The sequence below is a fragment of the Carcharodon carcharias genome, chromosome 20 (assembly GCF_017639515.1).
Source record: "Carcharodon carcharias isolate sCarCar2 chromosome 20, sCarCar2.pri, whole genome shotgun sequence".
Classification (NCBI taxonomy): domain Eukaryota; kingdom Metazoa; phylum Chordata; class Chondrichthyes; order Lamniformes; family Lamnidae; genus Carcharodon; species Carcharodon carcharias.
In genome coordinates this window covers 97,092,637-97,164,725 of record NC_054486.1, presented here as the reverse complement: position 1 = coordinate 97,164,725, position 72,089 = coordinate 97,092,637, and positions in this window count along the sequence as shown.

The following is a 72,089-nucleotide window of genomic DNA, read 5'->3' as shown; positions in this document are numbered from 1 at the left end:
TTACCAGGATTTATGATATTCTAAATATGGCTTTGTTGCTCAAATAAGGAGGGCTGATTTAAATATGCAGGCCCAATTTTTCAAACTGTGTTTCCAAAAATGAATGCAATGTGAATGTGGTTTATTGAGCCCTGAAATTTAAATTGTCCTTTTTCTCACAACAAAGCCCTACAAGGCACATTGTAGTCCTTCTGAATCATAGAAAGGGCAGATATACATTCCTAAGAATGAGGGTTTGAGCAGCTTAAATTGAGTGTTTCATGAATATCGTGCTTAAATTTGTGTATACGTGTGCAGGCATGATATCAGCAGAATGATTGCAATGCCAGTCATTGGCCATAGAGATGTAGAGTGCCACATGAAGTAGACTGTTATAATAGAGCATTGAAGACTCAGCACTGTGTCTTATGATTTCTTCAGGTCCAGGGACCTTCATGCAAAACGTAGCTCTAAGAGCTGACCATGCTGACCAGCCTTGTGCTTTAGTTACCCCAATTAGTATGAAATGCTCTACAGCTGAGATCAACGAGAAAATGTCTGTTGCCAGTGAAATCAGGATATAGGTCAAAACTTGCAATTCATTTTTTGAACTAATCCTGAGGTAATTTTTGTGGACTTGCATGATAAACCTGCTTGGAGTTAGCAAAGCGCCATCAACAGTTGCGTTCATATATTTGATTGAAACCCACACTCTTTCTCTCTAACATCTCTTTGTTACTAGCATTCTTTGTTGATTGTACAAAATCCTGCTGAGAGTGTTATTTACATAGCATTCAATGGATAAACTTTTCTCAGAATGCCCCTTGTAGAGGATTTCCCTTGAAATATTTGATAAGTAAAATTCCATATCAATTACTTCTACTAGAGCCAGTGTTCTTGCGTCTAGGGCACCTTAAACCACCATTTTTATTTTCTTAGCTCATCAGGCCAAGAGACAACATTTCCCATTTTACCACCAAGAATATTATAAACCCAGATGTACTCGAATACCCACTTGGAAGACTAGCATGGGAGGCATCACTAAAAAGGGATGTTGGCATCGCTGACTAGGCCAGCATTTATTGCTTATCCCTAATTGCCATTGAGAAGGTGGCGGTGAGCTGCCTTCTTGAACCACTGCAGTCCATGTAGTGTAGGTACACCCACAGTGCTGTTAGGGTGGGAACTCCAGGATTTTGACCCAGCAACAATGAAGGAACAGTAATATATTTCCAGTACAGGATGGTGAGTGGCTTGGAGGAGAACTTCCAGGTGGTGGTGTTCCCATGTATCTGCTGCTCTTGTCCTTCTAAAAGGTAGCGGTTGTGGGTTTGGAAGGTGCTGTCTATGCACCCTTGGTGAGTTCCTGCAGTGCACCTTGTATATGGTACACATTGCTGCTACTGTGCATTAGTGGTGGAACGAGTGAATATTTGCAGAAAGGGTGCCAATCAAGCGGGTTGCTTTGTCTTGGACGGTGTCAAGCTTCTTGAGTGTTGTTGGAGCTGCACTCATCCAGGAAAGTGGAGAGTATTCCATCACATTCCTGACTTGTGTCTTGTAGATGGTGGACAGGCTTTGGGGAGTCAGGAGGTGAGTTAGTCGCCTCTGACCTGCTCTTGTGGCCACAGTATTTATTTGGCTAGTCCAGTTCAGTTTCTGGTCAACAGTAACCCCCAGGATGTTGATAGTGAGGGATTCAGCGATTATGATGCCATTGAATGTCAAAGGGCGATGGTTAGATTCTCTCGTTGGAGATGGTCATTGCCTGGCACTTGTATGGTGGGAATGTTACTTGCCACTTGTCAGCCCAAGCCTGGATATTGTCCAGATCTTGCTGCATTTGGATATGGACAGCTTCAGTGTCTGAGGAGTCGCGAATGGTGTTGAACATTGTGCAATCATTAGCGAACTGACCTTATGATGGAAGGAAGGTCATGATGAAGCAGTTGAAGATGGTTGGGCTTAGGGCACCACCCTGAGGAACTCCTGCTGTGATGTTCTGGAACTGAGATGATTGACCTGCAACAACTAAAACATACCTTTGTGTTGGTATGACTCTAACCATGTGAGAGGAGATGTGGTAAATCAAAGGGAAATAATGAGTTAATAGAGCAGGGTAGCAATTTGGGTGATGGTAATCAGAGTAGAGCAAGAAGAGACAGAGTGTACTAGCAGTTAAGGCCAGAAATGGCAAAAATAGTGAACAGGAAGAGTTAAAGGCTTTTATCTGAATGTGTGCGGCATTTGTAGCAAAATGGATGAATTGCTAGCACAGATAGAAATGAATATGCATGACCTGATAGCCATTACAGAGATATGGCTGCAAGTTGATCAAGGCTAGGACCTGAATATTGAAGAGTATTTGACATTTTGAAAAGACAAGAAGCTAGGAAAAGGTGGTGTTTTAGCTCTGTTAACTAAGGACATCATTAGTAAAGTAGTGAGAGATTACCTTAGCTCACAAGAACAAGATGTGGAATCAGTTTGTGTAGAGATAAGAAATGGGAAAAGTAGGAAGTCATTTGAGGGAGTTGTTTTTAGGCCATTAGTAGTTACACTGTAGGACAGAGTATACAGGAAGAGATAAATGGGTCATTTAAGAAAGGTACCATAATAATCATGGTAACTTTAAATCACATGTAGATTGGATGAATTAGGTTGACAAAGGTAGCCCATGAAAGTGAGTTTATCAGATGTGTTTGGGACAATTTCTTAGAGCTGTACCTCCTAGAACCAATCAGGGAGCAGCCTATTGTAGATCTGGTAATGAGTATTGAAACAGGATTAATCAATAATCCCATGGTAAAGGAGCCTCTGGGTGATGGCAATCATAAGTGATAGAATTTCATGTTCAGTTTGAAACAGAGAAGTCTGGGCTTAAGCCTAGAATTTTGAACCTGAACAAAGGTAATTATAAGGAGATGAAGGCAGAGCTAGCTAAAGTGAACTGGGAAACTAAGCTGAAATGTAGGACAGCAGACTTTTAAGGAAATATTTAATAACTCTCAGCAAAGATTTATCCCAATGAGGAAGAAAGACTCTTTAAGAGGGCTGCATCATCTGTGGCTAAATAAGGAAGTTGAAGATAGTATTAAATTCAAAGAAAAGCTGTTCAAATCTACAAAGGTTACTGGTAGGTGGTCAGATTTTAAGAACCAGCAAAGAATGACTAAAAAAAATGAGGGAGAAGGTAGAATATTAGAGAAAGCTAGCTAGAAATTAAAAAACAGATAGTAAGAGTTTTTATTAGTATTTAAATAGGAAGAGTAACTAGTGTTGGTCCTCCAGAGAGTGAATCTAAGGAATTGATAATGAAAACAAGAAAATGATGGAGGCATTGAACAGGTATTTTCTGTCTGTCTCCACTGTAGAAGAGTTAGACTTCCCAAAGATGCTTGAAATTCAAGACGTGGGAGGGAGGGAGGAACTTAAAAACAATCACATTCACCAGGGAAAAGGCGCTGAGAATACTTTCAGACCTAAAGGCTGACTAACACACCAGGACTCGACGGCCTGCACCCTCAGGTCTTAAAAGAGGTGGCTGCAGCTTTAGCAAAGGCATTGGGTATTATCTTGCAAAATTCCTTAGATTCTGGAAGGATCCCAGCAGATTAGAACATAGTAAATATGCCACCTTTATTCAAGAAAGGAGGGAGGCAGAAAGCATGAACTATAGGCTGTTTAGCCTAACATCTGTCATAGGGAAATTACTAGAACCCGTTGTTAAGGAGGTTATAACAGTATACTTAGAAAATCATAATGGGACCAGGCAGAGTCATCATGGTTTTGTGAAAGGTAAATTGTGTTTAACCTAATTTATTAAAGTTTTTTGAGGACATAACAACCAGGATGGATAAAAGGGAACCTAGATGTGGTGCAGTTGGATTTCCAGTGTGGTGTTTGATAAGGTGCCACATTGAATGTTACTACACATGATAAAAGCACATGGTGTAGGGGTTAATATATCAGCATGGATAAAGGATAGGTTAGCTAATGGGAAACAGAGAGTCAGGATAAATGGGTCCTTTTTGGGTTGGAAAGCTGTAACTAGTGGAGTGCCAGAGGGATCAGTGCTGGTGCCTCAACTATTTATAATCTATATTGATCGCTTGGGTGAAAGGATCAAATGTATGATAGATAAATTTGCCAATGACACAAAGATAGGTATGGAAATAAGTTGGCAAGTGGAGGTAAAGCGTCCACAAATGGATGTAGATAGGTTAAGTGAGTGGGAAAAAAAAATTTGGCAGATGGGTTATAATGTGGGAACATGTGAACTTGTCTACCTTGTCAGGAAAAATAGAAAGGCAGAATATTATTTAAATGGAGAGAGATTGCAGAACTCTTTGGTACTGAAGGACCTTAGTGTCCTGGCACATGAATCACAAAATGTTAGTATGCAGGTACAGCAAGTGATTACAGCAATGGAATGTCAGTGTTTATTGCAAAGGGAGTGGAATATACTGTGATGAGACCAGATCTGGACAGTTTTCGTATCCTTATTTGAGAAAATATATTATTGCATTGAAAGTAGTTTAGAGAAGGCTCACTTGATTCATTCCTGGGATGAAGGGCTTATCTTATGAAGAAAGTTTGGACAGGTTGGGGCTATAGCTATTGAAGTTTAGAAGAATGAGAGATGTTTGATAGGGTGGATACCAAGAGGATGTTTCCTCTTGTGGGAGAGACTAGAACTAAGGGACACAGTTTAAGAATAAGAGGTCTACCTTTTGAGATGGAGATGAGGAGAATTTCTTTTTCTCAGAGGGCCATTACTAGTGGGAATTCTCTTCCCCAGAGAACAGTGGAATCTGGGTCATTGAATATGTTCAAGGCTGAGTTAGATAGATTTTTGATAGATAAGGAAGTCAAGGTCTATAGGCAGATAGGAATGTGGAGTTGAAACCACAACCAGATCAGCCATGATCGTATCAGAATGTGGAGTAGGCTTGAAGGGCCGAATGACCTACTCCTGCCTCTGAGACCTATGTTCTTATGTTCCTATGCCAGGTCTAGTATTTGTGTAAAATAGTGTTATTAGTTCAAACTTTTGGGTACCAGAAGACATAACATGGTGGCAGCAGTGAGTAAAAGCTAAACATTATAAATGGAATAAATGCTGAACTAGATTGTGAAAGATCATTCTGAATTAGTGCCAGGGAGAGAGGAAGAAGTGAGTGAATCATGGAAAACAGAAATGGTCATCTCTGTAGCAATGAATGCACAGTCTAGCCAATAATGAATTTTGAGGCTGATGAGGCATTTGAGAATTTTAAACAAAAGTACAGATTGATGTTCAGTAGTTTTCTAAAAGCTGCTGGCAAAGAGGAAAGGATCAGCTACATCCTTTTGTTGTCAGGAGAGAAATTTTAGATCTTTTCATAGCTCGGAAATGATTGAACATGGCATTAAAAACCCAGACAAGATTTTCAGGAAGTTCAGCACACATCTCCAGCTAAAGTCAAACCATTGGATCCGCCGATATGAATTTCAGAGCCAAAGGTAAGCCTATAGGCAATTTCTTAATAAAATTGAGAAATATAGCCAGCGAGTGTAAATTCAAGGAAATGGATGAAAGGCTGGTAGATCAGTGCATTTTTTGGGCCTACACACCCTGATGTACAAAAAGCTCACCATATTGGCAGAGCACATGAAGCCATGAGTAGACCGAGGAACACGCTGATTACCCAAATAGTTCACTTTTAGATAAATCAAGGGAAAGGCAGCAGGATTGGTTAAGTTAAAAAGCAGAAAAATAATGGACACCAGACATAGAGAAAGATGTGCAAGAGCTGTGGGTGACCACATGAGTTAGCAGACAGAAGGAATTGTCCTACATATAGGATAAACAGCAGAGCTTGTGGAAAGCCCAAATATTGGGAAAAGGTGTGCAGAAAAAAGAAATAATATGATAAAGGAGTTACCAAAGTCAGAACAATAGGGTGAATGAGAAAGAAAAGAAACCAAAACATCCATACCTTGGAAGACGATGATGAGTTTGAGGACACAATAGGTGTAGGAACCATACACCTAAATGAAATGTCAGAATGCAACAGTTCCCAGAGAAAAGAAACTCATGCAAACATTCAGATCAGGAAGAAGGTGAGAAATATGCCTGCAGGCATAATGCTAAAGCTTGACACTGGAGCACAGAATTACATCATCTTGCTTATACTATACCAGAAGATCTTTCCTGAAAATTTGAAAGAAAATGGTTACCCAAAGAGATGCTTTGAAATTGAACAACGTCATTCTGATGGCATATAGTGGAACTGAGACTCAACAGCTAGGAACAACCTAAATCAGCGAGGTGCACAAAGGAAAAGGTGTTAATTATATGTTCTATACCACTGAAACAGATAGTCCTGCTAATCTGGGGTTGAGCAGTTGTGAAGAGCTGCAGCTGGTCTCAGTAAACCATGAGATGAAGGAGACAAGATGCTGGGTACCAGTGGACAGAGTACATGAGAGAATTTTCAACAAACTCAAAGGAGCAGTATACAAGGAAACAAGACTGTCAAACTACAACAAAGAAAAATCTATTATTCTGCGAGTAGCTGCTTTTACATAAGGAATGGGAGCAGCCTTGGTACAACAGGGAAACAGTGCAGAGCGCCAGCAAGATCGCAGCGATTACTCTTGAGACTTCAGAGTTCTGATATCACTCTAAAATACAAGATAGGAAGAGAAATGGTGATTGCAGATGCTCTACCTTGTTTGTTGCCACATGCTAAACATGAGATAAAAAAATCTTGGTGCAAAGACCCATCACCTAGTGAACATAACACTACCTAAACTGAGTCAAATCAGAGATGGGACCAGTAAGGATGAAGAGCAAGTGACTTGGAGATGGTCTAATACAGTGCTTCCCAAACTTTTTTCCAGTGTGACCCATTTAATGGATGAGGCTTGATATAACCCAAGAATTATTGAGCAGAGGGTGGAGGCTGCAATGTGAAAATGAGACAAACAGCAGGATAGTAACCAAAGTGCCAAAATAAAACAAAGCAGCAGGATAAGAGCCTTCAAAACTATATTTCTGAATTGTAAAACAAAATACCACAGCATCTTCTGGGGACCCTCTTGGATACGACACACAAAGATCGAAGTTCTAGGTCAATATTTAAAAGTATAAAAGTGGCTAAGGCAGCTTACCACTTACTTAACACCCACAGATTTTTCTTATTAATCTGCTCTAGTGGACATTGTTCATTCTCTATTGTAAACTTTCTCCCATAAAGATATGCGTGGAATTTCTTGCATTCATTTGCCATTGCCAAAGCTCCCTGTGTTGGTACATCTGGTCTTCTCAACTGATATTAGAACTTTGGATGCAAATGCTATTGGCTGCCTCTCCCACAGGCTGACTCTCTCCCTCTCACTGATTCCATGCCAATCCATTTCAGCTCTTCCCTTCCCAGCCTAACCATTCCCACTCTTTGCTTTCCTGCTCGACTGTCCTGCTCACCATTTTCCTGCCTGATCATCCGTTCTTTGCTTCCTTGTTTCACCATTCCCGTTCTTGTTTCCCTGCCTGACCACCCCTGCTCTTTGCTCCCCTGTCCAATCATCCCTACTCTTCATTTCCCTGCCCAACCATCCTTGCACTTTGCTTCCCTGTCCAACCATCCCTACTCTTCACTTCCCTGCCCGACTCTCTCTGTTCACTGCTTCCTTTCCTGAACCCTTGCTGTGAGCAAGGGCTTAGGAGAGGATTCGTAAGAGGGAGAGCATGATATAGAGGAGCTGCGAGCAAGAGAGTTGGGGAGTGAAGCAACGAGCAGGGGTGGTCAGGCAGGGAAGCGAAGAGCAGGGATGATCAGGCAGCGAAAGGAAGAGGGAATCTCAGGGACCAGAAGAGGCTGCTCCAAAATAGCACCAATTGGGGGTCATGCATGCTCCATTGGCCCCAGCACGAAACGGTGCTGAAAGGAAACTGGAAGTCCTGATGCTAAGTGCTTGTACTGGCTTTCTATCCATGAAATTATGCTGAATTATGCTGAATGAGGTAGAGATGATAGAGACTTAATTATATAAAATCACTTTCAGACTGTTCAGCTGCAGATTAGAAGCACTGACAACTATGCCAATGAGAGTTGGCAAGTTTTAGGCACTCAAGGCTATTTCCTGGCCTAACCCTCCAACTACAACATGTCGCCCCACCCCCATTTACTGAACCTTCATTTGGGATTCCCGTTGAGGCTGCCAGGTGGGGAAAGCACATAATGGGACCTCTGAACTAGTCCCAGGATGTTGTCTCCTCTCCACGGTTGCCATTATGGTTTCGTGTATCACAATCCATGGTTTGGGAAGCCCTGGCCTAATAGGATACAATAAACATAGCCAGCAATACACCATTATTGGTCAATGAGAGATGACATCTCATTAGAAGATGGTGTTCTGCTGGCCAAATCCAGAATGAGCATTCCCAAAATGAGGCAAAGAGAAGGTACATGAGGCCTTATGGGAATGGAGAAGTGTACTCCCAGAGCCAGATCAGCTGTGTACTGGAAAGGCATTTTCAGAGACATCAAAAAAATGATGGCCACCTGTATTGTATGCCAGAAGTATAAACTTATACAGCAGAAAGAGAAGATAATAGCTACTGAAGTACCACGCAAACCATGACAAACTGTATTTATTCACACATAATCAAGAATGGTATCTCAAATTAGCAGACTATTACTCAAAGTTCATATTCGTCAGAAAGGTGAAAAATTTGAGAGCTACAACAATCACCTCAACAGTATGAGTTCTTTTTGCTGAGCAAGGGATTCCTGAACAAGTAATATATGATAATGGAACTCAATTCTCTTCCAGAAAGGTTAAGGAGATGGCTGAACAGTACAGGTTCAACATCATCACCTCATCACTATTCATTACTCAAGGGGACACAGCTTTATAGACAGACATATCCAGACAGCCAGAACCTCCTAAAATGCTGAGAGACAAAGGAAGACTCAAACTTTGCCTTATTGTCCAAGCTGCACCTCCCCAGGCTGGCATGAAATTGCCTGCAGAGCTATTGAATGGCAGAAAGTACAAGAAATCTCTGCCAAACACAGAAGGAAGTGAGATAACAACACTGAAGCACAGGTAGAAGGAGATCAACACTTCTATAAACATGCCAAATCCTTGCCTGAATTGTAGAAAGGACAAACTCTACATGTACAGGATACAATCTTAAAAACATGGATCTTTGCAAAAGTTGTTGGTGAAGCTGAGACTCCAAGCTCATAGATCATTGAGACTGAAACTAGTAAGCAAAGGAGAAGGAACAGAGTCCATATTTGACCTACACTGGAGCAGGTAAAGCAGAATTTAACAAAATCTGATACTTTGGTTTTGAATCAGCAGTCGCAGTTCGGGAACTACTTGGGAGTAGCCCAGAAGATCCGAGGGGGCAATTGAAGGTTGGTGACTTCATGCTGTGGAACTTGGGGGTAATGGTACCCTTTTAGAGCAATGGTTTTTCTGCTAGGCACGGCGAAGATCTAAAATTGTGTTTGGAAGATGAAGCTTGAGTGTACTTGGAGATCCAGGGGAAAGGAATCTCAGAAGGTGAGATTGATATCCTGAAGATGGATCCTTGTTGAAGCTGTCTGAGTGGGAGCAATGTTTGGAGATAATTCCAAGGTGAGTTCTTCAAATATGGAGATTGGAATCCCTGGTGGAAAGGATAAGGTTTCAGTGAGACTGTTTGGCTCACACTGTGACTCATGCAGGCCTGCATGCGTTATTGAGGAAACCATGGAATCTGCTTGGGTTGCATCTGTCATTTACTTTGGAGTGTGGTGTGCCTACTACAGTTTGCCTGTTAATTCACATTTATTGCATACTCATCTTGAATATTAGAGTTTAGGATAGATATTATAAATTGCTTTATCTTTCTGAATTTGTATGTGTCTGTAAAGATATAGCTGGGGTGAAGGAATAGTAAATATTTGAATCATTTTCTTGTGTGTGTATTGAGATCTTTCCAACCATTTTTTATGGTGTAATATGGTTAATTTATATTGTTCAATAACTGTTTTATTCTTTGTGTTTAAAGTTCATCAGCAGACTCCTAAAAATTTATTCAGTAACTTTCCTCCATGCTTTAAAAAAAATTAAGATCTATCAAGCCAGGTTTCACTCTGGGATCTGACTTGCCCAGTATTAACGTCAATTGGGATCGTAACAAGAAAAGGTCATCAAAAAGACCAGCAATGTCATTAACAAGCAAGACAAGATCAACAGCATCACCAACAAGTGGTGCAACATCATTAACAAATGACATAACATTAGCAACATGAAGCACAACTCCTTCAACATGCAATATGTACAAAATTGCCAGTACGGTAATATAAAAGCAAAATATATCGTACACTGGAAATTTGAAATAAAAGTAAAAAGTGCTGCAAATTACTTAGCAGGTCTGGCAGCATTTGTGGCGAAAGAAACAGAGTTAATGTTTCAATTTGAATATGACTGTTCTTCAGAACTTGCCCGTACCGTGTGCAAACTCAACACTGAGTGAGATGAATTCCAAATCCAGTAGATGGAGGCACATTTTACCACCTGAACAATACTGTGAATAGTGCTTTTTGAGAAAAGAATTTTATGTTCGGAATTATATGTTATAAAAGTTAATTGTAAATTTACTTTAGACATAATATGTATACAAAAATATAATGATGGGAAAAGTTAAGTTGACATGAAGAGGCATTACTTTTTGTTATAGAAAGAGAGATGTTATTTTGTTATAATATAAATAGAAAGTAAAGTGTACAATTCTAAAGGGCCTACAGGAGCAGAGGGTCCTGGGTGTATATGTGCATAAGTCATTAAAGGTGGCAGGACAGGTTAAAAGAATGGTTAGTAAGCATACATTATCCTCGGCTTTATTGATAGGATCATAGAATACAAGAGCAAGGAGGGTATGTTAAACTTGTATAAAACATTTATTTGGCTTCAACTAGAGTATTGCATCCAGTTTTCGGCACCACACTTCAGGAAAGGTGTGAAGGCACTAGAGAGAGTGCAGAAAAGATTCGTGAGAATTGTTCCAGGGATGGGAACTTAAGTTATTTGGATAGATTGAAGAAATTGAAACTACTTTTTCTTGGAGAAGAGAATGTTGAGAGGAGATTTGATAGATGTATTCAAAATCATGAGGGGTCTGGACAGTAGGTAGAGAGAAACTGTTCCCGCTGGTGGAAGGATCAGAAAAAAGATGGCATAGAGTTAAGATAATTAAGAAAAGAAGCACTAGAGACATGAGGGGGAACTTTTTCATGCAACGAGCAGTTAAGATCTAGAATGTGCTGCCTGGTAACATGTTGGAGGCAGGTTCAATTGAGGCATTCAAGAAGGCTTTGGAGTAATATCTGAAAAGGAAGAACGTGCAAGATTATAGGGGGAATATGAAGGACTGGCACTAGATGAATTGCTCATTAGAAGAGCCAGTGTAGACATGATTGGCTGAATGGCCTCCTGTGTTGTAATAATTCCGAGATCATGTGACTTTTTTCAAAATGATTTAAGAACTCTATTGTGATGCTGGCATCAACAATGGCTGACCATGGCAGTGAGCATGCAGCAAGGTTTTTGGATGCTGTCCACTACTGGAATTCTTGATGGAAGAGGTAGAAAGAACAAGAAATGTCCTGTATCCTTGGGGAGACCAGAGTCCCTCCAGACATGAGCTCAGAAAACAGTGGCAAGAGATAACACTGCAGATCACAGCCAGGACTGTAGCCTCAAGGACCTGGATGTGGAGCAGGAAAAGGTTTAATAATCTCACATAAATTGTCAGTGAGTACATTTTTAAATGTCATATCTAACCAGCCCCACCTCTATCCCATCCACTGCTCAATTCACTATATGCTCATCACTTACCTACCTACCAACAATCTCTATCAGTTACGGCTCATATCTAACATTCATATACTTCACCTCACTTTCATACATTTCACAGTGTTGCAAGCCTTGCACCTACACCTCAAAGGTTTTACATGTTGGCAGCTGTTCAACCTTGGCAGATACATTAAACATATTTCTGAACACTCACTGACACAATTCCCTCTCCCTTGCAGGAGAAAGTGATACATGACAGGAATTAACAGGTGAGGGAGATACAGGCCTGATTTTTTAAATCCCCATGATGAAACAAGTTTGGCCATTATGCGAAGGGCCATTGCTGAGGCTGTGGCTACTGGCAGAGACGATTGAAGGTAAGGGTATATTCTAATCCTCATCCTCTCATTCCACTTGTCCCTCTTCCCTTAATCTCTACTGACTTGCAAGCTGCATATGGTGCAAGCACACACTTTTTACTTTCTCTTCTCCCCTCATCACAACCCATTTTCCTTTTATCATTTCAGATCTCAAGGGCCTGAATTTTACCTTTGGTGGGTGCGTGCGATCGGTGGGCCCGGGAGCGGCTGGGAAACAGCGTGCCGACCACGATCGGTCCCCGACCGCAATTTCATGGGGTTGGCCAATTTACTGTTTTACAGCCAGTGTAAAACACGCGCTGAAGAGCTCCGCTGCCAGAGCTGGGCAGGTGATGCTATCACCATGTGCGCGGGTGAGGGCTGTGAGAGAGCTCCCTGAAAGCAGACAGCTGCCTCAGGGAGCTGCAGACCTTCAAATGATGAAATAAAGATTTAAAAAGCTGCAAAAAATGTCCATGCATCACAAGCAAGCACCTGAAAATATACCTCATAAAAAATGCTGTCCATAGATATTTTTATTTTATTTCATGACAGAGATTGCATCCCGCCCTTGGATGACGTTTGATGAAAAATGTAAAGGCCACCTGGCTGATTTGCCCATCCACCAACCATAAGGTTGGATGGGCCAAGAAAAATATGAGACAGTTGCTCGCTTAATTGTTGGTAGGCATGCTTCCGACTTTGTGCTTGCCTGCGAAGTGAAATATCGCGTGAGTGCATGATGATGTCGGGACACTCACCCGACGTCATCTTGTGCGATTTTACGACTGATTGGGTCGGGCGTGTGCATGCCCATGGGATGTAAACTTCTGTCCAAGAACTTAAAACTGACCAGGCAGTGAAGGAGGAGCAAGAAAGTGAAAAAGCAGTAATACCATCATTTGGTTTTGCAGTCACAGCCACAAGCTCAGATACTGGCACTGCATGTGATTTAGAGGATACACGTGGGATCTGCAGGTGGTGAGACCCTAGGCAAATGTGGGCTGGAGCCAGAGCTGAGAAAAGGATAGCACAGGTGCCAAATTGCTGGAGCATGAGATTGCACAGTAGTTCAGCTGCAGAGGATTCGGATGAGGACTTTGATATCCCAGGCCTGGAAGAAGGCTGATGGGTGTACATAATGAAAGGCTTGCCAGCTGGAAATTTGTGTTCAATGCCAAGGAACAGGGAGGAGTCCAGCATCAATAGAATTTGAAGCCTGTCCTTTTCAACATAGAATGGATGACTAACTTGACCAACATAACTGTGTAGCCATCCATGACGTAGCATCTGATGGCTGATGTTGTAGCTCTTGCTGCAGCACAAGCAGCACTCACCCAACATCTTTTCTTATTTGTTTCTGGGAAGTGAGCATCACTGGCAACTATTGCCCTTGAAATAGTGGTGTGCTGCATTCTTGAACTGCTGCAGTCCAATTGGTGTAAGTGCACCCACATTGCTGTTAGTGAGAGATTTGCAGGATCTTGACCTAGTGACAGTGAAGGAACACCGATATAGTTCCAAGTCAGGATGGTGTGTGACTTTGAGGAGCTGTGTTCTCATGCATTTGCTGCCCTTGTTCTTCTTTGTGGTAGAGATTGTGAGTTTGGAAAGTGCTGTGGAAGTAGCCTTGGTAAGTTGCTACAGTGCACCTTGTAGATGATACACACTACTGCCATTGTGCGCTGGTGGTACACACAATAAATGTTTAAGGTGGTGTCTGCCCTGCCAATCAAGTGGACTGCTTTGCTTGGATGGTGTTGAGCTTCTTGAGTGTTTTTGCAGCTGCACTTATATCCATGCAAGTGGAGAATATTCCATCATACTCTTGATTTATGCCTTGTAGGTGGTGGACAGGCTTTGGAGAGTCAGGAGAGAATTACTAACCACAGAATTCCCGGCTTTTGACCTGCCCTTATAGCCACAATAGTTAGTATGGCTAGTCCAGTTAAGTGTCTTTTCAGTGGTAACCCCTAGGATATTGATAATAGGGAATTCAGTGATGGTAGGGCCATTGGATGTCGAGGCGAGATTCTTAGATTCTTTCTTGTTGGAGATGGCCAATGCACTTGTGTGCGCCAATGTTACTTGCCACACATTAGTCAAAGACTGATTGTTGTCAATCTCTTGCAGTATCTGAGAGGTTACAAATGGTATTGAACACTGCAATCATCAGTGAGTAAATATCTCCTCTCTGACCTGTCATGAAGCTATTAACATATATACTATTATTGGAAAATATTTTTCTTTTAAAATAGAGGTTTAGTCTGTGGGTGTGTCTTAATTGAATTAAAGCCAGCTAGTCTGGGTGCCCCCTTCCTCAACTCTTTCTCTGGTACATTGATGATTACTTCAGTGCTGCTTCATGTTCTAGTGGGGACTTGGAAAAATTTATTAATTTTGCTTCCAATCTCCACCCCTCCATCATTTTCACATGGTCCATCTCTGACACTTCCCTTCCCTTCCTTGACCTCTCTGTGTTAATCTCTGGTGATAGACTGTCCACCAATATCCATTACAAGCCTACCAACTCCCACAGCTACCTCGACTGCAGCTCCTCACACCCCGCTTCCTGTAAGGACTCCATCCCATTCTCTCAGTTCCTTTGCCTCCATCGCATCTGTTCTGATGATGCTACCTTCAAAAACAGTTCCTCTGACATGTCCTCCTTCTTCCTTAACCGAGGTTTTCCACTCACGGTCGTTGACAGGGCCCTCAACCATGTCCGGCCCATCTTCCACGCATCCGCCCTCACGCCTTCTCTTCCCTCCCAGAAACATGATAGGGTCCCCCTTGTCCTCACTTATCACCCCACCAGCCTCCGCATTCAAAGGATCATCCTCCGCCATTTCCGCCAACTCCAGCATGATGCCACCACCAAACACATCTTCCCTTCACCCCCCCGGCGGCATTCCGTAGGGATCGTTCCCTCCGGGACACCCTGGTCCACTCCTCCATCACCCCCTACTCCTCAACCCCCACCTATGGCACCTCCCCATGCCCACGCAAAAGATGCAACACTTGCCCCTTCACTTCCTCTCTCCTCACCGTCCAAGGGCCCAAACACTCCTTTCAAGTGAAGCAGCATTTCACTTGCATTTCCCCCAACTTAGTCTACTGTATTCGTTGCTCCCAATGCGGTCTCCTCTACATTGGAGAGACCAAACGTAAACTGGGCGACCGCTTTGCAGAACACCTTTGGTCTGTCCGCAAGAATGACCCAAACCTCCCTGTCGCTTGCCATTTTAACACTCCACCCTGCTCTCTTGCCCACATGTCTGTCCTTGGCTTGCTGCATTGTTCCAGTGAAGCTCAATGCAAACTGGAGGAACAGCACCTCATCTTCTGACTAGGCACTTTACAGCCTTCCGGACTGAATATTGAATTCAACAACTTTAGATCTTGAACTCCCTCCTCCATCCCCACCCCCTTTCTGTTTCTTCCCCCTTCCTTTTGTTTTTTCCAATAATTTATATAGATTTTTCTTTTCTAACCATTTCCATTATTTTTAAATCTTTTATGCCCCACTAGTCTTTCCACCCCACCCCCACTAGAGCTGTACCTTGAGTGCCCTGCCATCCATTCTTAATTAGCACATTCGTTTACATAATATCACTACCTTCAACACCGCTGTGTTCTTTTGTTCTTTTGTCTGTGATATCTTTTGATTATCTGCTCCTATCACTGCTTGCTTGTCCCTACAACCACACCACCCCCCCCAACTTCTCTCCTCCCCCACCTCCCCCCCCCCCCCCCCCCCCCCCCAACCTTAAACCAGCTTTTATTTCACCTCTCTCCTTATATTCACTCAGTTCTGTGGAAGGGTCATGAGGACTCAAAATGTCAGCTGTTTTCTTCTCCGCCGATGCTGCCAGACCTGCTGAGTTTTTCCAGGTAATTCTGTTTTTGTTTTGGATTTCCAGCATTTGCAGTTTTTTGTTTTTATATCTGAGTGCTTTGATATGTTTTAGTTTTGAGGTTGCATTTGTATTTTTTAAAAAGAGCACTCAAGAAGTGGGTTGAAAACTGACGCCTATCTAGCAGAGACCAAGCAATATGTTTATGTTACTAATAAAATCGGTACTATGAAAGGGGTTTTATTGTTAGAGAAGTTTAGTTCAGAGGTTGGTGATACAATGAGAATTTACATTCAATGGGGGTGGTAGGTATAACTTCAACAGTTTTGTGTGTGCAGAGCAGAGGCAATGTGAGATCAAAAGGCAGCTGCAAGCCTCCAACTGTCTCCATAAGAACCAAGTGGAAAGAACCTCACTTTGAATTCGTAAGGTAAAAATACTTTGCCTGGTGTTTAGTTAAGTCTATGGGTTGCTGTTGCCTTAATGGAAATTAGTTTGGGAATTTGTTAAAAGCTATGATAGAAGTAATTTGAAGCCATGTGTATATAAATTTTAACCTGTGTAAATTAATAAAATGTTTCATTTAGTTTAATGTAAAGCCTCAAGAACTGGTGGTCTGATTCCTGAATCTAGAGTCGCATCTCAAACATAACACTTAAAATGATAGGTTATGACAGTTGCTTAAAGTTTCCCTCTAGGATTTTTAAATAACTCTGCATTACCAACTGCTGGGTCATAACAGACTTAATGTTGGAGGGAAGGGCATTGATGAAGCAGTTGAAGATGGTTGGCCCTTAGACATTATACTGAGCTTCTCCTGCAACAATGTCCTGGGACTGAAATGATTGGCCTCCAACAACCACAACCATCTTCCTTTGTTTTAGGTATGACTCCAACCAATGGAGAATTTTCCTCCTGATTCCCATTAACTTCAATTTTATTAGGGCTCCATGATGCCACATTCAGTCAAGGGCAGTCACTCTCACCACAACTCTAGCTTACTCCTGCTCTTATTTCTTCCTATTTTATGATCTTTTGACATGTTTGGACCAAGGATGTAATGAGGTCTGGAGCTGAATGGCCCTGTGGTGCCCTAACTGAGCATTGGGTACAGATTATTGGTGAATAATTGCCACTTTATAGCACTGAAAACAACACTTTACATCACTTTGCTGATGAATGAGAGTATGAATGAGGGGCTTTGTCTTGCTTTTCATGAACAGTATGTAACTGAGCAATTTTCTGCATTGTCAGTAGATGTTGTAGTTGTACTAGGACAGCTTGGCTGAGACTGTGGCTAGTTCTGAAGCACAGGTCTTCAGTACTGTATTTGAGATATTGTCAGGGCCCATAGCCTTTTCTGTATCCAGTGTATTCACCTGTTTCCTGATATCAAATGGAATGAATCAACTTGCCTGAGAATTGGCACCTTTGATGTTGATGGCCTCAGGAAGAGCCAAGATGGATCATCCACTAGGCACTTCTAGCTGAAGATGGTGGCAAATGCATCAGCCTAGTCTTTTGCACTAAAACGGAAAATGTTGGAAAAACTCAGCAGATCTAGCAGCATCTGTGGAGAGAGAAACAGAGTTAATGTTTCAAATCCGTATGACCCTTCAGCTCTCAGCTTACTGCCATGGAAGCTCAGACTGTTGCCAACATGGTTCTGGATATCAGTGATCATGGGCCATTGAGGGCATCACAGCATTCCTATGTGTTTTAGGATTTGTGAGGCTTTGCTCAAGAGAGTGGGAGGTGCTCCATGGAATATGAACCAGCTGTGCTGTCTTGGGAGGTTGACATTTGTGCTTCCACCACTGTTAGTTTGCGACTGTCTTCGCTGTTGCCTGTCAGTTGGTCAGCCTAGATTGCTGCAGCTTATGCTGAGATGGAACAGTCTGTAGCCAGGCCCTTTAGGCCTTGGGCTGTTTATGGTCACTGACTAATGCCACTTGCGGTCTTCTCTGCTGAAAGTCATGAGCCATGCTTTATCCGTGGGAAAACACCTTGTAGAAGCGCTAGGAAAGGCAAAGATGCTTGAGCAAGGCATTAAAAGTGAATGCACAAAGGTGATCAGTTTATTTTTGTATTCACTCCTTCTTCTCCAAATAGCATCCTTGATTATTAAAGGGTCACCAAATCAGAGCTTATGCATTTACTATGGTGCAGGAAGAAGAGACAGATCCTCAAGTCTGTCTTAGCTGTTTCAGGGTTGGAACCCCATGCCATTGGTGTTATTCTGAACCATATGCTAGCTGTTTAGCCAACTTAGCTAACTGACACTCCCCTTGTATTCACAATGGCATGCTTTAATTTATAAATTTTGATTTGAATATGTATTTTGTGTTGATTTTTATGTTTGCATTGTGGGAAAGAGGATAATGATATAATCTGTGTCAGAGAAAAAGTGAGGATTGTGGAATGTTGGGTGAATGGGGAAATGGGATCAAAGTTACTGATATTATTCATGGATTTGTTCATGTACGGAGCTGTCCAAGCAGCAGAAACATTGCTTAATGATGCAGATGGTCAGCTGTATAAGGTTAATTGTGGCAGCATAGCTTTCAATGAATGCCTGCTGTGCATGTGTACATCTGCTCTAGACCAGAGTCATGAGATTTTTTTGAGTGACAACCCTTGTCACCCAGCAGCCACCCTTTGTTTTCCTGTGGTAATTGAAATATAGTTGACATAGAGGACCACTGCAGAATGAGTGCAATGTGACTTGCCAGGATAGCGGGCATTGAGCTGTTTGATGTGATGTCTGTGGTTACACACCAGCTGCATTTTGAGGGAGTGGAATCCCTTTTGGTTCAGTAACTGGCCAAATTCGCATGAGATTCATACAAAATAATTCATTCTATGGCACCCTGCGCTATGGGGATGCCTGCAATCTTTGCAACCTCTCATGATCACTCCACCTGTTTGTCTCTGGCAAGAGGGAATAGAATGAAGTTATTACTGAAGAACCTCATTAACTTCTCTTACTTAGGAGTGCAATGTAGACTAAGAGATGTATATATCTCCGGCAGCAGCCTGGAAGGAGCCTGTTACATCAAAGTTCAGAGCCAGTGCCTGCTTTGATCTCAGATTGGAGCTGTGGCCACAGCAGTTCGCAGATTTCAGTCATAACATCTTTAGTGAGGCATAGATGCCTCAAGCATTGGTTGTCACTGAAGTTCAGGTATGTTTCCTAAGCATCTCTTACCTTCTATCCCTTCTCCTCTTCCCCCCTCTTCTAGTAGCTTGACTTGCTCTACATGGCTTCTGCACAGTCTTTCAGTCATGTTCAATGCCAAAGTGACGTGCTACTTGGGTGCCCATGTGTAGAAACAACTGGTTTGTGTGCAAGTCTTCAGGTCACCAAAAAATTCTTCATCACTAGCTGGACAACTCCCTCCAGACTATTGGAACATTTACAGTTATGGAAAAGTGCTCAAAGCTTGTGTAACTGCAGCTGGCTTGAGGAAATAACCTTGCATCTGACCTATAAATAATTCTTGATCCCTTTAAATAGCACTGACTGGTGGTGTTGGGAGTGGGGAGAGAGAGGAGGGGGCTACTCCTTCATGATATTTAATTTTGTATTCAGCTGTGGGAGGTTAAGAGAGGGCATAACGTGGAATGTGGAGCTCTAATTTGGCATTGCTAGTTTATCATGCTCCAACTGCACTGCATGGTTTTGCTGGGCATTATGTATGCGTGCAGCAAATGCCTTAACAAATATGGCATCCGGTACACTTCTTGAAAGTGAGTGCCCAAAGAATGGGGAGTTTAGAACCCAATCTCTCCCCTTGTCTATTTCTAGTTATGAAAAGTTCTTGCTAATTCTGTTATTTACAACACCTTTGCAATTTTTAAATGGTTTGAATGACAATTAAAAAAAAAACTTCTATCTTTCAGGAAGTCAGGTGCAGCTTGTATGATCTAAATGATTTTAATAAAGGCAAATTGAACACACTTTCTCCCCTCTATACCAGTATGGGGTTGATTCCAAGTATAAAGATATTTAACAGAACTTCCCTAATGTCATTCAAGTTTGAAAAAACCTTGGTAAGGACCTACTTTATATACAAAGGTATATTTATGATCTTAATTAGATTGAACAGTATTATTGAGATTTTAGTCTTAAAGAAATAGCCATACAAATATAATTAAAACAAATACAAACTTTCCCAGTTTCAGGGTTATTTCATTTTTCATTGCATTCTGTTTCTACACATGTTGCTATTTTCCCCAAACCCACATACAATCACCAATGCATATAGCAAGTGCAATCATAGACTTGGCTAAGATTGTTATTAACAGTCCAAGCAGCACAGTTGAGGAGGTCATATAGCCTGACTGCCCACCTCTCTTGTGCAGCTATGTCCATGCCCTGGCTTCCCTGAAGAGAGAGTATCTGTCGATACACTTGAGGGCTACTGTGCCAGCAATTGGGGCAGCGTGGGGAGTTGAGGTGGGTAAGTGCTGGAGTACATTATCAACCCTGGAATTGCTATTTTAATTTGAGTTATTAAGTTTCCTTTAAAGTTTGTTTTGTTACAATTGTTACGACTGAACTGGGATGAGTGCACTGTCTGATAGTTCCACTACTCCACGGGTCGCAACATATATTTAAATGATTTTTCCAGCTACCTATATGGCCAAATATGTGCTTTACCTATTAATCCCAGAATGACCACTTAATGCCTAGGGTTCTTCAATGAACAACACAATTATTAGTTTATTATAAAACCAGATTTGTCAAGTAGAAAGGCATAGCTTATTAACATATGGTATAAAATATGAAAGTATAATAATTACTGTTTTGAAATACACACACACACACACACACACATACACACGCATCAGAAGAATTCTGCCAAAAGGTTAGAAGTCAATGGTTCAAGGGAAAATGATAGATGATGGTGTCCAGGTTATACATTTTATCTCTCGGCACTGGTTGGTGGAACTACGAATGACTCTTGCATTACTTTTCAGCAGAATCACAGAATTGTTACAGCGTAGAAGGAGGCCATTCAGTCCACTGTGTCTGCACTGGCTCTCTGAGCATTTTAAGTTAGTACCAATCTCCCGCCTTTTCCCCGTAACCCTACACATTGTTTCTATTTAGATAATCACCATATGCCCTCTTGAATGCTTCAATTGAACCTGCTTCCACCACACTACTTACTGTGTGAAAAGGTTTCTTCTCATCTCGCATTTGCTTCTTTTGCAACACACTTCAAAACTGTGCCCTCTGGTTCTCGATCCATTTTTTGCATTCGTTCAAGGGATGTGGGCATCACTTGCTAGGCCTGCATTTATTACCCATCCATAATTGTTCTTGTTCAGAGTGCAGTTAAGAGTTAACCACATTGCTGTGAGTCTGGAGTCACATATAGGCCAAACCAGGTAAGGACAGCAGATTTCCTTCCCTAAAGGACATTAGTGAACCAGTGAATTACAACAATTGTTTCATTGTCAACATTAGACTTTTACAGAATCTTTTATTGAATTCAAATGCCACCATCTGCCATGGCAGGATTCAAACCCAGATCTCTGGATTATTAATCTAGTGACAATACCACTACACCATTGCCACCCCATAACAAGCAGGAACAATTTCTTCCTATCTACTCTGTCCAGGCCCCTCATTATTTTGAAAACTTCTATCAAGTCTGCTCTCAGCCTTCCCCTCTCCAAGGAAAACAGTTCCAATTTCTCCAACCTTTCCTCGTAACTAAAGTGTCTCATCCCTGGAACAATTCTCATAAACCTCTTCTGCACACTCTCCAATGTGTTCACATCCTTCCTATAGTATGGCACTCAGAACTGTGCATAATACTCCAGCTGAGGTCTAACCAGTGTCTTATATAAGTTCATCATAACCTCCCTGCTCTTATACTTATACCCTATTAATGAAGCCTAGAATACTATATGTTTTAGAAACAGCTCTCTCCACCTGTCCTGCCACCTTTAATGACTTATGTACATATACACCCAGGTCGCACTGCTCCTGCAGACCCTTTAGAATAGTATCCTTTATTTTATACAGTCTCTCCATGTTCTTTGTACCAAAGTGTATCACCTCACAATTTTCTGCATTGAACTTCATTTGCCACCTATCTGCCCAATCCACCAATGTGTCAATGTCCTTTTGAAGTTTTACACTGTCCTCCTCACAGTTTACAATTTTCCCAATTTTTGTGCCATCCGCAAACTTTGAAATGGTCCCCCGCACCCTAAGATCTAGATCATTTATATATTTCAGGAAGAGCAAGGGTCCCAATACAGACCACTAGGGAACTCCACTACAAACCTTCTTCCATTATATTCATTATTAATTAATTTATTCATTAATATTCATTAACCATTACCATGTTTCCTATTCCTCAGCCAATTTTGTATCCACATTGCTGCTGCCCCTTTTATTCCATGACCTATAACTTTCCTGACATGTCTGTCGTGTGTCACTGTATCAAACGCCTTTTGGAAGTCCATAAACACCACTTCAATGACCATCTCTGATATCTCTTCAAAAAATTCCAGAAAATTAGTTGGACATGATTTTCCTTTAACAAATCCATGCTGACTCTTTTGAATCAATCCAAATTTTCCATGTGACTATTAATTCTATACCAAATAATTGTTTCTAGGGGCAGAATTTTGCTCTTGGCAGGTGGACTTGGCGGAGGCGGGTGGGGGAGGTTGGGAAACCGACTGCTGCCCACGATCAACACTGTACTGCGATTACACGCTGGTGGGCTAATTAAGGCCCACCCAGCATGAAACACGAGGGGCAGCGCTAAGCGCTGTCTGTGGGGGAGGGGGAGGGAGTGTGAGCCAGTTGAGCACGAACTTCGTGCATGTGCACGAGTGAGCGCTGCGTAACCTCCCTGAGGCACAGAGCTGCCTCAAGGAAATGAAGAAATATAAAAAAAAATTAAAAAATAAAAACATAATAAAACATATGACCCTGTCACTTGAGCAGGAACATATTATTAATGAAAGAATTGAAGTTTTTGTTTTATTTTTATTTGCTTTGGAAACCTCATCCCGCCCGTGGATAAGGTTTCCAAAAAAATGCAAAGGCCCCTTGGCCTTTTCGCCTGCCCGCCAACCATTAGGTTGGATGAGCAGTGAAAACTTTACATTAATTGATAACTTAATGGTCTTAACAGACCCTTTAATTGTTGGCAGGTGCATTGCCAGCTCTGGCACACACTCACCAACTGAACTATCGCACGACTGTGTGTTGACATCGGCATGCTCAGTTGATGCCAATGTGCGCTTATCACTGAGCAAAAATTTCTGCCTTAGACCTTTCCCTACCACTGAAATTAAACTGAAATTACAGAGCAGATCTTTACATTTTTTGAACAAGGGTGTAACAGTTGCAAATCTACAGTCCTCTGGCACCTCCCCGGAATCCAGGGAACATTGAAAGATTATTGCTAGTGCCTCTACAAGTTCCACTCTCACTTCCTTCAATAATCTTGGATGCAGAAAACTTGCAGTTAGTTGATTTTAGATCGTGGAGTGATGGAGCAACTTCCATTCACTTTTTGCTTTGGACTGGTTCTGGAGCTTCAGGAGCTGTTGTCTTCTTTACCCAAGCAATTGTTGTTCCCCAAAGAAAAATCAGCCTACCAGCTTTTAAACACAGTTTTCCAGGCACGGCTTTTTTTCAAAGCCATAAACCACCATGTGACCCTTTTGTAAGCAGTCCAACAGGGTCAAGAGGTTTCCAGCTTCTTTAAAATTGTTTAATTACATTTTCTTGTAAAATGCCGTCTTTTCCAGGAATAGCAGCAATCAGAACCCTCACATTAATCCTTTAAGGGAAAGTGTCTCTTAAAAAAAACACAAGTTCTTCTGGAATATTCTTAGTCCTTGAAGATGAACCATTTTCTGTGATTAAAGCTTTTATGACACAGTGTAGTAGTGGCCCTTTCAAATGGGGCAATTAATGGCTACAGGTTCCTCAAAAGGGGGAGATGCAGTGGATGCTCAGACCATCAGCGTCCCTAATTTCCTTGTGCTTTCCAGAGTTCTCAAACCTCATTAACATTGTAGTCAATTGTTGCAGCGAAATTTTTCTTTTATTCTTCTTCTTCCATGATCCCATGCTACCTCCCCCCACAAACCCTCCTCTAACCTCCATCACTGGACCCTGAATTTCAAATTCTACTTTTACTTGAACTGTGCAGGTTCTGCCAAAATTATTTAGAATATTTCCCCCTAAATCAAAATGATGAACAGAAGGTCCACTGAATTGGGAAGTGGAAAGGTTAGGGACTGGAGGCATTGGGGCCCACTGTGACTCATCATTTGAAGAAAAAATAATTTATTCTGTAAGTTTTACAAAATCTTAAAATAAAGTTAAAATAAAAGTGTTATTACTAATTTTAGAATACAGCCCAATTTGATGCAGCCCCTCATTAGGAAGCAAGACCACTCACTCACTTTGTTTTCTGTGGATTCCAGGGGCAGAATAACTGCAGTACAAATAATTTTAGTTTAAAATGCTTGACGTAGTCTGCTGGTCAGGTAGCCTCTTTGCCAAGAACAAACAAATTAATGTTTTGAGAATGTGAACCCTTCGTCCAGAGCTCCAAGAGAGACAGAGGAATTACCTTTTAAATGAATGGGGAGAAAGACACTACATATGTACAGGAAAAGGAGTAGAATTACCTGCAAAGTGATTAAATGGCAGGAGAGATATAAGCTTAAACAATAGGAAGCTTTAATTTAACATGACCTCCAAATTTTTCATTTTCTATACATATTTTCTTTTCATATAAATAAGAGTCCCTTCCCAGATTTTTTTTTGTCCCCATACAAAGCACTTCACCCTTTATTGAATTTCATCTGTTGAGTGTCTGCCCAATTTCTGAGTAAATACAAATTTGCCTTATCCTGTTTGGCTTTGCAGACTACCTTTTCCTTTTTGCACTGTACCTCCAGCCACTGACTAGAAGTGCAGCAGGAACAGTTGCAGGAATTTTTCTATATTCAAATTACTATATGAAATCTGGTTTTCTAAAGCTGGTCATTTACATTACCATTGAGTGAGTGTTAGTGCAATGATTGATAACGGATCTATTATTAAAGTTCTGCAATGATAACAAGGTAGAGAAATGGTTGCATCTTTGCGGGGGAGGAGGGGTCAAATTTCCCCAGATGGAACACCACTTAACTTGTCACAATCCATAATAAGTCAGGCCATGAAAATAAAATAAATGAATTTATTTAAATGCTACTGTTATGAAACTATACTTATTACCAAAATGTGATTTTTGAATCTACTGACTGTAAACCCTAATTGAATTTTTAAAAAGGTGAAAGCCACATTCCACTGACTTGAGGTCACAGTCAAAGATGGCTACATATTTGAATCACTGAAGCCTATGCATTCCAAAACAACCTGTCTGAAAAACCATGAGGAATAATCGCCTTGAAAGAGGATGAATGGGGGACATCTCCTATCCCATTAACAAAGCATTCAGGCAATCACCTGGGCACTCAGTTGGTTGGAGACAAACCATTAGGCCTAATCACTTCAACAATGGGACCCTAGCTGAGAGGAATTCCCACCTATGATCTAATCAAGTTACAATTGGAATACACTAGCCATGACCTTATTTGGATCACTGTACAGTTGGGGCGAGAGAAGGTCATGTGACAAGATAGCCCTTTATGTGTTTACGCACCTGTTTTCTCTGCAGAGCAAGTAAGATGCTGAAGGAGCAGGACTCTTTGTGGGTCCCCAGCACCTCACCCCCCCATCCAACATACAAGTCTTTGAAACCTGTCTGCTGATTGACTATCCAAGTGCCACAAACAGAGATTTTTAAAATAATTGAACCTAGCACTGCTGTCCCCAGAAAACAAATAGATCATCCAGCCACATCTTTGAACTACCTTGACACTGAAAGCAGCAGCACTGACAGCGAGTAAAAGCAACCTGATCACTAAACTCAGTCTTAAGCCAGCCAAGTTACCAAGCATCAAAATAATTTACTCATTCAGTTTTACTGGACTCTAAATTAATTAATCTATCCTCCTCCACTCTGTAATCTATTTGTGTAAGTGTGACCTTTGACTATGTGTGAGTGTGAAAGTTGGAGAGCTTTATTATTTTTTACTTCGACCAAGGTAAGCACAATAAAAAAATCCTATTCTCTTTTTTGAAACTCAAGAAAACTTGTTTGTTTATGCTTTTTATGATTTCAGTGCATAAACAAAACATTCACTGAATTGGTAAGTATATCCTTTTCTAAAAACCTGTTGCAGGAAAAGCGGGGAGCCATCCGACCCCTCCACACCTGATCATAGCACTATTTTTCCCCCAACATGCTAAGGCTTTGTGCAGGGAGCCCCTCAGAGCCAAGTTAGGCCAACTGGATGATAATTGGACCCTTAATCCTAGGGACATTATTTTGAATCTTATAAGGGGTAATAAGTTTCCTCTTAAGTATTTTATTCAGAATACTTTTTTATTGATTTTTCCCAAATAATATTATAATCAGTCTCTACAGTCTCTGAGTTGATTGGAGGTTGGGAATCTCATTTACTGAAATTTCCTGATCATATATCTTCCTCATTCACTGAGTTATTGGAAGCATGTTTTGCAAAAGGAACAATTCATAAATGATAATAAAGTGGATACAATAACTTACAATTGGTTCAAGACTTCACAAACCCAAAAATGATTAACTTGAACTTTGTTGTTAGTCTGTCTGAAGCCAAGTTGTTTGTTTTGATTCAGCATCTGACACTTTGACTGTAAGGCTGAGAATCCCTTCTGCACCATGCCTCAAGCCTTGATTTATCTTCCCTATCTTTCTATTTATATTTGTTTTAATATGTGGCACTGGGAATAATCCAGAGGTTACTATCTTCGAGGTCCTTCTGAAAATTAGACTGTAGGACCACCTGATCTCTGTATGTCATTGGCAGCAACATGTGCCATAACTTCCAACTCACTCCCTTGCACCTGCAGAATATTTTGTATCATCTCCATGATGTCCTTCATTCATTTACCCTGCCAACAGGGAGGAAACACATCATGCGGGACTCCTGATGTCTGTTACAGAAATGCCTGTCTGTCTCTCTATGGAACCTTCTATAATAGACGGCATTTCTACACTTTGCTGTACTCTCCCATGCAGTCCCTTGCCCATTGGTGCCATGGTCTGGATTTCACTCCAGCAGTCTCCAATGATAAGTAGCTGTTTGAAAGTGGCATGGAACCTCTTCCTACTCTTCTTGATGGCCATGCATCTAGTATCCTGAACTCTTACTGCCTGTTGGGTGGAGGATCCATTCTATCTCCTGGAATGTATGATCCAGGGAATACTCATCCTTTCTGATGCTCTGCAGTGAATCCAACTACCCCTGAAGCTCAGAAATCCTGGGCTCAAGCTGAAGCAACTGATGACACTTCCTATACACGTAGTTCCGCCAAAACATGGGAAGCATCCTGAATTTCCCACATTGTGCAGGAATTGTAAGCGACAGGTTTCAGATGCCCATCCATGATCTAAACATATCCCTTTATTCTCTCTTTAACAATCTAGTTAGTGCCTTGTTTAAACTATTAATTTTAATTAATGCTTCTGGACCTGATCTGTGCTTATATTCTTATAAATTGACTTACTGTTATTCAAGCCTCAAGTGAGAATTTTAAATTCTTAGCTTCTAATTCGAACAAACGCCATATCCAATCATCCACCTGCTTCCCTGTGATGTCACATTTTGTTTTGAATGCGGTTGGTTGGCTCAAATGACACCCAAACTCTTTTATCTCTCTATTGGTATCACTGTGCATTTGCCCTCAGTGGTGCTGCTGCCGTTCTTTTATTTCTTGACTATTCTTGCTGTGCACTCGCTGTCAGTGCTGCTGCTGATGCTTTTTATCCTCCTGCTGGTCTTGCTGTGCACTTGGTCTTAGCGCTACTGCCGTTGCTCTTTTATCCACCCATTGGTCTTACTGTGCACTTATTCTCTGTACTTCTGTTTCCTCTCTTTATTCTCCTGCTAGTCTCACTGTGCACTTGTTCTTGGTACTCCTGCTGCCGCTGCTCTTTATCTTCCTGCTGGTCTCATTAGTTACTCACTCTCAGTGCTGCTGCCGTTACTATTTTATCATTCTGCTGGTCTCACTGTGCACTCCTCTTGGTGCTGCTGCTGCTCTTTATCTTTCCGCTTGTCCAACTGTGCACTCGTTCTCGGTGCTGCTGTCACCGCTATTTTATCTTTCTGTTGGTCTCACTGTGCACTCACTTTCAGTGCTGCTGTCACTGCTCTTTATCCTCCCACTCATCGGTGCACTCCCAGTCTTGGTGCTGCTGCCACTACAATTTTATCCTGTTGTTGTTCTTGCTGTGCACTCCCCATTAGTGCTGCTGCTGCCACTATTTTATCCTTCCACTGGTTTCCCTGTACACTTGGTCTAGCTGCTGCTGCTGCTGTTCTTATCCTTCCGCTGGTCACACTGTGCTTTTGGTGCTATTAATGCTACTTTTTTATCTACCCGCTGGTCTGGCTGTACACTCGTTCTTAGAACTGTTGACGCTGCTCTTTTATCCACTCGCTGGTCTTGATGTGCACTTGTTCTTGGTGCTGCTGCCACCACTCTTTCATCCCCCCCCCTCTTGTCCTGCTGTGCACTCAGCCCTGGTGCTGCTGCTGCCTCTCTTATATCCTCCTACTGGCCTCACTGAACATTTGTTCTCAGTGCTGCTGCTGCTGCTCTTTCATCCTCCTGCTGGTCACGCTGTGTTCTCCCATGTCTCCATGATTTGTAAGTTAAAAATAATTTATTATTTTACTTTTTTAAAGTTTGTTTGAAATTTGAGCTTTTACGTTAATCCCATGTATTTGTTCCAACCTTTATTTCCATTTCTGTAAAATAATTAAAATGCGATTAATAATGTATGCTTTTCATTAAGATTGGTTCTTGAACCCACTAAATCTTAGTGGACAGCTTTCTTTGAGGTCAACAGTGAGCACTGCCACTCCACCACAAAATCTGGGCAATAACCTTTATCCTATAGTAAAATTTATAATGAAAACATATATATATTATTGTATGCATGTGTATGGATGTGTGTGTATGCATATGGAAAGAAGAATCTTTAGCTATAAGGATTTTAATCTATTTAACCAGCATTTGTCGCTAATTGTGGTACTAGTTTGTATTTATTTTATTTCTAATTTCACCTAGGTACAGAACATGACTGCATGGCATCTGGAAATCCCTAGAGAAAAGCTTACAATTTCTACAGGTGATTTTTGAGGGTTGATGGGTTGATGCTCAGGACTAAATAGAAATTAAAGTCTCCCTTTACCCTTTGCAAAAATCCCTCTTAAACCATTCCAATGGCTATAGTTTCAGGGGAAAAAATTGTCTCCTACACTGGCTTTGTAAGCTATTAGTTCACAAACTGTCATCTCATGAGATTGTGAGCTTGGGAATGTGTGCACTCTTCCCATCTCCTCTCCCACATGTCAGCACTGAATGCTTCAGGCACAAGAACTGGAATAGACCATTAAGTCCATCAAGCTTGTGTGCTATTCAGTTAGATCGTGGCTGATCTATAACTTAACTACATATATTTGTCTTGGTTCTGTAACCCTAAATACCATTGCCTGATAAAAATCAGTTTTGAAATTTTAAAATTATTTAGCCTCAACTGCTTTTGGGGAAATAGAAGTGCAAAACAATTTGGAAGAAGTGCTTTCTGATATCACTCATCTGAATGGCCTAACCTTAATTTAAATGTTATGGCCGCTTGTACAGGACTCTCTAACAAGAGGTGCCTCAAGGCAGAGACATTTCCTACCGATGTGGCCATCTGGAACATTTTCACTTTCTGGATGCTCATACTCATTGCAATCCCGACACACTGCCTGTGCTAACACTTTTAATCTTTATTTATTGTTTAGCATTAGTTTATACCTAGAATTAAGTGAAACACTTGAGGCATGGAAGTTGCAGTGCTACAAAGGCTTACCTGAGTATTTCATGTGTGTGATGCACTGCTGGCCATTTCTTGCATGATTCATTCGGCATTAATGAAACAGAGTGCCGCATGTAGATGCATCCCCTGTGTGCACCTGAAGACATTGAAAGTGTGATAACATGACATCAGTGACCCAAATGGGCTGATGCAAAGGTGGGATACAAAATTTAGTCAACACTCATAGGCAACATCTTTTTCATTCACTCCTGTATCAACAAGCATTATGAATCAATATGGACTCTGTTTAGGATTATTTAAACAGCTACTCAATAAGTTGCAGCTTAGGTGGATTTGACTTATTTGTGCTGAGGTGAAGTTTGTGGAAGCACTTTGGTAAGTTGCTGGAGCAATTTGGAGGTTTTTGCTGATCACGTGGAGGTGGGAGAAAACAATATCTTACATAGGTATGGGGACAGTTGTTGCAATGTCACTTGCTTTGCTACATGATTAAGATATGGAGAGAAAGAGGCAGAGAGGGGAAGCCCTGACAGGAAGTGAGAGAAAGAGGACTTGCTATAGAAGAGAGTTCCCACAAAGGATCTTCTGCAAGCATCACTCTTAATTAGCAATGAGCCAGGAGAGTGTCTGAGGAGGCTAAGGTTTACAAAGGAAGTGGTCACAGAGTTGTGCCAACTCCTTCATGACAACCTGGAGCTTCAAGCCAGGGTGAGGACTATGAAGGTCATGGTCACTCTTACATTCTATGCCACAGGATCCTTCCAAGAGAGAGCAGACAACATCAGCAATGAATCAGTTTGCCGTGCATAGAAGCTTTAGTGCTTTATAAAATCATTAGAAGAATGAGAGAGAAAGTAGAATAAATGATTTCATATAGGGCTCCCGGAACATGAAATGCTTTGCCACAAGTGGCTTTTGAGGCATAGACTAATAAAATCAGCTAAATTAATTGAGGAAGTATTGGATAAAAGGAAAAGGCAAAGAAATGGCTTTAGATGAGATGGAAGATTTTTCCTGTTCCAAGCTTGGGAAATGAGTATTCCCTAGGTTCAGAGCAGAGAAAAGAGGTGTGCCAACCTACTGCATGAGTTCCCCTATCCCATTGTGTCTTGTGTGATTTCTTGGGGCCTCTTTGCGATGCAACTGGGCCTAAACTTTTTTTTCTTATTCATTCATGGAATGTGGGCATCGCTGGCTTGGCCAGCATTTATTGTCCATCCTTAATTGCCCTTGAGAAGGTGGTGGTATGCTGCTTTCATGAACCACTGCAGTCCATGTGTTGTAGGAGCACCCACAGTTTTGTTAGGAAGCGAGTTCTAGGATTTTGACCCAGCGACAGTGAAGGAATGGTGATATAGTTCCAAATCAGTATGGTGTGTGACTTGGAGGGAAACTTGCAGTTGGTGGCATTCTCTTGCATCTGTTGCTCTTGTCCTTCTAGTAGTAGCACTCATGGATTTGGATATGTGCAGCCCCAACTCTGTTATTTTAATGAGCTGAGCAGGAAAGTTCTCAGTCTGTCCTCTCATTTCCTTTTGAGTTTTCTCATGGATGTTCTGGTGCAATGGTTTGCCTGAGGATCCACCCTGCCTCACCATTGCCCTACCTTCAGCTGACTAGGCCACATCCTCTGGAGTTTCCTCTGTAAACCCCTCTGCTTCTCCACCTTCTTTATCCTCCTTAAAACCCACCAGAGTTTTGATAATATCACCTTTGGTTTGATGTCCAGTTTTTTCTTCCATCTTTGTGAAGTATAAGTTGTTATATAAATGGCAGTTGTTGAAATGCTGCAGTAGTGTAGCCCAAGTGTCAGCTGTGGCTCAGTTGGTAGCACCCTTGGCTCTGAGTCACAAGGTTCTATGGTTAATTATCACTCCGGGGCTTAAGCACAGAAATCATGGCAGATACTCTAGTAGTGTACTGGAGGAGTAATGGACTGCTGGAGGTGCCATCTTTCGGATGAGACATTAAACCAATGTTCCATCTGCCTGCTGGGGTGGATGTAAAAGATCCCATGGTGCTATTTCCAAAAAGAGCAGGGGATAATCCTCAGTAATCTGGCTAATATTTATCCCTCAACAACACCACAAAAGAATAGATTGTCCATTCATTATAACATTGTTTTTTGTGGGAGTTTGCTGCATGCAAATTGGCTGCTACGCTTCCAACAGTGATTAGATGATACAAAACACTTCATCAGCGATAAAGTGCTTTGAGACATCTGGTGGTTGTAAAAATGCTATATAAATGAAAATCTATCCTTCTTTCAAATCTCCAAGGTTCCTCACTTAAGGGGAGGAGGAGACCATATTTACCATGTGTAACTGAACGAAGCGAGAGGGACAATGTGTCTCATTCCAGTTGAAATTAACTTTTCCACCCCAGCATGGACTCACATTCCCCAACAGTAGATCCAATTCAGACTCCCCAATACAAAGTTCCCTTTGACCAGTATCATTCAGTGAAGGTCAGTAGCAAATCCCTTCACTCAACATATTTGAGGTGCAGGCCTGGTTGCGCCCTGAAGAAACAATGGAAGATTCAATACAGTAAATATAATTAAATTTCCAACTTCTAGCCTTCGAACTATTTTAATTGTGAGATTTTTTGGAATTGTTTTACCAGCATAAAACTGACATTTATTTTTTTCCGTGATAGATATATTTCCTGCAGATGAATGGTACGTGAGATTAAAACTGCACGATGAGACACGTTTGTTCTCAACATATGGAACCTTGCTGGATGTTGTGAGAGGTAGGTTGAAAATGGAACCTGTTCGGCATTTAGTTAATTTGGTTTACAGATGCCTAAATCCACCACTATTCCCACTAAATTGCTGACCACCCAGCTCTCCCTCATTGTCTCCATGTTAGCCAATATTCTTAATGGTCCTTTCTCTTCAGGAAGCATCTCTCTCTCCTTTAAAATCTTTTGTCATCACCCTTCTTGTCAAAAAATAAACCATTGAACCCATGACCATTGCAAACTACTGCCCCATCTCCAACCTTGACTTCCTCTCCAAGGTCCTTGAATGTGTTGTCACACCCCAAAACAGTGCTCATTTTTCTCAGAACTGCATATTTGAATTACTCCAATCAGGTTTCCAAACCTGCCACAGTACTGAAATGATTCTTATCAAAGTCACAAATTACATCCTATGTGACTGTGGTAAGTTAAACTATCCCTCCTTATCCTTCTTGATTTGTCTGCAGCCTGACATCATTGACCGTGCCATCCTTCTCCAATGCCTCCAATGTCATCCAGTTAGTTGGCACTACTCTCATCTGATTTCATTCTTATCTATCCAATCATAACCAGAATATCACTTGCAATGGCTTTTCTTCCTGCTCCAACATCATCAATCCTTGGACCCCCATTTCTCATCTACATGTTGCCCCTTGGCAGTATCACCCTAAAGCATAAGAATAATTTTCACATGAACTTGGATGACAGCTATCTCTACCTCACCTGTGCCTTTCTTGACCCTTCCACCGTTGTTAAATTATCAGACTGTTTATCCAACATCCACTACTGGATGAGCAGCAATTTACCCCTGTTAAATGTTGACAAAATTGAATCTATTGTTTTCGGTCCCCTGCTCCAAACTCTGTCCGCTAGCTCCCGACTCCATCCCTCTGCTGAAAATGGTCTGTGACCATACCAGTCTGTTCACAACCTTGGTGTCATATTTGACCCAGAGATAGGATTCTGCCCACACATTCACTCCATTTCTAAGACTGCCTATCTGCACCTCCATGACATTGCCCGACTTCGTTTTCTCAGTTCATCTGCCACTGGAACCCTCATTCATGCTTTTGTTGCCTACAGTCTTGACTATTCCAATGAACTCTGGCCTGTTCTCCCATATTCTATCTTCTGTAAATTTGAAGTCATCCAAAACTCTGATGCCCGTGTTTTAGCACGCACCAAGTTCCATTTATCTATCCCCCCTGTGCATGCTCACTTTTGTACAAAATGCCAGCCGAGTGCCATAACACTTAATAAAAAGAAATACAGGCATGTGAATAACATGGCGCAGAATCATCCCAGATTTGCACCAGACTCAACTAATTTTAGCCTCTTGAGCATCCCTGATTTAATCATTCCATCTTTGGTGGGCCTGTTCTCGACCCTTCCGCTAATTGAAACAGTTTCTCCATATTGTGGTAATCTGAGGTGTAATACACCTTTAAAAGAATGTGATCAGATTGACCACATGATTGCATTACCCAATTGCTGTGTAGCGTTGGCTATAATGTTAACCACTAATTTAGAATAGGGTCTGGTTTGAGAAGCACACATGTTAGTGCTCTGTTACTTGTATTAATAAACAGCATGTGCTTCATCTTACATTGGTCTCTGCGCCTGCAGTATTTTGTTTACCAACTCACTCGCCTGTAGATAGGTGTGCAACCGTGTTTGCTAAGCAAAGTGACCTGACAGAAAGAACATAACAACTGGCGAAAAGGCAAAACATGACTGGTCAATGACACCAAAGAAAACCACAGAAATTAAACAGAAGTAAATCAGTCATACATTGCAAGGCAATTGTAAGTACAGCTTTCTTCATAGTCATCGAAGTTATCTCCCTCCAGTATGCCACAATTTGGTCATATCGAACCATTTGATCAGACTACTGATGACTGGTCACAATATATGGAACGCCTTGCGTTCTTCTTTTTGGCCAATGACATAATGGGGGAAGAGAAGAGGCGAGCGATCCTCTTAGCAATGTGTGGCAATAAAACATACGGCCTAATTCGTAGTCTAACGGCACCCAGTGCCCCAGTTTCCAAGAGCTTTGATGAGTTGGTAAATCTTGTGAAATGCCACTTTCAGCCAAAACCCTTGGTAACAACGCAACATTTTAAATTTAATTTGAGGTGTCGTGCTCCTGAAGAGACAGTCACTTGTTATCTAGCAGCCTGAAAAAAACTGACAGAGCACTGTGAGTTCGGGACATTGATTAATGACATATTAAGAGACCGATTAATATTTGAATTAATGAAGATGCCATTCAAAAATGCTGTTGTCAGAAATGAATTTAGACTTTAGCAAGGCGCTGGAGTTGGCGCTCGCAATGGAGAGCACAGTCAGGTATTCGGAAACAATCAAGGGAGCACAAAATGGCACCGTCCTTCGCATTAGGAGGGAAGCACCAGTTAGAAATGGCGCAGGCGTGCAGGGCTCCGTGGAAAGGCAGGAAACAGCCACCATTAACAGACCAACAAAAAACAACGGTTTAACAGAGAAAACCTACAATAATAATCGCAGAAATGGAACCAGACAGCCTCTGAGCTAGCAACACTTTAAAAGAACCGAGTGTTTCTTCTGCCATCATATTGTAAAGACAGGTTAAGCCAAAACTTTAATCAAAAAGGTAGAAATCATGAAGTCCACATAATAGAGGAACCAGAAGAAACAGAGTCAGATATTTACTCACCAAACAACTTAAGAATGGACAAAACATAGCCAATCTATATGACAGTGAAAGTCAACAGGAAACCCACCCGAATGGAGATGGATACAGGGGCATCCATGACAGTTGTAGGGGAACATATATTCAAATATCTGAATGGAGGAGACCATTCTTTAAATCTGGAAAATTCAGATGCTAAATGAAAGACTTATACTGGTGAAGATATACGAGTAAGAGGTATATGCAAGGTTCCAGTATAGTATGGAAATCAATCTGTTAATTTACCCCTAATAGTGGTAGCAGGGGAGGGTCCAAGTCTACTTCGTTGGATCCGGCTTAAGGAAATAATGTTGGAGTGGACCAAGATTTTTCGACTCAGAATGAAAGATCTGTAAGAATTATTACAGAAATATGCCTCCATTTTCAGGGAGGAGCTTGGAAAGATTCAGGGGATCCAAGCTAAACTCCACATGGACCCTGAGTCAACCCCCAGATTCATGAAGGTGAGGCCAGTATCCTCTGCATTGTGAAAAAATGTTGATGTTGAATTAGACAGGCTGGAAAGGTTGGAAGTCTTACAACCTGTACAATTTTCTGAATGGGCAGTGCCCATAGTTCCAATACTAAAGCCTGACCAGAGTGTGCGAATATCCGGAGAGCACCATTAATCATTGACCATTAACAAAGTGGCCAGACTTGATAGGTATCCTATACCGAAAACTGATGAATTGTACTCCAAGCTGGCAGGGGAAACCGCCTATACAAAGCTTGACATAAGCTGCGCTTACCAGTAAGTCGAGCTCGAAAAGGCCTCTTGGGATTTTGTGATTATCAACACACATAGAAGGTTATACCAATATACCAGGTTACCCTTCAGAGTCTCATCTGCTTGTGCCATTTTCCAACGGACCATGAAAAATTTACTTAAACCACAACATAGGGCAAACATTTATCTCGATGATGTCCTAGTAACAGGACTAATTGTAGAAGAATACATGGCTAACCCGGAAGAGGTATTGAAGTTTCTCACAAGTCACAATACGTTTGAAAAGAGAAAAAATTATCTTCCAAGCAAAAGAAGTGGTTTACCTGGGTCATAGGGTTGACTCGCAGGGACTTCAATAGAAGAAAAGGTGAGAGCTATTCGTGAGGTGCCAGCACCGAAAAAAGCCATAGAACTCAAGTCCTCTTGAGAAAGATTAACTACTTTGGCTGTTTTCTCCCAAATTTGTCAACAGTACTGGCTCCATTATACGGTTTGCTCAAGGAAAACCACAGGTGGTCTTGGCAAGCTCCACAACAACAGGCTTTGATGACAGTAAAGCAGTTGCTACATGCAGTTGCTACATTCATCGGCCCTGTTGATACATTTCAACCCAAAAGAAATAATTAATTTTGACCTGTGATGCATCCCCTTACGGTGTAAGGGCAGTACTTTCCCACTGGATGGCGGATAGCTCCAAACGGCCCATTGGTTACGTCTCAAGAACACTCAGTGTTGCAGAACGAAGATACTCACAAATAGAGAAAGAAGGCTTATCCATTGTATTTGACTACATCCATAGTCGCCACTTTACCATTGTATCCGATCACAAGCCACTATTAGGCTTACTCAGTAAGATAAGGCAATACCCTCAATTGCCTTGGCACACATCCAAAGGTGGGCACTGATTCTAGCTGCTTACGGATATGCTTTTATCCATCGGCCGGGAAGCCAGATTGCAAATGCCGACGCACGGAGCCAATTACCTCTAAAAGACAGCAATGTGAATGTCACAATTCCTCAAGCACTTGTCTTGTTATTAAACTTTCTGGACTCATCATCAGTGCACACCAAACAAATAAGAGAGTGGACAGACCATGATCCATTTTTGTCTCATGTACAGGGATGGTATAATGAGCCAAAGTCTGATGAAATTAAGCCCTATTTTAATAGGAGATACTAGCTCACCTGCCAGGATGGCATCTTGCTGTGGGGGTGGGGTGAAAGTCATTGTGCCTCTGAGAGGAAGAAAGCTGTCATTGACCGAATTGCATAGTGCTCACCCAGCACCTCTTGAATGAAAACGTTGGCGTGCAGTTACTTATGGTGCCAGGGATGGATACAGAAATCTAAAACTTAGTCAAGAGCTGCATACAGTGCCAACAGGTACAGAAATTGCCCCCTTCTGCTCCACTGCATCCCTGGGAATGGCCAGGAAGGCCATGGATCCACCTTCATGTTGATTACATGGGACCTTTTTTGGGCACAATGTTCCTCTCTCAAAGTGGATGGATGTATATGAGGTGAAATCACCCACATCTGCTGCCACCATAGACAGATTGCATCAGAGTTTTGCGATACACGGGTTACCAGAGATAATAGTGTCTGATAATGGAACAGCATTCACCAACAGGGAATTCCAAAGATTTACAAGTCTCAACGGTATAACACATGTTAAGACCTTGCCATACCACCCTGCATCCAATGGTTTGGCCAGAGGGCAGCCCAGACCTTCAAAACCAGAATGACAAAACTGGATGGAGACTCTATTGCAACTAGATTATCATGTTTCCTATTCAGCTATAGGACTATGCTGCACATGACCACTGGTATTGCCCCTGCAGAGTTATTGGTGAAGAGACGTCTCAGGACACACTTGAGTTTCATAAGGCCGAATTTAGGGGGGGAGGGTAGAGAGAAGTCAGGAGGCCCAGTAAAATGGACACAATTACCACAGTCATGAAAGAAACTTCACTATTGGAGACAATTTTTCAAAGAACTTTGGAGATGGACACAAATGACTATCAGGTGAAGTTAGTGCAGTGACAGGACCCCTTTTCCTATCACATATCAGTCGAAGGTCAGATAATTAGGAGACACGTAGATCACCTCAGGAAAAGGGAAACTGATCTACAAGAAAGGATGCTCAAAGCATTCCCACTGCACTCTACACCACATGTGGAAGGAACTCCACTTGGTTTGGAAATGCCTGTAGGATCCATTGAGCCTGAGAGAGTCGAAGAAACAAACTTACAGGTTCCTACTGGAGAGCCTAAAGGACAGATGACTACTGAGAGGGAGGCTGTGGATAAACCATCTGAAGTCGTAGAACTATGATGTTCGACATGTTTGAAGAAGCCTCCAGAGAGACTGAATTTGTAAATAGTTTTTTTATGAAAACAGTTGATATGTTGTAGAGATTGTAAATTGTACTTTCGAGTAAAGGAGGCAGAATGTGGTAATCTGAGGTGCAATACACCTTTCAGAGAATGTGAGCAGATTGACCACATAATTGCATTCCCCAATTGCTGTGTAGCATGGGCTACAATGTTAATCAGTACACATGTAACACTATTACTAGTGTTAATAAACAACATGTGCTTCATCTTAACGTTGGTCTCTGCGCCTGAAGTATCTTGTTTACCAATTCACTCACTGATAGTAGGCATGTAACTGTGTTCGCTGAGCAAAGCAACCCGACAGAAGGAACATAACACATATCTACTCTGTTAAGATCTCTGATGATTTTGAAAACTTCTATCAAATCCCCTCTCCTCTTTCCCAGGGGGAATGGCCTCAGCTTCTCCAATCTACCTATGTAATTGAAGTAGTCAATTCCCTAACTTTCTTCAAGAATTTGTTTTTGCCTGTCATTGAAGAAAAATACAGAGAAGAAACAAGGCACTCATGCGCATACAGGAAGGATTATTAGCAGGAAGGATTATTAGTAGGAGTGCCATTCTCGGATGCTTCTTCTGGCAGACTAAGAAAGGCATTGCCAGAAAACAGGTCATTTGCCTACCTCTTAGCCATGAAATGATGTTTAGGGCAATAAGCAATGAAGTAATTAAAATCAAAATTGGGAAAGGAAATAATTTTTGGAGTAGTTTACTGCAGAAATTCTTAAAATGTTGTTAAACTATTCTTTTAATATATACCGATCTAATTAGATAGAAACCATAATAATTCCCTAAATCAAAATCAAAAGCTATAGCATACTGGTTATGTTACTGGATGAGCAACCCAGAGGCCAGGGCTCATGTTCTAGGGATTGAGTTCAAATTCCACCATGGCAGCTGGTAGAATTTAACTTCAAATAATTGATAAATCTGAAATAAAAAGCTATTCTCAATAATGGTGACTATGAAACTCTCAGATTATCAAAAAAAACATTCTGGTTCATTTAATGCCCTTTGGAAAAGGAAATCTGGCATTCTTACCAAATCTGGCCTACATGACTCCAGATCCACAGTCATGTAGTTGACTCTTAACTGTCCTGTGAAATGGCTTAGCAAGCCACTCAGTTATATCAAATCACTAGAGAAAAGCCAACACAAAATAAAAATGGACAGATCACCCAGCATGGACAAAGGCACACCCTGCCCGGTCATTCCTGCAAACCCTCCTGCCATCTGAGGATTTGTGCCAAAATTGGGAGAGCTGTCAAGCAACAGTCTGATATAATCGTACTCACCAAATCATACCCTTCAGCCAATGCCCCATACACCTCCCTCATCATCCTTGGGTATGTCCTGTCCATCAGCAGGACAGACCTAGCAGAGATGGCTGCACAGAGATAGACACTTGGGAGAGAGTGCCTCTGGGGCTCCTCAGCATTGACTTTGGACCCCTTAAAGTTCATAGCAAGGAAACCCTCTGTGGATTTCCACCTACTGTCCTCCCTCAGCTGATAAATCGGTGCTCCTTCATGTTGAACACCGCTTAGAAGTACTGATGGTAGCAAGGGCACATAATTACTCTGGATGGGGGACTTCATTATCTATCCCCAAAAGTGGCTTTGTAGCACCACTACCGATTGAATCATGAAGGACATATCGGCCTGACTGAGCAGCAGCATGTGGTGAGAGAATGAAGAAGAGGGACAACCTTATTTGACCTCATCCTCACTAATCTACTTGCTGCAAGGTGCATCTGTCCATGACAGTATTGGTAGGAATGATCATCATACAACTGTTGTAAAGATCAAGTCCTGACTTCACACTGTAGACCTCCACCACTGTGCTGTGTGACACTATCTACCACTGTGCTAAATGGGATAGATTAAGAGGAGATCCAGCAGCTCAAAATGGTTATCCATAAGCCACCGTGGGCCATCAGCAGCAGCAGAACTGTATTCCACCACAATCTGTAACCTCACGGTCCTGCGTATCCCTCACTCACTGTATAATCACCACTGACCTTGTGCAATGAGAAGTATTTAAAGAAGATATCAAGAAAAGCACCATCTAGAGAGAAGGTGCTATAGACAGAGTAAAGCGATGTCACAACCAACAGCTCAAATCAAAACTCTGCAATCCATTTGTCAAATGTGTTGGGCAATTAAGTAACTAACAGGAGGAAGCCCCATGAACATCCTCACCCTTACTAATGATGAAGCTCCCTACATCAGTGCAAAAGACAAGGCTAAAACTTGCATCCATTTTCAGCCGGAAAGGTCGACTGGATGATCCATCTTGGTCTCCTCTTGAGGTGTCCTTCATCACAGATGCCCTTCTTCAGCTAATTTGATTCACTCCATGTGATATAGAGAAATGACTGATAGCACTATGTACAGCAACAGCTACAATACCCGACAACATGCCAGCTATCATGCTGAAGGCTTCTGTTCCAGAACTAGCTGTACCCCTAGCCAAGCTGCCCCGCTACAGCTATAGCACTGATATCTACCCAACAATATGGAAACTTTTCAAGTTATGTCCTGCTTACAAATGGCAGGATAAATTCAATCTGGTCAATTACCGCCCCCATCAAGAGTGACTCAGTAGCATCACTACGTAATGAATTGGTCAAATCCTGAATGACATTTTTGCCTGACTGGGTCTGTGGTAGGTGGTGGGAGAACCAAGAAGAGGGAAAAACTTAACTGACCTCATCGTCACCAATCTACCTGCTGCAGATGCACCTGTCCATTACAATTTTGGTAGGAGTGACCACCACAAAGCCCTTGTGCAGATCAAATCCTGACTTCATATTGAGTACACCTGCTGTTGTGTTGTATGGCACTACTGTGCTAAATGGAATAGATTCAAGACAGATTTAGCAGCTCAAAATTTTGTATCCATGAATTATATTCAACCACAATCTGTAACCCCATGCCTGGTATATCCCTCAATCTACTAGTATCATCAAGCCAGGAGATCAACACTGTTTCAGTGAAGAGTTCAGGAGACCAAGCTAGCAGTAAGCATACCTAAAATTGAGGTGCTAATCCGGTGAAGCTACAACACAGAACTACATGCATACTAAACAGCCAAAGCAGCATATGATAAACAGAGATCCCTCAACCAATGGATCAGATCAAAGCTCTGCAGTCCTGCCACATCCAGTTGTGAATATTGATGGACAATTACAAACACTAGCAGCCCCACCCTCAATGATAGGGGAGCCCAGCACATCACTGCAAAAGGCAAGGCCTTAGTATTTGCAAGCATCCGTCAAAAGTGCTGAGTGGATGAACCATCTCAGCTTCTTCCTGAGGTCCCCAGCATCACAAGATTCTAGTCTTCAGCCAATTCGATTCACCCCATATGAAATAATGAAATGACTGAAGATACTGGATACAGCAGTGGCTATGGACCCTGACAAAATGCTGTAGCACTGAAGATGCAGAGTTTTGGTTTTGCCTGAGGCTCAGCTCCAGTCCTCATTACAGACTCAATCCTAACATGGATAAAAGAGGTGAATTCCAGAGGTGAGGTGAGACTAACTGTCCTTCACATCAAGGCAGCAGTTGATCAAGTGTTGCATCAAGGAGTACGAGCAAAACTGAAGTAAGGAGGAGTTGGGGGAAAACTTTTCACTGGTTGGAGTCATGCCTAGTACAAAGTAAGATGGTTGTGGTTGTTAGAGGCCAATCTCCTCAGCCCAGGCAGGACTTCCTCAGGATAATATTCTAGGACTAACCATCTTCAGCTGTATTATCAATGACCTTCCTCCTGTCATATGACGAGAAGCTGCACTGATATATGAACAGTGTTCAGTATCATTCATGACTTGTCAGCTACTGAAGCAGTCTGTGCCCGCATGTAGCAAGACCTGGATAACTTTCAGCCTTGGGCTGATAAGTGACAATAACATTCATGCCACAGCAGTTCCAAGCAATGGCCATCTCCAACAAGAGAAAATCTAACCATTTCTACTTGATACTCAACAGCATTACCATCACTGAATTCCCCACCATCAACTTCCTGGGATTTACCATTGATCAGAAACTGACCTGGACCAGTGATATAAATACTGTGGCTACAAGAGCAGGTCAGAGGCTGGGAATTCTGAGGTGAGTAACTCACTTGATGACTTCCTAAATCCTGTCTGCAATCTACAAGGCACAAGTCAGGAGTGTGATGGAATACTCTCCACTTGCCTGGATGAGTGCAGCTCCAACAACATTCAAGAAACTTGACATCATCCAGGACAAGGCAGCTAGCTTGATCATTACTCCATCCACCAATTTCAACATTCACTCCCCCTACCACTGACACACAGCGGCAGCAGTGTATTATAAACAAGATGCAGCAACTCACCAAGTCTTCTTCAATAGCACCTTCTCTAGCATCTAGAAGAACAAGGACAGCAGATGCATGGAAACAACGCCGCCTTCAAGTTCCCCTCGAAGCCACATGCTATCCTGACTTGGAACTATATTGTGTATTGTGTGTTAACCTACACCAGATGGACTGCTGCGTTCAAGAAGATGGCTCCCTTCTCAAGCGCAATTAGAGGTGGGCAGCAAATGCTGGAGCATTGCTCACATCCCTAAAGAATAAAAAAGGGGTTGCGAACCGGAGAACACTGGTAAGGTGAATGGCAAAAGAAGCAAAGGTGACATTAGGGAATTTTTTTTATACAGTGAGTGTTTAGGATCTGAATTGCACTGGCTGGAAATTGTTGGAAGCAGAGAATTGGGCTTTAATGTTACCCTCCTGTTTCCAACTCGGGTTCATGGCTCATGAGTTTCTTTCAGTAGCCATGCCTCGTAAAATTAGGTGTATAAGGTTTCATAAGGACAAAATATTAATAAACAAAAACAGTGATTCTTTTTACCATTGTGTTCTCATAGAACCTCTCTTGCAGTGGAAACTTGGTGTAGAAGTCAAAACATCTGAAATACTTCCAGTTCTAAATACCGCACATACCCTTTTAATTGTAAACCGGTTTTGTGCTGCTGATGTGGCGATTCTTGCACCTGTGTTCACCAGTCATGAATTGACTAATACAGGTACATAGTATTTTGAATCAAAGTATTATAAATCATATATGTTGTATTAGACGTAGTGGATATTGTATGTATCCAAATATAGTTAGGCAAGGCATATGTAGTTCATGTGTACTGCTAGTTCACTATCCTTTACACATTGTAAGGATGGTATAATTTGTGAAATTTTGGTGATTTTGTGCTAGGTAATGAAAATCTTATGTTCAAGTGCTACAAGAGGAGAGCATTAGTTAGCAAAATATTTTATTCAAATAGCATTATTCTTTTTGGATAGATAGTGTATAGTGCTTTATCATACGTCTAAGAAATGTCTTAAAATTGCTTCACACAATGAATTACTTTGAAATGACTAATGCAAGAAAACATAAAAGCCATTTTGTACACAGTAATTTCTCAAAAACAGTAAAAAGTGAAAAGACTAGTTAATTTCATGTGGTTTTGCATTCAGTCAGAGCTATGCTCTTTATAATGACATGATTGTTACATCATGTAGCACAATGTAATATTATAAATCACATTTTTATTGCTTTTGCTTCTTGTTCTCACTCCAACTGTTTTCTCTGTCATTGTCTTCCACAGATGTGTGCACTTTCTCTCTTTCTCAAGCTGGTGCACATTTTTCCCATTGAGATGTACATCACTGAATGACCTTTCCTCATGGTTTTTGTCTCACTCTTTTCTGTCTTCTATCCTCTTTATGTATACTTCCAGTAAATGAAATATAGTGGAGTATATCTTTTTAGCAAGAGAAAATTCTAAGGAAGTATTTCTTTACTAATCTTTCATTCCCTATGTTTCTGTACAGGTCTTTATCTTTTTGTAACCAAGAGTTCATTTATGTCAGTAAATGAGAAATGGTTTGATGTCAAACCTATCTTGTGTACTCTACTCAAAGGAGGTAATTTGTATTAATTTATTATCTTGAAGATTAGTTTTTGGGTAAAAACTTCCATATTTGTTTAGTGAGTTTAAATCAGGCATCACCCAGTGGGTTTCTTCAAGGCTTAATTGAATACAGGAATAGGGCCTGAGAACTGGCAAACCTGGGAACTATAAACTGGAGAGTCTGACAACTGTAGTAGGTAAAACATTTAGAGGACATTCTAAAGGAACAAATAATGAAACATCTACAACAATGGGCATCAGTTAAGTGTAGAAAATATCCCAAAGCACTTAAAATGAAAAGGAAAAATATAAATGGGAATAGTTGGATGCTGAGCCATAGAGGAAGAGATTAGGCAAGAAATTGATTTTGAAAAGGTTTGTGAAAGGGTCATAGAAGTTGAGAAGTCGAGAGCTGAGGGATTCAGGGAGGGAGTTCCAAAAAATAGGGTCCACACAGCTGAAGGCTTTGCTGCTACCAGTGTGCAAAAAGCACGTGGGGAAGATACATAAAAAGCAAGAATTAGAAGTCTGAAGTAAGGGTGTGCACTAATAAGACTAAGATGGAATTTTTAAAATTAATTTATGGGATGTCAGCATTGCTGGCAAGGACTGTATTCATTGCCCATCTCTAATTGACCTTGAGAAGGTGATGGTGAGCTGCCTTCTTGACCTGCAGCAGTCTGTCTAGGTACAACCACAGTGTTGTTAGGGATGGAGTTTGAGGATTTTTATGCGGCAACAGTAAAAGAACGATGATATGTTTCCAAGTCAATTTGGTGTGTGACTTAGAGGGGAACTTGCAGGTGATGGTGTTCCTGTGTATTGTCCTTCTAGGTGGCAAAGGTTGTGAGTTTGGAAGGTGCTGTCAAACTGACTTTGGCAAGTTACTGCAGTGCACATGTAGATGGTACACATTACAGCCACTGGTGGAGGGATAGAATGGTTAAGATGGTGGAGTTTGTCCCATCAAGCTGGCTGCTTTATCCTGTGTTGATGACACCAAAATAGGTGAGAAAGTAAGTTACAATGAAGAAATAAGAAATTTACAAATGGATATGGACAGGTTAGGTGAATAGGCCAATATCTGACAGATGGAGTTTAATGTGGATAAGTGTGAGGTTATCCATTTTGTTCGGAAGAATAAAAATGCGACTTATTATTTAAATGGAGAGAAACTTCATAATGCTTCAGTGCAGAGGGATCTGGGTGTCCTCGTGCATGAATCGCTGAAAGCTAGTATGCAGGTACAGCAGATAATAAGGAAGGCAAATGGAATTTTGGCATTTATTGCTAAAGGAATAGTGTATAAAAATAGGGAAGTGTTGTTGCAACTGTACAAGGCATTGGTGAGACTGCACCTGGAGTACTGTGCACAGTTTTGGTCCCCTTACTTGAGGAAGGATGTAGTTGCACTGGAGGCGGTTCAGAGGAGGTTCACTAGATTGATTCCAGAGATGCGGCGCTTGTCTAATGAGGAGAGATTGAACAGTTTAGGCCTATATTCGCTAGAGTTTAGAAGGATGAGAGGAGATCTAATTGAGGTATATAAAATGCTAAAGGGGATAGACAAAGTAGACGTGGAGCGGATGTTTCCCCTTGTGTGGCATTCTAGAATGAGAGGCCATAGTTTTAGGCTAAGGGGTGGTAGATTTAAATCAGAGATGAGGAGGAATTTCTTTTCTCAAAGGGTCATGAATCTTTGGAATTCACTACCTCAGAGTGCAGTGGATGCCGGGACACTGAATAAATTTAAGGAGGAGATAGACAAGATTTTAATTAGTAATGGGTTGAAAGGTTATGGGGAGAGGGTGGGAAATTGGAGTTGAGGCCGAAATTAGATCAGCCATGATCGTAATGAATAGCAGGGCAGGCTCGAGGGGCTGAATTGTCTACTCCTGCTCCTAGTTCTTATGTTCTTATGTGTTGTGTTAAGCTTCTTGGGTGTTTTTGGAGCTGCACTCATCCAGGCAAGTGAGGAGTATTTCATCAGTCCCCTAACTTGTGCCCTCCAAGTGGTCAACGGGATTTAGGGAATCAGGAGGTGAGATACTTGCCACATAATTCCCAACCCACTGTCTGACCTGCACTTGCAGCCACTGCATTTGTACGCCTGTCTAGTTAAATTTTTGTTCAATGGTGACTCCTAGTATGTTGGTGATGGGGGAATTCAGTGATGGTCATGCTGTTGAATGTCAAAATTATTTGGTTAAATGCTCTCTTGTTAGAGATGGTCATTGCCTGGCACTTGTGTGGTGCGACTGTTACTTGCCATTTATCCCCACAAGGCTGAATGTTGTCCAGATCTTGCTGCATATGGATGCAGATTGTGTTAGTACCTGAGGGGTCGTGAATCATACTGAACATTGTGCAATTCTGTGAACATCCTAACTTCTGACCTTATGATGGATGGAAGGTCATTGATGAAGCAGCACAAGATGGTTGGGCCTAGGACTCTACCATGAGGAACTCCTGCAACAGTGTCCTGGGGCTGAGATGATTGGCCTCAAACAACCGCAGCCATCCCGGGGTGGAGGGTGGGGCCCTCATAGTCCAACACCCTTTGGCCCACAGCAGGCCCCCTGGCAGCACTGGCCTCCCTCAGAGGCATTACACCTTTCTGCCCCTTTGTCAAACCTTGCCTGACTGGTCCTGGCAACCCTGACATCACTGACCTTATCCCGAGGATGAACTTCATTCTGCATCTCCAGGCTGGGTGCCGCCTCCACAGGAGCCACTGCTCCTCGTGATGTTGCTGGGCTGAAGAGCTGCCAGCCCTCCAATTGGCTGGCTGCTCTTGGAGGCATGATCTTGTCCCTTAAAAGGATGGAAGCTCTAATGGAAACTCATGAGCTGCCTGATTGCCACAAAATATGGCCAGGGCTCCTCAGGCAACTGAAGCTCCTATAAAATTCAGCTCCCTGTGTGCAAACTGCACTGGTAGCATTGCAAAGAACAGACCAGAAACACAAGTTCCTGCCCTCAAATCATGCAGTTGATGAGATGGATAGAACAATTTTGTGTCTAACCCAACTTGATCTTCAAGAGTGTGCATCAAACTGTTGCCCCTAAATCTAAAAATTGGGGCGAGTGAACTTTGCATCCCCAGAGTACATGAGCAAGGCGATCAGCTGACCTTTTATAAAGCACTAGCTGAATTATTGTGTTCAATTCTGGAGAAAATAGAGAGGATATTGACTAGAATGATAGCAGATGCTGTTCTACCCGCCTCATCATCTTCATGATTTGAGGGCAGGAACCTTTGCCTCCAGTACTGCCCTGCTCCTTGCTGTGCTGCTGGTATGGCTTGCACACAGCAAACTGAATTTGATAGGAGCCTTGGTTGCTTTGGGTGCCCTGAGCATATTCTGTGGCGATCAGGCAGCTCATGCATTGCCATTACTACTTTCATCCCTTTAAGGGATGAGACCCCGCCTCCAAGAGCAGCCAGCCAATTGGAGGGCTGGCAGCCCTTCAGTTCAGCAACATAACCAGGAGCACTGGCCACTGCTGAGCCTGGAGAAGCAGCATGGGGGTCACCCTTTGAACAAGGTAAATGGGGTCGGAGTTGCCAAGGCCAGCAAGGCAGGGCCTGGTGAGGAAGAGGTCTGTGATGCCATGGGGAAAGCCAATTGTGAGGAGAAGCTGGAGAAGCTGAGGTCCTTCTCCATTAGAGAGAATAAGGTTAAGGAGAGAATGAATGGACCTGTTCAAAATTAAGAAGAATTTTTTAAAAATTCATTTATGGGATGTGGACATCACTGGCTAGGCCAGCATTTATTGCCCATCCCTAATTGCCCTTGAGAAAGCAGTGGTGAGCTGCCTTTTTGAACCACTGCATTCCCTGTGATGTAGGTACACACACAGTGCTGTTAGGGAGGGAGTTCCAGGATTTTGACCCAGTGACAGTGAAGGAATGGCGATGTATTTCCAAGCCAGGATGGTGAATAGCTTGAAGGGGAATTTCCAGGTGGTGGTGTTCCCATCTATCTGCTGGCCTTGTCCATCTAGACGGTAGCAGTCGTTGCTTTGCAAGGTGCTGCCTAAGGAGCCATGGTGAGTTTCTGCAGTGCATCTTGTAGATGGTACACACTGCTGCCGCTGTTCGTTGGTGGTGGAGGAAATGAATATTTGTGGAAGGGGTGCCAATCAAGTGGGCTGCTTTGTCTTAGATGGTGTCAAGCTTCCTGAGTGTTGTTGGAGCTGCACTCATCCAGGCAAGTGGAGAGTATTCCATCGCATTCCATCACTTGTGCCTTGTAGATGGTGGACAGGCTTTGGGGAGTCAGGAGGTGAATTACTCGCCACAGGATTCCTAGCCTCTGACCTGCCCTTGTAGCCACAATATTTATATGGCTAGTCCAGTTCAGTTTCTGGTCAATGGTCATCCCCAGGATGTTGATAGTGGGGGGATTCAGCAGTTGTAATACCTTTGATTGTCAAGGGGTAATGGTTAAATTCTCTCTTGTTGGGCATGGTCATTGCCTGGCACTTGTGTGGCACAAATGTTACTTGCCACTTGTCAGACCAAGACTGGATATTGTCCAGATCTTGTGCATTTGGACATGACTGCTTCAGTTTCTGAGGAGTCACGAATGATGCTGAATATTGTGCAATCATCAGCGAACATCCCCACTTCTGACCTTATGAATGAAGGAAGGTCACTGATGAAGCAGCTGAAGGTGGTTGGGCCTAGGACACTACCCTGGGGAACTCCTCTGATGTACTGGAACTGAGATGATTGACCTCCAACAACCACACCATCTTCCTTTGGGCTAGGTATGACTCCAGCCAGCGGAGAGTTTCCCCCGATTCCCATTGACTTCGGTTTTGCTGGGGCTACTTGATGCCATACTCTGTCAAAAGCTGCCTTGATGTTAAGGGCAGTCATAAGAAGAAACTGTTTCCACTGGCAGGAGCTTTTGTAGTAGAGAGGACATGGTTCTTATGTTCTTATAGACTTAGTGCAAACCTGGGACGATTCCGCCGGTAGTGCGTTAACGGTTGGGTAAAGCGTTTTACCTGCTGGCCGTGATGGTTTGTATTAACCCCATATCGTCCCAATTCCGCCACTTTACTCATGCATTCTCAGGAAACACGCTGTTTCAATGACGGTCGGCTCTCATTCGCATGCCCGTCATCACCTCGCCGCTTCCTCATGCCGGACGCCATATTTAAAGTCTAGCCACATGCACAGGCCATGACTACTGCAGGGAAGGTGTCTACAAAAGGCAAAAAGACTGCAGCCCCCAGGTTTAAAGATGCATCACTGGAATGACTTCTGGATGCCGTGGAGGCCCGCTCTGGATGCAGGATGGGCAGCGGCCTTACCAACCAAGCTTGGGAGGCGGTGTTCAGTGCCAATGCCCTGCATAAGAGGACAGCCACCCAGTGGCACTATAGGATGAATGGTCTCATCCGTTCTGCCAGGTTAACTCACTGTTCTCATTAGTCTCAACTCACACACTCACAAACCCATCTCACATCCATAGGGATCTCACACCTCAACGGACACACCACTAACTCTCACACATACCCTCACAACTCCATCAGACTCATATCCTCTTGAGCTCACATCCTCATTCCTGTCCATGGGGCCGCTCACCATACAAACATTCCATGCAGTGTTGTGCGTTCTGCTCACACTGTTTCCATCTGTTTTCATGCGGGAGAAGCCTGCACGCATCATCAGGGAGAGGTCCCAGGCCGGGGGTGGAGTGGCCCACTTAAGGCCCTTCTCTCACTTTGAGGAGCGTGCTATTGTGCTGACTCGTGAGGATGTGGACCTTGCCTGCGGTGACGGTGAGGTTGGCGGTGAACACCCACCTGAGGATCCTGCACCACATCATCCCTCTCTCTCCTGCTTTGACTCTGCTGTTATGCACTATTTATCTGTACTTTGGTTCACAGGGAGCTCTGCCAAGTGACCAACACCCGTTGCCAGCCAGTCCTCTGGCCCTATCCATGTCCTCATCTGCAGCCAAGAGAGCACCTCCTCCAGTGAAGAGGTGGAAATAAGCAGCCCGGAAGACCCGTCACCGCAGAGGGAGCAGCCGGCCCACGAGTGATTCTAGAGGGAAAAGTGCGTGTGTGGCAGGGCCTTTCGGAGCCTCATGCAAAGCACTCTCTCATGCATGTGGATCCTTCATATTTCACACTCATCTCGATGTCCTGAGCATTTTGAATGCTGACTGCTGGGATCTGCTTTCAGTTGCCCATCTGAGCTGATCTGTCTCTCCACCAACCCAACGATCACACCCCCATGCAGCACCTGATCTTGCCTACCACGACCATTATTTCACTGGATTCAGTTCTTTGTATGCTCCCCCATCTTTTCCCCTCCCCCAGTCACCCATTTCCTCTCCTATCACAGTTGAGCCCTCCGGCATCACCTTCCACCTTCGCTCTGTTACCTACCAGCCACAACTCTTTTCCTTTGGGCATATTCAGATGAACATGCACTTTCCCTTCCTTCCTGAAAATTCCTCCCCCATCCACATTCACCTTCCTGACCTCCTCCTTCCCATCCCCAGGGCCCATGTCTGTCTCCAGCTCCCCACCAACCACCCTCGCTGACCCTTCCAATGCTACCGTCGAACCTTCACCCTTCCACCCTACCACCTCACTCTGCCTTCGGTCATTCTCATCCTTCCTCCGTACCATGCCCACCCTCAGTTTGCTCCCCAGGAGGCAGACGTGGACCTATCCGACCCCTCCTGTGCACGTTCACCTGCACACCCGCCCCCCCTGCACTCCTCCGCCCCCCCCTCCGCACCCCTTCTTCCTCCAGAACCCTTTCCCTCCTTCGCACCCCTTACCCCCAGAACCTCTTCTTCGCACCCACCTCCCCCCCCAAGTACCCCGCCCCTGCAGACTCCCTTTCCCCCTTAGTCCCTCCCCCTTGCTGATTCCTTCCTCCACCCTTACCTCTTCAGTCACCCTTAATCCCTCCCCCAATCCCTTCCTCCAGCCTTATCTCTTCCTCCTGCCTCATTTCCTCCTCCAGCCTTACTCCTACCCCGTTCCTGACTCTTTCCTCCACTCTTATGTCTTTCTCAACCCTTACTTCCTCCCCTCTTCATACCCCTTCCTCCCCCCGGACACCCTCCCCTCTCCGCACCCTTTCTTCCCCTGGACACCCTCCCTTCTCCGCACCCTCCACTGCCCTTACACCTACCTCACGAGTTGTGGTCTTCTCCCTTGTTACCCCCTCCTCCCCGCGTTCTCCCTCCCCCCATAACCTACCCGCCAATAGCATCATTTCCCCCCTCCAAACCTCCCCCCATCCTGACATCTTCATTTCCCCCTTACAATCTCCCCCTATCCTGACACCTCTTCCTCTCCCAGCTGATCCTAGCCCTTCCTTGCATACCCCCCTCTACCATCACCCGTTGTGAGCATCAATGGTAACTATCCAACTTCCGTGCTCTGCATCGCAGCAGAGCCATGCCCATGAGAATCAACCCAGCATGCCGTGGACATTCCTCCAATGTGCCATTGGTGTTGGGCTCCAGCACCTTCTGCTCCTCGGATGTCTGTGATGTGAACAATGACCTGGTGGGTAAGTCTTGACTTCTGCACATCACACTTGTCAAGACGTGTTCTACACCGATGTGCTTTCCCATGGACGGATGATCCAGCCGAGAGGACGATTCTGGTGGTCAGGCCTAATAATGATATGCTGATGTATTACAATGAGATTCCTGATGTCTGATGGCAGAGAACACAGCCCGCTATCAACAGGCTGATTGGATGATCGCAAACTGGTCGTATTTGACCGAGTATGGCATCAAGGAGCCCTAGCAAAACTGGAGTCAATGGGAATCAGGGGGGAAAACTCTCCACTGGTTGGAGTCAGACCAAGCACAAAGGAAGATGGTTGTGATTGTTGGAGGTGAGTCATCTCAGCTCCAGGACATCATTGCAGGAGTTCTTCAGGGTAGTGTCCTCGACCCAACCATCTTCACATGATTCACCAATGACCTTCCTTCCATTAAAAGATCAGAAGTGGGGACGTTTGCTGATGTTTGCACAATGTTCAGCACCATTCGCGACTCTTCAAATGCTGAAGCAGTCCATGTCTAAATACAGCAAGACCTGGACAATATCCAGGCTTGGGCTGACAAGTGGCAAGTAACATTCACGCCACACAAGTGCCAGGCAATTACCATGTCCAACAAGAGAGAATCTAACCATCGCCCTTTGGGGTTCAATTGCATTACCATCACTGAATCCCCTACTATCAACATCCTAGGGGTTACCATTAAACAGAAACTGAACTAGACTAGCCATATAAATACTGTGGCTATGAAAGCAGGTCAGAAGCTAGGAAGCCTGCGACGGATAACTCATTACCTCCTGACTCCCCAAAGTTGTCCATAATCTACAAGGCACAAGTCAGGAGTGTGATGGGACACTCCCCACTTGCCTGGATGAGTGCAGCTCCCGCAACACTCAAGAAGCTTGACACCATCCAGGACAAAGCAGCCTGCTTGATTGGCATCACATCCACAAATATTCACTCCCTCCACCACTGACGCATAGTAGCAGCAGTGTGTACCATCTACAAGATGCAATACAGAAATTCACCAAAGCTCCTTAGACAGCACCTTCCAAACCCATGACCAGTATCATCTAAAATGACATGGGCAGCAGATAGATGGGAACACCACCACCTGGAAGTTCTCCTCCAAGTTACTCACCATCCTGACTTGGAAATATATCACCATTCCTTCACTATCGCTGGGTCAAAATCCTGCAGCTCCCTTCCTAACAGCACTGTGGGTGTACCTACACCACATGACTGCAGCAGTTCAAGAAGGCAGCTCACCACCACTTTCTCAAGTGCAACTAGGGTTTGGCAACAAATGTTGGCCCAGCCAGCGAAGCCCACATCCCATGAATGAATTTTTTTTTTAAAAATTGGTTTCACGCCGTCATGAAACTGACCATTGAACAAGCCTGATGCTGGCGGGCACGGAAAATTCTGAACTTAGGTTAATTGGCAAAAGGGCCAGGTTGGGTTGGGGTTAGGAGTGAGGAGACTATTTATATGCAGTGAGTTTTTATGAGCTAGAAGTCTGAAAGTTTTTGGATGGGGTGAGGCACTCAATTAAAATGAAATTAACCTGTCAGCAAAAAAAAGGGATGAAATAGCTTTGCAGAATCCAGTAATCAGTAAGTAAAGTTTGGAGACTTTCAAGCTCTCAAACTCCTCACTTGTGTCTAGGTCAGGAGTTGCTGCATCTCCTTTATTTAAGGTGCAGCAGGATACAAAGAAGGAAGTGGGTGTGCAGCACAACTGGCTGCAAACAATGATATATAGATGATGCCATGGGGCGATTGCAGAAAGGGACAAAATGCTTGTTGGAGGGAAATGATTTAAAGGTGCACATTCAATGGCAATCACTTCCTTATTTGAAATTGAACCTGAATTGTAAGTATACCAGAAACTGTGAGGAAATTAACCCCAGTTATTTATTATGCACAGCTGTTGATGCTAGCAACAAACCTTGGTGAAAATATATTGATTCTTCATACAAATATTTCTACAATCTTCCAAAAATTTGTGCACTCATGCACTCTCATAAAGTTAGGTCATTTCATAGGAATATTTTTAATGAGGGACAAAATGATTAAGGGAAATATATTTTTCATGAGTTAAGTAATACAGTACCTTTTGTCTTTAGCTTGTGATAATATTGCTCTGAAGAATATTGCATTGACTAATCGGCATGTGGTACTATTGACAACGCATGGCCTTTTTATAAGCCAGAACTTGCTCCAAATAGGAAAGAATTCAAAGGTATGTGTATTTACTCAGTGATGGTAAAGAGCAAAGTAAAATTCTAGGATTCCAAAAATTGTACATTTATACAAATTTAGAAGAGTACTTGTGACTATGGCTAAGAATTTCTGGAAATGCATTTTGGAATGGTGTATCTGTGGTTTGGGGTTTGTTTTACTCAGAAAATTTCAGGAAATTATGGCATGACTGAGTTATGTTGCTGTCTAGATGTGCCTTAATTTCCAGGGACTTTTGTGCTAGTTTACCAATGCTTTTGCTACAATCATGCAAAATTAAGTCAGTTGTAGGTGCAGATTTTCTGGGCTTTTGCCTTTTTTTTCACTGCAATCATTTGGATTGAAAAGATGAATAAGTAAATCTATTTAAAAATAAAGTGAAAATAAATGATTAAAATGAAATAAAATCACTGTCATTTCTTGATATTTTAAATTCTTGGCTAAAATCCGTGAAAACATTTATTGGTTATTGTGTGCAAGGTTTTGTGCAAACTGTATGCAAAGTGTAAGACAGTGAAGTGACTGCACATGCTACTGATGCATGTGAGAGTTGGGGAAAAATTTGTTTTTGGGTCCAAAACCATGGTTGCACCAGAAGCCAGAGACCCATGACTCATTCACAATTCAGTCTCTGATCTCATCTGAATACTTCCAGGGATCTGTGACTACCCCAAAATTTTGACATCATTTGGCATCATTTGTGTTCAACAGTGTTCATCAGTCGTGCTCAAAAGCAATCATTTAACCATAATTTGATATTGCAAGGAGCGTAACTGACATCCATGTCATCAATTGCCCAAAACTGCAGCAAATATTTGCGATTAGCAAAATCACTTGCCTAAAACATTCTGAGAGCAAAAATGATCAGAGTTTCTTCTCCATATTTCTCAATTTTTCTGAATTTCTATAGCCTCAATCATCCTAAAACTGAGTTAACTTTAGAAAACACACTCTGTTTTAACATATGCTTTGATAAGCTAGTTTTATGTTTTTCTTCATAACCTGTAACTAGTGCAGCAAACCTTTGCCTGCGCAACCCCTCCCATCCTTCGTCCTGGATGGGAGCAGTTTTCTCCCCCCCACCCCAAACCCCTTGTTCTCCCCCCAGATTGCAGCAGTTTTCTTCCCCATCTCCCCCTCCCCTTTCCCCCACCTCCCCTTCTCATCTCCATTCTTCTCCCCTGTCTCTCTCTCCTTCCCCCCACTCTTCCCCTACCCTTCCTCCCTCACTTTCCCCCCTCTTCCCCTCTGTCCCCACTCCCTTCTCCCCCTCCTCTCTGACCTCTCCCTACTCTCTCCCCCCTCTTTTCCCACCCCCTCTCTGTTTCCCACTTCTCTTTTCACCACTTTCTTTCTCTCTCCCCGTGCTCTTTCCACCTGTCTTCCCCCTCTCTCTCCCTGAGCTCTCTCCCTCCTCTACCCCTTCTCTCTCTGTCCCCCCTCTCTGCTCCTTCTCTCTGTCCCCTCTGTCTGATACCTCTCTCTTTCCCCTTTTCTCCCCTGACCCACTCTCCCTTTCTCCCCCACTCTCTCTTCCCTCCATCCCAACGCCACCCCCTCCTTCCTCCCCCTCACCCAACCCCCACTGGAGAGCTCATATTGCAGGGCTGGCCAGAACCAGAAATGATGGTGAGGCTGGCTCTGCTGTAGTTTTGCAGCTGGCATGGACCAACAATGGCAGCAGGAGTGAGGTGGGCTTTGGGATTGCGGAAGTTGAGTTGGGAACGGGAGGGAATGGAGAGTGTTGTCGGGGGTGGGTAAGGGATGCAAAGAGTCATTGTAACAGTGATCATAGCATGTTAGAATTCTTCATTAGAATGGAAAGTGAAGTAGTCTGATCGGAAACTAAGGTCCTAAATCTTAACAAAGGAAACTACGAAGGTATGGGGCGTGAGTTGATTAAGATAGATTGGGGAACTTTATTAAAAGGCATGGTGGTAAATAGGCAACAGCTAATATTTAAGGAATGAATGTGTGAATTGCAACAGTTATACATTCCTTTCTGGCACAAAAACACAACAGGAAAAGCGGCCCAACCATGGCTAACAAAAGAAATTAAGATAATATTACATCCAAAGAGGAGTCATATAACTCTGCTTGAAAAAGTAGCAAGCCTGAGGATTTGGAGCAGTTTAGAATTCAGCAAAGGAGGAACAAGAGATCGATTAAGAGACGTAAAATAGAGTATGAGAGTAAACTTAAAAGGAACATAAAAGTGGACTGTAAAAGCTTCTACAACTTGTGAAAAGAAAAAGATTAGTGAAGACAAATGTAGGTCCCTTACAGTCCAAAATGAGAGAATTTATAATAGAGAACATGAAAACGGCAGAGCAATTCAACAACTAAGTTAGTTCTGTCTTCACAGAGGAAGACAGAAATAACTTCCCAGAAATACTAGGGAAACAGGGGTCTAGTGAGAAGGAGGAATTGAAGTAAATTAGTATACTAAAACAATAGTGTTGGAGAAATTAATGGGGCTGAAAGCCGATAAATATCTAGGACCTGATAATTTACATCCCAGGGTACTAAAGGAGGTGGCCATGGAAATAGTAGATGCGTTGGTTGTCACCTTCCAAAATTCTGTAGATTCTGGAATAGTCCCGGCAAATTGGAGGGTGGTAAATGTAATCCCAATATTTAAAAAAGGAGGGAGGGAGACAGCAGGGAATTACAGACTGGCTAGCCTAACATCAGTAGTAGGGAAAATGCGAGAGTCTATTATAAAGGATGTGATAACAGGGCACTTAGAAAATGTCAACAGGATTAGACAAAGTCAGCATGGATTTACAAAAGGGAAATCATGTTTCACAAACCTACTGGAGTTTTTTGAGGATGTAACTAGCAGAATAGGTAAGGGGAACCAGTGGATGTGGTGCATTTGGATTTTCATAAAGGTTTTGATAAAGTCCCACTTAAGAGGTTATTGTAAAAATTTAAAGCACATGGGATTTGGGGTAATATATTGGCATGGACTGAGAAATAGTTAGCAGTCAGAAAACAGAGAGTCAGAAAAAACGGGTCTTTTTCAGAATGGCAGACAGTGACTAATGGGGTACCACAGGGATCAGTCCTTGGGCTCCAGCTATTCACAATATATATGTCAATGATTTGGATGAGGGAACCAAATGTAATGTTTTCAAGGCCTGAATCTTCTGGTCAGTGTGCGGGAGCAGGACCTGCTCACTGACGCGTAAAATGACACGTGGTGACATTGGGCGTGCTTCACCGCACGCCATTCCGATCTTTAGTTCGGTGGGTATGCACCGGAGTCGACTGCATGCCCAGCAAACTTTCAAAGGTCTATTAAGACCATTTAAATAATAATTGAAGTAATTAACAGGGCTGCCCGTCCAACCTTAAAGTTGGCGGGCAGGCGAGGAGCCCAGGCGGCCTTTGCATTTTTCATAGAACCTCATCTATGGGCGGGATGAGGTTCCATGAAGGTTTTATAACTTCAATAAAAATTTGTAATAAAATTCATAGACATGTCCCAGCTCATGTGACCCTGTCATATGAGGGGACATGTCCGAAGAATTAAAAAAAATTTTTTTTTCAGCTCCGTGCCTCAGGGAGATTTCTGCGTTGTTTCGCGCACACGTGCAAAAGAGTGCAGGCCCCAACTCTCCCTCCTCCCCCCCACCCGCACAGGTAGCGCTGAACACTTCTGGGTGCACGTCACGTTGGATGGGCCTTAATTGGCCCGCCCATGCAAAATGGTGGTGCGCAGCCGATTGTGGGCGGCTATTGGCTACGGGCCCATCCACACCCGCTCCCGAACCACCCGCCTGACGGGGAGAAAATTCTCCCCCAAGTTTGTTGAAGACATGAAACTTGGTGGGAATGTAAGCGATGAGGAGGGTGTTAAGAGGCTTCGAGGCGATTTAGACATGTTGAGTGAATGGGCAAATACATGGCAGATGCAGTATAATGTGGATAAGTGTGAAGTTATCCACTTTGGCAGGAAAAACAGAACGGTAGAGTATTATTTAAATGGTGATAGATTGGGAATTTTGATGTACAAAGGGAATTGGGTGTCCTTGTACACCAATCACTGAAAGCAAGCATGCTGATGCAGCAAGCAGTTAAAAAGGCAAATGGCATGATAGTCTTCATTGCGAGAGGACTTGAGTACAGGAGCAAGGATGTCTTACTGCAGCTGTACAGGGCCTTGTGAGACCACACCTGGAGTATTGTGTGCAGTTTTTGTCTCCTTACCTAAGAAAGTGTATACTTGCCATAGAGGGAGTGCAGTGAAGGTTCACCAGACTGATTCCTGGGATGGCAGGATTGTCGTATGAGGAGAGATTGGTCAACTAGGCCAGTGTTCACTGGAGTTTAGAAGAATGAGAGGAGATCTCATTGCAGCATATAAAATTCTGAAAGGGATGGACAGACTGGATGCAGGGATGATATTTCCTCTGGCTGGGGGATCCAGAACAAGGGATCACAGTCTCAGGATATGGGGTATACCATCTAGGACTGAGAATGAGGAGAAACTTCTTCACTCAGAGGGTGGTGAATCTATGGAATTCTCTACCACAGAAGGCTGTAGAGGCCAAGACACTGACTATATTTAAGAAGAAAATAGATAGATTTTTGGGCTCTAAAGGTGTCAAGGGGTATGGGGAGAGCACGGGAGTACGTTGTTGAGATAGAGGATCAGAGTTTGGTAGCAGGGCCCAGAGTTTGATAGTGGGGCCTAGACTTCAACAGCAGGTGCCCCAGGTCCGAGACTAGGGCGGGGTGACATGATGGTGGAGGCCCCAAGACTTTGGGAGGTGTAAGCAGATGGTGGGCGATGTAAGCCCTAAACTGGGGGGAGGAAAGGAGAGAGTCATCGGAGGGCTCGGGAAGGTGGGTAGTGGGGGAGGATCTGGACCACCAGGAGGAGATCAGGTGTGGGGAAGGGAAAGGGCATTGGGAAATATATAATGTAGTGTAATGGGAAACTGGGAATATTGAGAAAAATGAATAATTGAGTAAGAAGAAAAACCGCATAATGATAACAGTTAGTATAATGCTTATTAAAGGATTGACACAGCAGTATCCTGCTTTGGTCTACCCAATTATTTCTGACATTGGAGCTAAATCCTCTGCACAGTACAAGTGTAAGGGATATAGTCATCCTTTTCATGCTGTACTTATCAATGTGTATTGTAACTTGGTAAGTTTTTTGGGGGTAAAATACAATATCCTTTCAGCTCCCGCTGAGGCAAAAATTGGCTAATATAACCATCCCATCACAGACAAAATTCTGATGCCATTTTACTCCCATGTTTGTGTGTAGAACTCCCCCACTTCATCGCAAAGTCTCCTTCACCCTGAACCCTCCCAGCCCTCTTCTCCCTCATTTCTCCTTCTTCCCTTCTAGTATCCTGTCCCTCACTTGCCACATCTTCAATCCTCCTCCCTACCTTTATCTTATTCACTTCCTACTTCTTTTCTCTTTCTGTTGGTTGCACACTCCTCTCCCCATCTCTCAACCTCTATCTCCTTCTCTCTGCCTCCCCAACTCTTTCCCTATCACCTACCCTTTAACTTTCTCTTTCTCTCTTCCATCCTCTTCTCCCCTCTAGTCTTCTCTCCCCTCTACTTTCTTATTTCCTCTCTTCTCATTTCCCCTCACTGTGCCATATTCTCCTTTTCTCTCCCAGCAGTCTCTCTCCTCCACACTGGTTCCATTCTTCATTCTCTTCAACTCTGCTAACCTGTAAAGGACCTTTGGCCTTGACTGCTTGCATGTAATGTTGAGAGATTTAGCTGAAAATGATGCACCTCAATTTTTTCAGGTGTTCTCTTAGTCTAAAACTTCATGGGAAGATTGGCAGAACCTATAGAGAAATGGCACTTGTGGCTGTTCTACACCATTTCCCTGCCGTTCTGCCAATTTTGTGTTGAAGTAACAGCAATAGATTGAGAAAGGCCCCTTGTCCCAAATGATTTATCTATAATCCAATGTTATGTTCCAGTATATTATGAACTTTGAGTTAATACTTTAAAATTTTGAACACAGACACTTAAAATGGCTGCAGAAAATCATGTGACCATTGGCATTTTGAGCTTGAGATAGTCCTGAACCTCAAGCAAATACCTAATTAAATATGGACATTTACATACCTCTAGGGAGTTCGCACCTCCCTTCGTTTAAGGATGAACCATCATCAAAAGAACTATAGCGTTCTCGACGGTCCATCTTTCTGTTTCACCATGGACAAAAGAAAAATTAAAACTCAATGGGGAGGATTTTCCCCTCATCGGGTGGGCACACAGGGTAATCCCGTGAGCAACTGTGCAATGGTCTGCTGTCAATTAATGCCAGCCAGTGTGAATTGCGTGCTGAAACACTCACTGCTGCCTGGATAGGGCAGGGGGAGGAGGGCAAGCGTGGAAGTCAGTGTGTGTGTGCACTCACAGAAAGCTCCCTGAAGGCACAATGCTGCCTCAGGGAGCTGAAGACTTTTAGCTTTACAAATAAAGATGGTAAAATTAAGGAACACATGTCCCCTCATGTGATTCTGTGAGCAGGGACATTTTAGAAATGACATTTAAACATTTTAATTTTATTTTTAATTAACATTGGAAACCTCATCCCACCTGTGGATGAGGTTTCCTCAAAAATCCAAAGGCCGCTTGGCCTTTTCACCTGCCCACCAACTGTAAGTTAAGTAACCAAGGTAATAAACAGCAATACCTTGGAAATAGGAAAAGGATTCCCCCCAATTTGTTCCACTTGCGAGTTGATCTGAGAACCAATTTCCTGGAAATTTCACTGCAAGAAGCCTCACAGCTACTGAGAATCCCATGCTTTCCAAGACCTTCACTTCAACCGAAGCATCAACTCACCTAAGGAGGCCTGCCACGAAAGAGATTGAGACAATCATAAATTGTAATTGTACTGTTTTACCTTCATCTGTATCTAATACTATATCCTATATTGTTTGTAATACGAGTGAGTGAGACGTCACATTTCTAAACATCTGGGCAAGTATGTGATGATAAATAATCTTTATTTTAAAACTCACAAAGGGCTCGCTGCTAGAACTATTTAATCAGGACCATCACGCTGAGGGTAAACAAATACACATCCCTCAAGTAAAAAACACGATAATCATGAACAGTTATAAAACACATAAATTCTGTCTGTAATATTATTTATATTTTATTAAATAATGTGTGCATGCATTATCTATCTACAAAATTTTGCCAAATTTGCAAACAATTTTGTCTCAATTTTTCCTTTGTAAATTTCTTTGTCCACATTGTAATGGACTGCCTAAGTTAATTTTACATTAACATTTTGAGGAATATATGACCTAAAAAGTCTGAACTATTTCTCCTAGCCTGGGCGCCAGCTTGAATATTATAGAAGTACATTTTTCAGCTCAACCTGGTTTCTTTCATTAAAGGTGAGTTGGTACTGAAATTTGAAATGCAATGTTACTGCTTTTGTGTGGCTTTAGTGCTTAGTAAGTTATTTCTTTCTTCCTCGTGTTTTGAAGAATGATTGAGTTCCTTCTGCCCTGGCATTCAATGGACTCCATTATGCCCGTCTGCCTGTCCTGTTCCCTTGTGAGGCCTCCTGTTTCATTTTCATGCTTTTGGATCCTAGGGGGTTCCCTTGTTCAAAGGCACCTGCATGATTGAGAGACCTGGCATCAGGAAAGGAGGGCCTCTTGTTACTGACCCACTATCACTTACCTTTGACCTGGAACTTTGATCATGCTGCAGCTGTTTTTCTGATGCAAAGCAGGAGTCAGCAAGGTGACCCCACCACTGAACATCAAGCCATTGTTTCCAGGACTGTTAGTGACCTCATCTCCTCTGGAGATCTTCCTTCCACAGTTTCCAACCTGATAGTCTCCCAACCTCGGATGGCCCACTTCCACCTCCTACCCAAAATCCACAAACAGGACTGTCTCGGCAGACCGATCATGTCAGCATGTTCCTGCCCCACAGAACTCATTTCTTGCTATCTTGACTCCATTCTCTCTCCCCTTGTCCAGTCCCTTCCCACCTACATCCGTGATTCCTCTGACACCCTACATTATATCAACAATTTTCAGTTCCCTGGCGCCAACCGCCTCCTATGGACATCCAATCCCTCTACACCTCCATCCCTCACCGGGATGGACCATTGGATCTCCACTTCTTCCTGGAACATAGCCCTGAACAATCCCCATCTACCACTACTCTCCTCCATCTGACTGAACTTGTTCTCACACTGAACAATTTCTCCTTAAACTCCACTCACTTCCTCCAAATGAAAGGTGTGGCTATGGGCACCTGTATGGGCCCAGTTATGCCTGTGTCTTTATGGGGTATGTGGAACATTCCTTGTTCCAGTCCTACTCCGGCCCCCTCCCACAACTCTTTCTCCGGTACATCGATGATTGCTTCGGTGCCGCTTCATGCTGTCGTCTGAACCTGGAAAAATGTATTAATTTTGCTTCCAATTTCCACCCCTCCATCATTTTCACATGGTCCATCTCTGACACTTCCCTTCCCTTCCTTGACCTCTCTGTCTCAATTTCTGGTGATAGACTGTCCACCAATATCCATTACAAGCCTACCGACTCCCACAGCTCGACTACAGCTCCTCACACTCCGCTTCCTGTAAGGACTCCATCCCATTCTCTCAGTTCCTTCGCCTCCGTCGCATCTGTTCTGATGATGCCATTTTCAAAAACAGTTCCTCTGGCATGTCTTCCTTCTTCCTTAACTGAGGTTTTCCACCCATGGTGGTTGACACAGGGCCCTCAACCGTGTCCGGCCCATCTCCCACGCATCTGCCCTCACACCTTCCTCTCCCTCCCAGAAACATGATAGGGTCCCCCTTGTCCTCACTTATCACCCCACCAGCCTCCACATTCAAAGGATCATCCTCCGCCATTTCCGTCAATTCCAGCATGATGCCACCACCAAACACATCTTCCCTTCACCCCCCAGGCGGATTCCGCAGGGACTATTCCCTCCGGGACACCCTGGTCCACTCCTCCATCACCCGCTACACCTCAACACCCTCCCACAGCACCTTCCCAGGCAACCGCAGAAAGTGTGACACCTGCCCCTTTACTTCCCCTCTCCTCACGGTCCAAGGACCCAAATACTCCTTTCAAATGAAGCAGCATTTCACTTGCACTTCCCTCAATTTAGTCTACTGCATTCGTTGCTCCCAATGCGGTTTCCTCTACATTGGAGAGACCAAATGCAGACTGAGTGACCGCTTTGCAGAACACCTTTGATCTGTCCGCAAGCATGACCCAGACCTCCCTGTCGCTTGCCATTTCAACACACCACCCTGCTCTCATACCCACATGTCTGTCCTTGGCCTGCTGCATTGCTCCAGTGAAGCTCAATGCAAACTGGAGGCACAGCACCTTATCTTCCAACTAGGCACTTTACAGCCTTCCGGACTGATTATTGAGTTCAACAATTTTAGATCATGAACTCTCTCCTCCATTCCCACCCCCTTTCCGATTCCCCCCCTTTTTTCCAATAATTTATATAGATTTTTCTTTTCCCACCTATTTCCATTATTTTTAAATGTATTTCCATTCATTGTTTTATCTCTACCTTTTAGCCTATTTCGATTCCTTCACCTCACCCCCACTAGAGCTATCTGTACCATGTTTGTCCTGCTTTCTACCCTTAATTAGCACGTTCCTTAGATAATATCACCACCTTCAACACCTCTTTGTCCTTTTGTCTATGACATCTTTTGGCTATCTCCACCTATCACTGGCCCTCTATCCAGCTCTACTTGTCCCACCTCCCCTTAAACCAGCTTATATTTCACCTCTCTTCTATTTTTACTTAGTTCTGTTGAAGAGTCATACGGACTCGAAACGTTAACTGTACTCCTCTCCGCAGATGCTGCCAGACCTGTTGAGTTTTTCAGGGTATTTTTATTTTTATTTGTCGGCAAGGTCTAATCTAGCATGCAGAACCAGGTTGATTCATCCATCATAGTGGATTGGCCTCTACAATAGGTGTCCAGGGTAGTGGCGGATTTAGTTATTGGAGCCCTGTGTTCACCTACATTTTTGGGGCCACCCCACTCCGGGGCATACCCCCCCAGCCCCCCCACGGGCACAACCCAAAACCCTGGGGCATTGGTTATTTCACTGGCTTTTTCACAGTCACGGAACTACTTCTGCACACTGTCATATAACTTTAGCTTTCGCCTCTCAATCAAAAAAACTTGGTGCCTCTAGCAACTTAAAATGTGTATGCAAATGAGCATTGCTTTGCCCTTGTGGTGCAATTGGTTAGCATGTGGTACATTAATGGCAGGATTGAGGCGTGTGCAATGCCGAGGTTGGGAGTTCAAGCCAAACTTAGAGGAACTTCTGTTGAGCAGCTCATGTTGCGAGAAACATGAGCTTTTGACCGGCTGTGGAACAGAACATGGTGCAATCTCGAGCAATAAAATAATTTAATTGGAAGGGACCAATTTCTGTAGGTTGAGAATGGATCTGTCCTGGTTAAATACCTCAAGTACCAACATAAATGCTGCAAATGCTCAGCAGATGAAGCAGATTCTGCGGCGAGAGAAACAAAGGCGATGATCCTTCTGACATCTCTGAACGTGCACTGTGTGTTTCATCTGTTTTCAGATGAAGTTACATTGTTTCATAGTTTACCATTGTGAGATTTGAACTCTTGATACTCTTTTGAGTAAACCTGTTTCCATCTGTTTCAGATGAAGTTACATTGTTTCATAGTTTGCCATTGTGAGATTTGAACTCTTGATCTTAGGGTTACAAACCCAGTACCATAACCACTTGGCTATTTAGGCTTGATATTGACTCTCTAGCTCATTTCATGTTGTCCAATTTGTTGCCAATTTCTTGGATTGAAAAAAGCTGCAGTGATGATTACTTTAATCTAAACCATCTGATGTTTATTGGTAACATAAGATGTTATGAATAAGTTAAACATTCAGGATAGAGATTAAAGTCTGTGGTTTAGCTCAATCTTATAAAACAGTTATTTTATATCCAAGTTCACCTCACAACTTATTTATTGCCCTTTAAACTGCATCAATATATGAAGTAGGCAATAGAATTCTCGAAGTACATTAGGTGATATGGGTGGGAAGGGTGGTCATCATGTAGTTTTCCGACTAGCAGTCCCTGGGTTAAGCTAAACTGTGACTCTCTTTGAAGTCCTTCCCCGTCTTTACACCGGAGTTTTAAAAAGAGAAACTGAAATGTAATAATGTTTTGAGACATCAGGTGGTCGAGAACAATGACAATACAGCCAATAAAGTACTGTTGAGTTGCAGTCACTGTTGCACACAGGAAGCTCCCACAAACAACATGTGACCTTTACCGGATAACCTACTTTTGTGACGCTGGTTGATGGATAGCAGGGCTGCAGGGAAAACAGTGCCAGGAGATTTTTTTGTATACAGCCGAGCAGACGGTTTAACGTCTCAGCTGAAAGACGGCACTGCCAACAGTTTTCCACTCACTTTCACAGCTGCTCCAATAATTTAGAAATCTATTGATTTGTTCCCAGGAAGAGTCGGGGGAGCAGAATGGAGAGGAAGGTAAAGGGAAGTGTGGAAGAGAATAGTATGAATGGGGGTACTGCTGGTGGTAAACGATTCAATTCAGAAATTAACATTTTGGGAATCTTTTATGAAGCATGTGATTGTTTTGGAAGCTCTATTTCATTTGAAAATATACTTTTAAAAATTATTTTGTTCTGATTAAAGTGAAGAGATTTCTAGAAGTATATTTTAGGCTAAATTGCTTGATGTTTGCTGTTCTCCTGACATCATCAGAAAAAAGGGGATCATTTAGGAAGATCAGTATAAAAATCACTCCCGGGACAGGTACTTACCAGTGATAACACAGATCATGTGGCTGTTACAGAGGCATAACGGAAGGCCCTGACATTACTATTTATTGCTGTTTAGTAAATATGTCTTTCAGTTTTTCAGTTATGGTCTAATCCATGACAGACCAATAAGTATATTTAAAGAATTATTAATCCTCAAAAACATCATATCATAGGACTAAACAAGAACATTGTTGGCAAAGTTTTTCAAATATATAGTCCCCTTAACCTCTATCAGTTTGAATTTAATGAATGAGATGAACATATGAACTTAAAAACACAAGAAGCAGGAGTAGGTCATTCAGCCCTTCAAGCCCATTCTGCCATTTAATGATATCAGGCTGACCTTCTACCTAACACCATTTCCCTGCACTATCCCCATATCCTTTGATATTTTTAATATGTAGATATCTATCAATCTCAATCTTCTACTCAGTTACTGGGCCTCCACTGCTCTCTGGGGTAGAGAATTCCAAAGATTCACCACCCTCTGAGTGACCATAAGACATAAGAGCAGAAATTAGGCCATTCGGCCCATCATGTCTGCTCCACCATTCAATTATGGCTAATAAGTTTTTCAACCCCATTCTCCCGCCTTCTCCCCGTAACCTTTGATCCCCTTACCAATCAAGAATATATCTATCTCGGTCTTAAATACACTCAATGACCTGGCCTCCACAGCCTTCTGTGGCAATGAATTCCATAGATTCACCACTCTCTGGCTAAAGAAATTTCTCCTCATCTCTGTTCTAAAAGGTCTTCCCTTTACTCTGAGGCTGTGCCTTCGGGTCCTAGTCTCTCCTACTAATGGAAACATCTTCCCCACGTCCACTCTATCCAGGCCTTTCAGTATGCTGTAAGTTTCAATCAGATCTCCCCTCATCCTTCTAAACTCCATAAAGTATAGACCCAGAGTCCTCAAACGTTTCTCTTATGTTAAGCCTTTCATTCCTGGGATCGTTCTTGTGAACCTCCTCTGGACCCTCTCCAGGGCCAGCACATCCTTCCTGAGATACGGTGCCCAAAATTGCTCCCAATATTCTAAATGTGGTCTGACCAGAGCCTTATAAAACCTCAGCAGCACATCCCTGCTTTTATATTCTAGTCCTCTCGAAATAAATGCCAGCATTGCATTTGCCTTCCTAACTACCAATTCAACCTGCAAGTTAACCTTAAGAGAATCCTGGACTAGGACTCCCAAGTCCCTTTGCACTCCAGATTTCTGAATTCCCTCCCCATTTAGAAAATAGTCTACGCCTCTATTCTTCCTACCAAAGTGCATGACCTCATACTTCCCCACGTTGTATTCCATCTGCCACTTCTTTGCCCATTCTCCTAACCTGTCCAAATCCTTCTGCAGCCTCCCTGCCTCCTCAATACTACCTGTCCCTCCACCTATTTTTGTATCATCTGCAAACTTAGCCAGGATGCCCTCAGTTCCTTCATTAATGTATAAAGTGAAAAGTTGTGGTCCCAACACTGACCCCTGTGGAAATCCACTAGTCACCGGCCGCCATTGTGAGAAGGACCCCTTATCCCCACTCTTTGCCTCCTGCCAGACAGACAATCTTCTATCCATGCTAGTACCTTGCCTCTAACACAATGGGCTCTTATCTTACTGAGCAGCCTCCTGGGCGGCACCTTGTCAAAGGCCTTTTGGAATCCAAGTAGATAACATCCATTGGCTCTCTTTTGTCTAACCTACTCATTACCTCCTCAAAGAATTCTAACAGATTTGTCAGGCATGACCTCCCCTTGATGAAACCATGCTGACTTTGCCCTATTTTACCATGCACTTCCAAGTATTCTGAAATCTCATCCTTAATAATGGACTCTAAAATCTTACCAACGACCGAGGTCAGGCTAATCGGCCTGTAATTTCCCGTCTTTTGCCTCACTCCCTTCTTAAACGGGGGGTTACATTAGTGATTTTCCAGTCCTCTGGGACCCTCCATGACTCCAGTGATTCCTGAAAGATCACCACTAACGCCTCCACTATCTCTTCAGCTATCTCCTTCAGAACTCTGGGGTGTAATCCATCTGGTCCAGGTGATTTATCCACCTTCAGACCTTTCAGTTTTCCTAGCACCTTCTCCTTGGTAATGGCCACCAGACTCACCTCTGTCTCCTGACTCTCTTGAACTTTGGGGACGTTACTCGTGTCTTCCACCGTGAAGACTGACGCAAAGTACCTATTCAGTTCCTCCGCCACTTCTTTGTTCCCCACTACTACTTCTTCAGCGTCATTTTCCAGTGGCCCAATGTCCATTTTTGCCTCTCTCTTACCCTTTATACATCTAAAAAAACTCTTGCAATCTTCTTTTATATTACTGGCTAGTTTACCCTCATATTTAATCTTCTCCCTCCTTATTTCTTTTTTAGTTGTCCTCTGTTGGTCTTTGCAGGCTTCCCAATCCCCTGGTTTCCCACTGCTCTTTGCCGCATTGTATGCTTTCTCTTTAGCTTTTATGCTGTCCCTGACTTCCCTTGTCAGCCATGGTTGCCTCGTCCTCCCTTTAGTATGCTTCTTCTTCCTAGGGATGAATTTTTGCTGTGTCTCCCAAATTACTCCCAGAAACTCCTGCCATTGCTGTTCCACTGTCTTTCCTGCTAGGCTCATCTCCCAGTCAATTCTGGCCAGCTCCTCCCTCATGCTTCTGTAGTTGCCTTTATTCAACTGTAATACCATTACATCAGATTCCAGCTTTTTCCTCTCAAATTGCAGGGTAAATTCTAGCATATTATGGTCACTTCCTCCTAAGGGTTCCTTCACCTTAAGCTCCCTTATCAAATCTTCCTAAATACACATCACTAAATCTAGAATTGCCTGTTCTCTAGTGGGCTCCACCACAAGCTGCTCCAAAAAGCCATCTCATAGACATTCTACAAATTCATTTTCTTGGGATCCACTACCAACCTGATTTTCCCAGTCTACCTGTATATTGAAATCCCCCATGATCACTGTAACCTTGCCTTTCTTAAATGCCTTTTCTATCACCTGGTGTATCTTGTGCCCCACATCCTGACTACTGTTCGGAGGCCTGTACATAACTCCCATTATGGTTTTTTTACCTTTGCGGTTCCTCAACTCTACCCACACAGATTCTACATCATCTGACCCTACGTCATTTCTTGCTATCGATTTAATTTCATATCTTACTAACAAAACAACCCCACCCCCTCTGCCAACCTGCCTATCTTTTCGTTAAGATGTATATCCTTGGATATTTAGCTCCCAGTCCTGATCCCCTTGCAGCCATGTCTCCATGATGCCCACTACATCATATCTGCCAATTTTAATCTGTGCCACAAGCTCATGTACCTTATTTCGTATACCAGGTGTATTCAGATACAACACCTTCAGTCCTGTATTTCCCGTCCCCTTTCTCATTGTCATCCCTTTATCTGATGTGCTTGAAGTTAAATTCCTAGCCCTTTCCAAACACTCTGTCCTATTTTGTGTTCTGGAGACTTTAAAAGCCTCTCCTGGGCTCTCCTTTCTTTTCAGTTTTTTCATAATTTTCCATGAAGTTGAATCCACCCTCCCACACGCTAACCTGCTGCTTTGTTTCCCATTAGTCCTACTTCTTGGAGTTTTACCCTTCTCTCCCCCCCACTTTCTAGTTTAAAGTCCTGTTGACCACCCTATTTATCCTTTTCGCTAGAACATTGGTCCCAGATTGGTTCAGGTGGAGACCATTCCAACAGTACAGATCCCTCCTTTTCCAATACTGATGCCAGTGCCCCACGAAATGGAACCCCTCTTTCCCGCACCACTCCTTTAGCCACATGTTTACTTCTCTTATTCTCGCGTCCCTGTGCCAATTTGCATGTGGCTCGGGTAGTAATCCAGAGAATATAACCCTTGAGGACCTGTTCTTTAATTTAGTTCCTAGTTCCTGATAATCCCCAAACAGGTCCTCTTTCCTAGTCTTACCTATGTTATTTGTCCCGATGTGGACCACAACAACTGGATCCTCCCCCTCCCTCTCCAATATCCTTTCAAGCCGGTCAGAGATGTCCCTCACCCTGGCACCGGGCAGGCAACATACCATGCAGGACTCTCAATCCTGCTTACAAAGGATGCTATCAATTCCTCTAACTATAGAATCCCCGACAACTACCACTTGTCTTTTTGCTCCCCCCTCTTTAAAGTCCTCCTGTGCTACAGTGCCGTGGTTAGCTGGCTCATCCTCCCAACAGCACTGTTTCTCATCCACACAGGGAGCAAGTACCTTGTACCTGTCGGATAAGGTCGAAAGCTGAGGCTCCTTTGTTTCTGAACACTGGATCCCTCTATCTGCCTCACTTGCAGTCACACCCTGCTGACCCTGACCACTGACCGAACTTGAGGTACTTAATCTACCGGGTGTGACCGCCTCCTGAAACAAAGTGTCCAGGTAACTCTCCCCCTCCCAGATGTGCAGCAGCGTCTGGTGCTTGGACTCCAGCTCATCAATTCAGAGCCAGATTTCCTCCAGCAACCAACACTTGCTGCAGATGTGGTCACTGCGGCTCGCAATGGGATCTGCCAGCTCCCACATCATACAACTACAGCACATCACCTGCCCAGCCACCTCGACTTAGATAATTAATTTATTAATTAGCTTTGCAGTGTTTTTTTTTCAAATTTGGTGCAGATTTCCTACCAACCAATCAGGTCACAGCTTTCCTGTGATGTCACTTTTCCAGTTTTGGCTTCAGTTACTCTGTGTCCCGACGCTACCTCTCCGGTGCTGCTCCCTCTGAGTCTGCTCCCTGGAGACAAGGCCGCGAATCCCTGAGGTAAGCTAGATTTATACTCACCGCTCTGATGCTCCTCCCTCCGAGTCTGCTCCCAGGATTTACTCACCAATCAGCTGCTTTTTCTTTAAAATGCACTTTCAGAAGAGTGTCCCTCACAGGTCTGGTGCACTCCTGAAGGCACTGCCTCTTCCTCTCCTTTTTTTTGGTTTGAGGAGGAGGGAGGGATGGAAACACTACAGCAATGTAATGTTTGGGGTTATTCCGTTCTTTGACAGTGGGTCCTCTTCAATTCCCTCCTGAGTGAAGAAATTCCTCCTCATCTCAGTCCTAAATGGCCTACCCTGTATTGTAAGATTGTGACCCTGCACCCCCCCCCCCCACCCCCCCCCCCCCCCCCCCCCCCCCCCCCCCCACCCCACTCCCACCACCCCACACTGCAGCCAGGGGAACCCACATTCCTGCATCAACCCTGTTGAGCCCTGTATGAATTTTGTATGTTTGAATAAGCGCATCTATTTTTCTTCTAAAATCCAGAGAATAAAAGCCCAGTCTGCTTAGTCTTCCCTCATAGGGCAATCCATCCAGCCCATTAAAAAGCTAAGTAGGCCTACAAGCTAAGCATTTACTGGTACATTCAGTCTATAAGCATAACATTATAGAATGAGACAGCACAGAAGGCCCTATAGTTGACCTGTAGAATTAGATCCACAGCCCTGCTGTGACCCTGAGACCAGGGACAACTATTCCCTTCAAGTATTAATCCTATTCTCTTTGGAATGTAACTATTAAATCTGATTCCACCAGCTTTTCAGACACTATATTCCAGATAACAACATCTCATTGTTTAAAACATGTTTCTGTATGTTGCTTCTGTTTGTTTTGCCAATCATTTTAAATCTGCATTGTCCAGTTAGCCAGTCCATCTGCTATTAGAATCATTTTTCCATATTTACATTGTTACGGACTGTGATGGGAGGAGTGCGCAGTTAATTCTCCCCCACTTCTCCACAAGTCGTAACAATAGTTTAAATGTTTAATTCACCCACAAAACTGGCCAATTGTTTATCTTTGATATTGTTATTCCCAGCATAAAAAAGTCTAACTAGGTTTCTTTCAGTAAGCACAAAAAAAATTGATTTATTATGAAACAAACTACCTTTTAA